Raw genomic sequence first — 72,089 nt, forward strand, 5'->3', positions numbered from 1 at the left:
TCACACACGTAAGTGGTTTAGTGAGGGTACTCTTCCTATCCACGACTCATATGGTGGTTTAGGCACCGACTTACTTGGTACTCTATTGAGAATATGAATGACGGTTTTTAATGCCTCCATCCACAGGCTCAACGGTAAGGTGGAGTAACTTATCATACTACGCACCATATCCATCAGGGTATAATTGCGTCTTTCAGCTACTCCAATCTGCTGAGGTTCGCCCGGTGTAGAATACTGGGCTACTATGCCATTCTCCTGTAAGAACCTTGCAAAAGGTCCTGAAACTTGGCCATATGGGGTATGCCGATCGTAGTACTCCTCCCCCATGGTCGGACCTGACTATCTTAATCTTTAAATTGTGTTGGTTTTCAACTTCTGCCTTAAATATCTTAAATTTATCCAATGCTTCTGTTCTTTCTTTGATTGGATAAATATAGCCATAACAGGAGTAATCATCCGTGAATGTTATGAACGAACCATAACCATCCACACTCTTTACAGGAAATGGACCACAGATGTCTGTATGAATAATCTGTAAAATTTCTGCGCTTCGTTTGACATCTTTCTTAATTTTCTTTACATACTTTCCTTTTATGCATTCTCTGCATTGTTCTAAATCTGAGAACTCTAATGGAGGAAGAATATCATTCTTAACTAGTCTTTCTATTCTCCCCTTGAAATATGGCATAAACGACAGTGCCATAATTTCGACGATGCATCGTGAGCACTCTTTCATTTTCTATTTACATCCACAGACGAGGATACATTCTCATTGTCACATGCAACGTTTCCATCATCGCATACAACATTCACATCATCACGTAGTGATAACTAATAAAGCTCATTTTGTAAGATAGCAAGACCAACATATGTATTATTAAATGTTATCTTACATTTGCCATTTCTAGAGTACCTCTCTGTCATCAGCTGCTTTATCAGCTAGGTAGCATATATCTTTGAAGAGCCAGTGAACTGACTCTTTATACTATCGAGGTACTCGGTGACCGTGTCACACTCTGGGATTGAGCCCATATGTCTTTGAAGAGCCAGTGAACTGACTCTTTATACTATCGAGGTACTCGGTGACCGTGTCACACTCTGAGATGGAGCCCATAATTGCAGGCTCAATCGTTTTCTTTATCACAGCCAAACATTTCTTGTTGGCAGTGACCCACTTCCTATGCTCAAGGTCATAGGACATCTTTATGTGATTCAAAATCCCTCTCTCTAGTTGCCCAAGCGGTATCAGCCTCGTTTGTCTACCTCACTGGTGCCACATGCTCAGTGGGACACGGTGAGGTGACTACCCAGTCCACCTCAGCCAAGATGAAGACCAGGTCAATCTTTTTTTTCCACTCCGTGTAGTTGTCACATTTGGGACTGGGGATCTCTTTGATACAACCCATCAAGTTGTATCCGCCTGGCAACACAATTCATATAGAGTGAGAACATAAATAATAACAACAATTGCATGCCTTGATTCCAACCTTGATCAAAATTAAAACATACAACTGTTTATACATTAAATCTACATCACCGTTGGGCAGAAATAGAAATAATGCAAAAAAAATCATTAAAATTACGATATTGTTATTAACAACGTTGGTCAGAAAATAACAACATATAATCATGTCAAGATCTCTTTTTCTCCAATTAAATATCACGTTGGTTCAAAATAACTAGAGAATAAACTTATTTCTTTAGCAGCGGAAACATGAAAAATTCATTATTTATTTTTTAGAAGCATTAAATTTTTCTCAAATATTCTCTAAAAATTATCCCGTTGGTTCAAATTTAACAGAGATATTAAACTAGACAAAATTCATCGAAATCTGCTTCTGAAAATTAAATAAAACAAAAACAAAAAATGTTACTGTGCAATTTGGACCGAAATTCTTGGCGCACTGTGCACTGTCGTGGCCCAACTGTGAAAATCGGCCCGCTCCTGTTCGGCTCTTGCGCGCGCTGCGCCTTCCTAGGCCGTAACCTGGGCCTGGGCCGGCAAAGCCGCACGCGCCCGCCTTGGCCAAAAGTTGGCCCGTTCGCTGTCAGTCGTTCATCTGCATTGGACGGTCGAGCGCACGCATCGGTCGAACAAAACCCCGGTGCGGCAGCCTCCCCGAAACCCTATCTCATTTTCTTCGTTCCCTTTCTCTTTCCTCCTCAGCGCCGCAGAGAGAAGGAGCAGCGCCGCAGCCATGGCGGCCGGAGGAAGTGCTGGCGCCGCCACGCGCCCCTTCGCCGGTGCGTGCGTCCACCCAAGGGTGAGCGCACCACCGTCGAAGGGCTGCGCTGCGGTACCCTTGACACCCGAGCCCGAGGCGGAGCCACGCGGTGGCGTGACCTGCCCGGTCGGCGCCTCTGGTTCTTCCCACGCACCGGCCATGGAGATGGCCGGCGGCGAAGACCGGACGGCCGGGCCCCAGGTAGGAAGCCCCTTCTCTACTGTCCCCTTTCTCTTTCTAGGGTTAGGGTTTCTTTTCCCGATTCGATTTTTCTTTCGGTTTTGATTCGAGATCAGCGAGATAAGCCCCTTCCCCTTCTTTTCTTTTGGATCTTCTTTCTTTTCTTTTCGGAGTTGAACCAATTTGGGGTTGGGGTTATGGTTAGGGAAAGTTAGGGTTAGGGTTTGACTCACTGGAGACACTATTCTTCTTCCCCAGTGAGTGCTTCGTGGGTTAGGGTTCGGCTTCACGTGCCGAGACCCCTTTCTCTTCTCTTCTCATATCCGAACAGGATCTGTTCTTTTCTTGCCTCGCGCCGGCGAAGATGGCGGTGCGGCACCCTTCCCCGCGCGGTGGCGGTGGTGACCGGCAGTTGAGTGACGCCCGCCACCCTCCCGGTCTCTTTTCTATTTTCTTTTACCCGGTTAGGGTTAGGGTTTCAATCTGAATCGGATCGAACCCTCTGTTACTCTTCAATTTCTTTTCATTTATCTACCACATACTAGATCTACACACTGTTAACCTGCCTCTGGTACCATTGTTAGGAACACAGTACCTCTGAAACGTAGATCAGGGGATAAACATCTTAGATGTAGAAACTGATTCCTCTACTTCGCCCTGGCGTAGTTGCGCCGCAGCCGTGTGGACGCCGGTGTCGTGGGAGCTCAGCGCGATGGAGTCCAATGTAGTGGTGGCGATGCAGAGGCGACGGTGACGCGAGGTGCCGCATTCCGGTGGTGACGGCGAAGTCAGTGGGTCTTTCCGTCGCTGGCAGCACCCTCTTTAGATCGTGTTAGGTTTAGCTATTGGTGGTTCACGGCGGCTCAGGTCAACCTAGTAGTTAGAGCCCTGGTCCCCACCTCTCTTTATAGTGTTGTGCGACGGGGGCCCACCAACCATGGAATAGTTGGACGCCCCCGATCATGGCGTTGATCCAATGGCCCAATTGGTCGGTTGGTGGAGATCAGACTAACCGTATAGATATAGATGTAGGCATAGATATAGGTTTATTTTGTGCATGTACGCAAAAAAGAATTGTCTCGATGATCGTGCAGATTGTTGGCGTATATCAAACCGGACAATGCACCCGGATTAAGGCACGTACAATTGCAAGCAGAGTGCATGCAATGCAGCAAGGCGTGTAAACCTACATGCATGCCCAGATGCCCTTGCTGCTGCACGAGCACGATGCGTACTAGCAGTACTAGCAAGCTGCTAGCTGCACCCTGCATGCATGCGTCTGTCCGATCTACATCGATGGATATCGATATGTGATGCAGCGTGCCAAGCAAGGTCTCGTTCCGTGCGTCGTGACTGCGTGTGCATGGCCCGGCCGGGCTGCGCGTGTTTTTCATGTATCAATATAATCGTCGGAGTACCGCCATAAGTAGACCGGCCGGCCATATGCATATCAGCCAGTGCGTACTTACCGTACGTACGTGCAGCAAGAGCAGGGGCAGGGGCTTACACGACCACACACGCACACACACAAGCCAAGCCAAGAAAGTTGCCGGTTGCCGCTGCAAACTGCAGTTGCAATACACGGGCCGGCGCGCGCATCGATCCGTGTATGTACGCACGCGCAGCGCAAGCAGCTGGGCGCGGCACCAGAGCAGCTAGCAGTGGCAGTGAGTGCACACATGCATGTGAGTGAGCTGAGCGGTGAGGCCTGCTCTGCTAGGCAGTGAGCTGAGCACACGATGATGAGGCCATGATGCGGCGCAGCGCGTGCATGCGTTGGAGCGAGGAGCGCGGCCGGCGTCCTCGGGGGCGCGCACTCGCAACTTGCAAGCCAGCGCAGCGTAGACATGCATTGCATGCGTGTACGTGGGCGCAGCAAACACACGCAACACCAGGCGACACAGGCGCGGGTGGCGGTGGCCTGGTGCCTGGTATGTATCTATCTATCTCCTATGCATATGCCTGCAGCATGCTACAAGCGCACGTACGTACGAGGCCGGCCGGTGCCGCCGTGTACGTGCCTGCCGCTGCGCCCAGCATCCGCACATGGATGGCCTGGGCCCTGGGACGACGGCGACGACGACGACGACACAGGCATCTGGCGCGCGCGCGCGGATCGGACACGGCCGCGCGCGCGCCGGCCGGCCTAACGTTTACGTTACGTGCGCGCGCATATACTTGGCAGTTGGCACGCACACGCGGCGCGACACGGCAGAGACGACACAGAGCGAGAGCGAGAGCCGGGCGGACGGACGGTGGCGTGCGGTGCGAGGAGGCAGAGAGAGAGAGAGAGAGAGAGAGGTCTCTGCCCTCTGATCGATCTGCTCGGCTGCTCCGGGATCCTGCCGCTAGGGCATCGACGGGACCGATAGCTCATTAATATACAGCTTCGTGGCTTGGACGTATGTAGCCATCCACCGTTTGGCCAAATTTGGGGCCATCTACCCATGCATGCATATGACGCATGCATATGCATGCATGCAATGCCAGGGGGCCGGCGGGCCGGGGGTGACGACGATCCATCAGCTGTATCGGTCGACATCGATCGGTGCTTTCTTGGCGCCATGCACATAAAGATTCTGGACCATGGATACATTTCTTCGACTGGGAAATAAAAAAGCCCTGTACCGTCTGCAGCTCTCCTCGCACTGGCAGGACCGATCGACACGATGACGCAGACGCCTCAATGGTCAGGAACTCATCTTCGCTTCTCTCTGCGGTGATTTATTTGGACGTGTCTCACGGAAATAATTTTTTTTCCTTCGCAAACGTATGTATTTTATTAAGAGAAAGAGAAAAACTACAGCTCACAATCTATGTATGGGCAACATGAGTGGCGACCATCGTTGGGCAATTGGCACCCTAGCAGCGCCTCCTCAAGAGAGGGGAACGCCAAAAAAAAAGTGATCATCACGGAGTGCAAGTTCATCATCAGAGAGCAATTTCATCTCACATATGCCATGTTGAGGCCGAAACTCAACTCCAATGCGATTGCCAAACGGACTTCAAGCGTAGGAAGCCCATAAGATAGAGACGACCTGTAGGAGATGGACGGACAAATACTAGAAGTACTGGAACCGGTTCGACCACCTCCCACCGGTATTAACATGCCATGTTGTCATCTACAACGGAGACGATCAGTTTTCAATGCATCTTCGTGATGTCATGGGCAACCATTTCGCCATCCATAGCGGAGGTAGCCCGTGGTGGATTCGAAGAAGATAGAGCGTGAGAAAATCCAACAGATGACTAGCCCGTGAACAAATTAGGGCAAGCCACCGGCCAATAGGGGGGTCCTCGTTGATGATGCGCAACACCAAGGGGGTGTTTAGATCCAGTTACTAAAATTTAGGAGGTGTCACATGAGGGTGTCGTATGGGGTGTTCGCATACTAATAAAAAAATAAATTACAGAATCCATCAGTACTCCATGAGATGAATTTATTAAGCCTAATTAATCTGTTATTAGCACATGTTTACTGTAGCATCGCATTATCAAATCATGGACTAATTTGGCTTAAAAGATTCGTCTCGCAAATTAGTCGCAAATCTGTACAATTAGTTTCGTAATTAGTCTATATTTAATACTCTATGCATGTGTCTAAACATTCGATGGGATAACGACTAAAGTTTAGGAGGAGCCAAACACCCCCAAGTCTGCGAGGTAGTAGTGATTGCATTGACTAGTGTGTGTGGGTGTGGATGTGGGGGGGTGGGGGGTGGGGTGCTCCCTGTGATGTCGAAGCCTTCTACACCATCAACCTTGATGTTGGCTGCCAGCGCGACAATGAAAATTGGTAGGGGAGAGGGAAGCTCTAAAAACAATGAATGAGGAGCTCCCCGAATTACGGTAACCCCTATGCAGATTGGGGCGGTGCCGAGCAACCAATTGAGAGGAGGGAACATACAAGGGACGGGAAATGAGTGAAGAGAGTAAAGAAGGCAATGACAGATAATTAGTGACGACAATATTTGAGGAAACCCTAGCTAGGCAGGTCAACCCAGTGTTGCACATCGCTCTATTTAGTTTATCACTTTGTAGTTTCATAATTACTATCTGTTTTCACCCTGTACAACTATAGATATACGATGAGCGATACCAGGAGGTGCTCTACTACGTATACCACAAGCATAGGTCAAACCTTGAAACATAGGTCAAGCAAAGCTGCAGTGATATACAAACTACCTCAGTTTCATAAAAAGATATACAATCGTAGATTTGCTCCAAATCAAATTATTTTAAATCTAAACTTGTAGAAGAATGAACACACACGCATATGCATAACAAAAATATAATCTATATGTCAAATCTAATGATACTGATTTAGAATAATAAACTTCATTATATCTTTATATAAATTTAATTAGTTAAACTTTAGATATTTGAACTTAGCACTATGGTAGAATTTGAATCAACTAGCAAGGAATATTAGAATATCATATATGAACTCTTCACTGAACCTCTCAGTCTTTTTTGAAAGAGGAAACCTTTCTTTAGTCTCAACTCTCAACGGACAACGGCCCATGCAAAAGGCATTGTTCATGTATTCCAAGAAAGATCGATGTGGACACATGCTCACATTCCGTCTTGAGGTCATCACGCGTCACCGTCCGATCCCATCTGCCGCCTGCGACCTGCACAGGCTGCACTGCGCTCCTACCGTTCACGTGAACAACTCTCTTCTTTTTCTCTGTCTCGTAATTTCTCTGGTGCTATGACCGCTCAGTGATTCGTCCAGTCGTATCTGAGAACGCTGCCCCAGCTCCAACTGTCCCAGGGCCAACTACGAGTAGTATCTGACAAATAAGTTGCCTATCAAAATTAACCTTGGTTAAGTTCATAAAAATATCAGTAGTATTTATATTTTAAAATAAATTTATTAAAAAATATATTCAATGACTAATCTAATAATGATGATTATTATATACCATAAATATAAACAATCTCTTGTATACATTTAACCAAGGTTGAAAAGATTTGATTTCTCGATAAGTAAGAACGACACTATTTGCAGCACGTAGAAAGTATTTGTGGCACATATCAAGGTACAGTACTACAGTAGGGTGGCTGTCCGTCACCAGTTGCTCATCATATACAGTCTTCGTAACAGGTCCACATGAGACTGAGTAGTCTACAGTGTACATATGTATATGACCAGTAGTATATATATAGCATAAATATTAACTTAATAATTATATTTATTACACGCGCTATTCTACACCCTACACCAAACTGTTATACTGAACAGAATTTAGTATCGTTCAGTAGTCGCGTTTCAGTATTTTTCAGTATTTCGTGATGCTGGGTGTAGTACTTGAGCGATACTGAACGTTGTTCAGTAGTACTCAATATTTTTTGCTGCTCAGTTTTTGTCTTGTGGTGTAGAATAATATTCTACACCTAGGGTGTACAATAGCACTGTTGTTTATTAATATATACCATAAATATCAATATTATATATATATATAATCGATTTAAAAAGATTTGACTTATCGAAAAACTAGAACGACACTATTTTTGGCACATAGAAAGTATTTTTCAAGGTTCAAAATCATCATCGTTTTTTTTAGTAAGAATAGAGCCATCTCTAAACTTAATCGACTATCTTAGTATTTGATTGAAGGACCGGAATAGGTGACCAGAGAGAGATGAATGAGAGCTGATATAAAAATTCTTCTTCAAGAAAAAGAACTAGGCGTATATCCCAATTCGACACACCCACTCTTTCTCTTCTAACTTTCGCCAAGATCAAGTAGCAATAACGTGCCTATTGACCTTAGGAATAAGGGCAGAAAGAGGCGCGATGAAAAATGAGCAAGGAACAAAGCAAAACATGAATTCTCAACGCACACCAGAAGACTAGGTATACACAAATTGAATGGTCTAGTTTGCAGATTTCAACACGGCCGACTTTTGCCGAAAAAGGCAAAACCCACTCAAACGGTATCAAAAATTGTGAAATTTTAGCTGTAGCTTAAAAACGACACGAAGAAGCACACCCCAAAAGATCTCCTAAAAATCCATAAGTTATGAATACCTCGAGTGCTGATTGGTTGCACTCCCAGAAAGCAGGTACAACCTCCTGCTTGTGTCGTGGCATCCCGACCGAAGTGGACCTTGCTCGTGCCTGCACGGCTGCACCTCCCCAATGGAAACGACACTGCTCATGCACCTCGATGCCTGTGCAATGGAGGAGCTTGCTCGCACCGATACGACGTTGAAAAGGGACTGCCATGCCTGCTCGATTTTGAGGGACGGGGTCACCCCTCATAATAGAGGAATATTCCTCTCGAAGGATCATCCCATCCCCTCAGACTCCAATCCAAACACCTCTGAATTTGGGATCGACCCGTTCCATCCCCTACGGTCCCTTCAACCAAACGCATGGGTGATTAATATGTGCAAGGCTTGTCTCTTTGTTGGCTTTTTATATTATTGTGTGCCTCACAATTCTCCTTTTCAGCTGCATGAAGCTGTCGTTCTAGTTCAATAAGCTCTTTGAGTAGAGCATAGAATTACTTCCATCATCACGTGGTACTTCAATTTGGATTCTAAGAGTAAAGATGCGCTCTATATTTAGCGACTTTGTAGTGGTTTTTGAACCAGAGGTGGAACTAGCATGAGGGCTAGGTGGGCTCAAGCCCCCTTACCCCGTCATGGAAAGTGGAACCCTTTCTCAACTCCTCCAACAATTTTTTTTTTATGTATGGACGAAGAAGAGGAAAGTGAAGAGAAAGTCGAGAAAAATAAATAAAAGAGAAGTAGCAACCATCACCTAATCAGTCATTCTAGATCCACTGCCGTTTCGAGCTTACGAGTTTTAGGGTCTGCTAAGGACTGGTGCATAAGAAAACCGGAGTTTCTAGAGCATCATTTTTAGGTGCTCTCACAACTCTATTCTTTTTTTCTTTTCTAAAAATAGAGTTTGTGGAAGCTGTACCTGTTTTGCTCGAAAACATGAAGCGGAGAGTCCCAAACAGACCCTTACACACTAGTTGGAAGTAACGCGCCAGCGTAGAAGTTATGAAATGATGCAACCACTGAGGAACACGTACGTACGCACAAGAAAACGATGGGACCTGTAGTCTTTGCAGCTACAGAATGTAGCGCAGGAGAGGGCGGCAGTAGCTGCGAATAGTGACGAGAGATGTTCGTCATGTAGCGTGCAGCGCTTGCTGCTAGAGCTTCACTGTGCCCGGCCAGTGTAGTCGCTCCGCAATCGTTAAACCGACCTCTTTTTGGCTCTGCTACCCTGATACAGTGCAGATATACTGCAGCATGCATGCTCAGCCCAATGTAGGAGTATACTACTCGTATGCAAAAGCACGAGAGTATACGTACGCCGTTCTCACTGGAAAGCGATGATATGATTGGCCATTTCAGTTCCCAGCCCTAGATCTATGGTACTCGATAGTATTCTTTACAGGCAAGCATGCATGCATTGAGCAGGAGCCTGATGTACGTAGCTGAAGCTGGCACATGTTACATGTTACTACGTGTACACATACACATATATCGTAAGTGACGATTGACGACTACTCTCTCTCCTTGGTTCTTGCATATGCATTGGAGACCAGGCAGAGATTCTGGAGTACTCCTACAGAGCACAGATGCTCATAGCAAACGTACCCTGCCATCCCATGTGTGTATAGTACTATACGTACGTACTACGTCGAGCTGTCAGTGTCATCACACAAACGAAACGATCATGCATGCATATTGTAGCCCTAGGGAGTGGTGCACCGTGGACGCGAGTCTAGCTAGCTTTAGGACTTACTGTTACACCGCGTGGCCAACCGTTCATTTCTTTTGACGACTTCGAATTCATACGCTAGTACAGTAAATAAATAGTAACAATATTCGTAGGTAGAGTCTTGTGTTGGATGATCGATCGAGCACAACCTGAGGCTGATGAAATGGAGCGTAGGAGTGCTCCGTGCTCCCTCCGTCCAAAGAAGTGTCGTTTTTTATTTTCAGACAACTTTTTTAACCATCTATCTTATTCAATTTTTTATATATAAATATTATTTATTTGTTACGACTTATTTTATTATTAGAGATACTTTAATAATAATTTATTTATTTTATAATTTATATAAAATTTTTAATAAGACGAACGATCACGATGTTTGAAAGTAAAAAACGTCACTCGTTTTTAGAACGGAGGAGGGAGAACGTGTTTACGTGCTTTCACAGCATCAGGTACGGCGCCTGAACGGTACGGTGGCTGCATACTCGATCGAAGGGGAAATACTAGGAGAGAGACGACAGAGAGACAGAGAGGAAGATCGAAGAGGACAACGGAGATTCGTCAGAATGGCAGCCGAAAATCCTCCGAGGAGAGCAAGGAGACAAGCACCACTCAACGAGGCGGATCTATCGATCCATACGCATAGATTGGAATTGGAGCCTTGTTTGCTAGTGGCTCCTTCTTCAGTTCCTTCTGAGTGTGACCTGTGTGGCCCTGCATGCATGCGACCTGAAAAAAAAAGTGTCATACGTCGACTTCGTAGATGGAACAAAAGTGTGCACAGTCACCTCAGACGACGGTGCAGAGATAGACGACTTCGTAGATGTATCGTATGGATCAATTACACGTCCAATTGAAAATGTCACTCAACTTCCGGGAAGCTAGCTAGCTAGGAGTAGTTTGCATGCAGAAGAGATAAGATCTGAGAAAACTCAGGAGAAATAATGGACTGATCGATCGTCGATCGACGTACATGTTTGACAAGGTGACCCCTATCAAGGTACAGTACTACAGTAGGGGTGGCTGTCCCTTACCAGTTGCTCATCATATGCAGTCTTCGTAACAGGTCCACCTGAGACTGAGTAGTCTACAGTGTACATACTTATATGACCTGTAGTGAATATATATCGCAGTATAGCACCACATGGTCATTGGTCAGATCACAGTGTGAACGTAGTAGTACTACGTAGTACGCCTGGTTCAAAACTCTTGCAACACACATGTGGCGCCAACCAATCCATTGTCTTCAATCCCGCCTCCATTTTGAAACTGTTATTAATAGTCATCAACCCCGTGGGCCAGCAGGGCTAACAATTTTTTTTGACAAAAAAGAAGATAATTGGATACTTTTATGAATGGGTAAAGTACATTGACACGTTTTTCGATATAAAAAGGGAGTGGCTAGCGCCCGGACGGCCACACTGCTGCCCCCCGTCATCCCACGCCCCGGGCCTGCTGCCCGTCCGCCGGCAAGCATGTGGAGCCCGCCCATGCCAGTGGGGACCACCTCCGCCTTCCCATGCCTGACACCGAGGCGAGACAGCACAAAGACGAAGAGGGAGATGCAACACTCGATCTAGTTTTGAAACATCCAGATGCAACAATTGCAACATACGTCTAAAACACTTGCAAAAACACATAAAAACACTTGGAACCATTGTAAGCTAAGCAACATCCAGATAAAACACTTACTTCATATGTGCGAAAACATATGCAACGTCCAGATAAACACACTTCCAACTTGCAACATGAAAACACTTGCTGCAACAGAAGACTGAAACAGATGAAACATTTTAGAACATACTGTTGCAACATAAGTGTGAAAACATATGCAACATCTAGATCAAAAAACTTGCAACATATGTCTAGAAAAAAGATAAAACATTTTGAACAAACGCTTGCAACGTGCCTATGAAACCCTTGCAACATGTGCAACATCCTCCGATCTACTTTTACAACATCCAAACGAAACAATTGCAACATACCTCTGAAATGTCTGAGACAACTAAAACATACATTTGCAGCATAGCGGGAGAAAGGCCTGGGCCGGTCGATTCCAGCCGACGGGGTGGGAGCCGGCGGTGAGCACCACCTAGCACAAGCACCAGCTGCGCGCGCGAGCTCCACCACCACCAGCGCGACCAGCACCGGGCTTGGCTCGGCGGTGACAGTGGGGGATGGGGAGCGCCATGGGCGTTGGGGTGGGGAGGGAGCTCGGTCACCGGTGTGAGAGTGGGCCATCGGGGGTGGGGAGGGCGCCGCGTCGGGGTGGGGGAGAGCGCCCACTCCCCTGCAACACCGCCGTGTCACCATCATGGATCTTGCCGGAGGCGAGTGGATCTTGCTCATGCTCCATGGATCTCACCGGGGTGGGGGAGAGGGCTGCCGGATCTGCAAGCGTTGGGGGCTCCCGGTGGGGGAGGACGCTGGGTGTTGGTGTGCTGCGGTAGGGGATGAGGAGTGCGGAAGGGGTAAGGATGGGGAGGAGGAAGCGAAGGTATATATTTTTAATATACATGCGGACTGGAGCGAGCGGCGGGGGTGAAAAGCCATTCTACGTTTGTGTGATCCATCGGACATCTGACACATAGCATTTCGTTAAAAAAAAGTACATTGACACATTGTCAACCTCTACGATACATCTGCCAGTTCGGTTTTTTAACCCTAGACTATGAAATCGGTAATGGGCGTCATCTATTGTCGAAGTCGGACAAATTTACTCCTATGATTGGTTTTAAAGTTGATTTCGTTTCCCTAAAAATAATAAAAACCTTATTTGATCTCTAAGAAATCACAAATAATTTATTTTAAATCAGAAAAAATATAAAACTAGTACCGGTTTTCTTTAAAGAAACGTTATGTATGTTGTGCCATTGGAATAAAGGGCTAGTGGATAGTTAGACTGTAAGAGATTTTTTTTGCTGGCAGGACTACCGCGAGACAAATATATGTAACTACAACAAAGACCCAAATGAGGAGTTTAGGCTCTAAAAGGAAAAGAGGCAAATGACCCAAGCCAAAGTATAAGTTCTTTAGCTGCTTGGCTCCCGCACTACTCCATAATCTAGCTTCTTCCTTAATCTTTGCAATCAACATCGTTAGAGATCTGTGTTGACTCTCGAAAATCCATGCCTTCCGCTTTCTCTATGATTCCCACAAACGGCAGGAGATTTCACTCAAACAGGATTCCTGGCTTAGGTATTGTCTTGAGGGCCTTTTTGGCATGGCTCCTCCTCAAGTCCTCCTCCAAAGGAGCTAGAGCACTTGTGAGGAGGAGCCACTTTTTGTGGCTTCGTCATCCGGTCTAAAAATGGCTCTACCTCCTCTACTATTCACCATGAAATGGTTCCTTCTTCAAAAGTGTCTGATAGGGCTCCTCCACGTAAGCTGCGGTCGGAGTGAGAGCCAGAGCTGGAGCCATGCCAAAGAAGCTGAGTTGTTTGGGCTTCATTATTGTCTCGAGTCTTCGTGACAATGAACTCCAAAACTCCTCATTGATAGTTCATACACGGTTGATTAAAGAAAATGAGTGATGTAGTTAAGTTATCAGTTATGCACTTAAGCTTCACGCTGCATGGCAATATTATTGCTCAATAGAAAATGTTAGTGTCTTTAGTTTGCCGGCCTATGTCCATATATAGTACGTATTTGTCCAAAAACCCTTTTGTAAAGTGTTTCTGGAAGAAATGACATCACATCATGCTGAGGGCTGCACTGCATGCGAAGGAAAAAGAGCCAGAGAGACAGAGAGTGGGGCCAAACCAAGCAAAGGGTATTGGAATCGGAGACGTAATGCGGACGACATCACCGCCTGCATGCTGCAACCTTGGACAAAAAAAGACGCCTGCGCTATTTCATAGCTATGTGCATGCAACCGGTACATGAGACAAACGACGCCCTATGCAAAATTTTGTCACAACAGCCTCCTGCACATACGCACACACGACCACAGAGCGACCGGCAGCCTCTTCCTCCTCACCACCGCTATGCACACACCCACACACGTCGTCAGTGATCTGTGCAGCACCAGGACTGGATCGATCGGAGAGCTGTGAGAGCGCAGGTGTAGCTGCTGCTGCTGCTTCAGCACGCACATGCACGGCAGCGCACAGCGCCGGCCATGCATCAGGTAGGGGCACCTGCTGCTAGCTGAGCTGCTGCGTGCTGCTCCTCGCTTGCTCAGGCCCAGTCGTCGTCACCAGCAGTCTCCGACCGATCCCTCACTCTTAGCTTGCTACATACTACAGAGTACTACATAGCAGCCGGCCGCTAGCTAGGTCATGATCGTCGTCGTCACAGGACCAGCGCGCAGCGAGGAGGGCAGGCGCAGCAACACCACCATGCATGCACGCCCTGTGGACGACGACTACACCGAGGAGGAGGAGATCTTGGCTCCACCCGCTGCCGCTGCCGCCACCTCCGCCTGCCACCTCCCGGCGATGTCGGCGGCGGCCCTCAGCGCGTCCGCGCCAGCGCCGAGCAGGCCCCGGCCGGAGAATCCCACGCGGTACAGACCGTTGGGACCCCTCCACCAGTCGTCGCTCGCCTGCTCAGCCTTTGCCTTGCCGTCCTCCGTGAACAGCTCGCCGTCGTCCTGCATGTGCCCACCACGTACCGATCAGATAGAGGAGTTGATGGCCGGGTGTCGTGCGCGTTTGCGTTCATTAAGTTGCATCGGTTAGCTAGCTAGGTGCGGCGGAAGCGGCGGCCGGCGACGACGTACGTACCTTGAGCCAGAAAGGGACGTTGCTTCTGTAGCCGGTGGCGAAGATGACGGTGTCGAAGGCCATCTCGTTGCCGTCGACGAACCTCACCCCGTTTCCTGTGAATGACTCCACTTCTGGCACGATCTGCATCATCACAAGGGCACAGTATGTTATGCATGGACAAATATATATAAATGCTCTGTTCGCTTGAACTACTTCAGCGGTATTTTTCAGCGAACGAACAGTATTTTTTCTTATAATAAATCAGTATAAGTCAAATAGTTTGAACCAAGGTCAAATGGAATGTACACACACCACTAGACGACACAGCAAATCGTAAGGTTACTATAGCTACTTGCTCATAAGTGATGGATCGACGGATGGACGGGACCATTACATGCATAATGCACAAAATCTCTAGCTAGCTAGCCAACGTGTGTGTAGAGATGAGTACGCAAAATAAAGGCATCGGAGAATGGTCCATGGAGATGCTATTTTTGTCCAGTTCAGCTAGCGGTTATTTTGTTGTCATGCATGCATGATGCTATACGCCTCAGGATTTGTGAACAAGATGACAGCTACCCCGCCCGAAGTACAGACGCCTGCATGCACCAGGCAGCCGGCAGGCCAGCTGGAGCCTGGAGCAAGAGGCCGGGGACGGGGAGGGTAAAAAATAAAGCCATGGAGCCCGGCAAAGAGGCATGCATGCATGCAGTTAGATGAAACTGTAAAAAAGTAGAGAAAAAAAGTATTCACACTCATCAGCTCACGCACGCACCAACAGCAAGGGATAGGGATAGGGGAAAGAATGTTGTGGAAACCTCAAAAGTGAAAGCTAGCGTTGGCACCGCATGACATGCGAAAGGAAGTGAAAGCTAGAGACAGACGACACTCGTTGCTCCATGCACGAACGAACGACACTCTTTACTCTTTCAGTGCCGACTTTTGAGTTTTGACAGCTGCCCTCACCTTGATGTTTCCAGATTTGATGAACGACCATGCTCCCACGTCCAGAACAGGGCTCTTGCCAGTGATGTTCTTGATCTCCAGCGGGCCCAGCTTGGGCCTCCTCAGCCCGTGCTTCTCGGTGTCTCCCAGGACCATCCTGGCGACGAGCAGCAGCAGCCTGTCCACCAGCTTGATCGGCAGCCATCGAAGCAGTTTCATGGCGATGCCGAACGTCGACGCCCCAAACATCTCTCTCGGTAGAAGGTGCACCTGTTTGTTCATAAGCACAATACATTACTATAGTCCGACATGTATAGATTATATATATGTTGTTAGCATGACGAATAATGATAACCTCTTATATGGATAAAAGGATCCATGCATCTAACCAGTACTAATAAAAGCCATACATATATAGAAACTTCTGTTCTTCATGGAATTAAAGACTAGCAATGCAACATAGTAGTATGCTACCGAAGTTCCAGTTCCTACAGCTAGAGAACTTAACATTTGCTACATTTGTTTTTTTTAAAGAGAGAAAGATATCATCATGTGATCAAGTAAGCTAAGCGGCAACTATATATGTAGTAGATAAAACTTAAGTGTGTCCAATAGGAGTCTGTAGCAAGCTGATAAGCAGCTAGTAGTAGTAGCTAGAGGATTGCTTATATTGTAGGAGTATGTAGGTAGGAAGAAGATGGACGAAGGGCTAGCTGGTAGCTTACCCCGCTCCTGACGGACATGAAGGGCATGGCACCGTGCTCACACAAGTCCAAGCACATCTCCATGCCGGAGTTGCCGCAGCCCACGACCAGCACCCTCATGCCCTTGAACCTCTCCCCTCTCCTGTACTCGCTGGAGTGCAGCACCTCCCCGGCGAACCTCTCCCTCCCCTTCACCGTCGGCACCACCACCTCCGCGTTCTCCCCGCTGGCCACCACCAGCCACGGCGACACGTACTCGGTCTCCATCGTCGCCACGCCGCCGTCCGCGGCCGACACCGCGGTGACCCGCCAGAGCGAGGCGTCCGCGTCGTACCGCGCGCGGGTCACCGTGCGCCCGAACAGCGGGGACACGTCGAAGCGCGCGGCGTAGGAGCGGAGGTAGCGGAGGAAGTCGTGCTTCGTCGGGTACGTGGGGAAGTCGGCCGGGAAGCGGGCGTGCGGGAGCTCGCAGAACACCTTGGGGAGGTGCAGCCGGAGCCGGTCGTACGTGCGGTTCGTCCACAGGTCGGCGATGCCGTCGGAGCGCTCCAGCACCGTGAAGGGCACCGCGTGCTGGCTCAGCGTTGCCGCCACGGCCAACCCTGACGGTCCCGCGCCCACGATGATGGGGCCACGCACCAAGCACGCGGCGGCGGCCGAGCCCTCCCGCCGCCTAGAGCTGCCGCCACCAGCGTCCTCACCAGCAACTTGCCCCTGCATGGCGGCCGGCCGGTGCAAGTTTGCAACACAAGCCAATGCAAGAACCCACCAATGAGCTAGAGCTAGCTTTAGCTACAGTTTATATGTAGCTAGCTAGGCAAGCAACAATGCAAGTCGTCTCTCAGCTGAGCTCAGCTCTTGCAAGACGTATGTAGTGCTGAGCACTGCAACGGAAGCTGATGTCTGATGCGATGGACGACGCAACACTAGCTAGCAGCTGACTCCTCCTAGTCACAGGAATGGATGCTGGACACCATGCATCCGTAGCATCACACAGACAAACACTCCCTGTCTCGCTCGCTCTGATGTCTGATGGATGGGAGGAGAGGATAGCTAGCTAGGAGGTAGCTGAAGGTGTAGGCAACGTCTTTTTACCACTCCTCTTGCACGCACTACAGTGACAGTGTAAGCACGGAGGGGAGTTGAAAAAAATGAAAAGGTCTAGTGAGCTCCTCAGGCTACTACCTGACGAGGGTCCCTCTCCCCTATATATAAGGGGAGGTGAAATGTAAAAGGACGGCTTACATTGTACATGGCCCATTTTTATCACCACTGTTGGAATGATTGCCACCGATCTTTTCAGGACGAAAAAAAAGCAATAGTTTTTCTCCTCTTATTTTAGTACATCATTGGATATTCTAACTAGAAGATGTGTGCTCCTCTGCAGGAACCCCTAGAACTCAGAGATCATCGTCAAATCTGATATGAGATCCTGTCATGCAATGCATTGCATTTCGACAGGCTAATCGTGTACGCGCCATTGCCAGCATATGCATGAACATTGTTTCCCGTGTTGCTTCCGCGGATCTTAAGATGAATCCTTCAAAGTGGTCCTTGGTCTCTGTTCATCCAACTAATCACTAATCTCCTTTGTTCTCTGAATGATAAACATGGGTATTGCTGCCATATATATATGGCCATATATGGCGCAGAAAATATACAAATGCGCTTTCTTCTGAATAGCATTAGCATGGTGGAGCACAACTCCAGGAAATTGCTGGCAAGTAGAAAGTCCTGAACTGGGACATTCTGGTGTGCTTTGACAGACAGCCTAGGTGGCTAGGTCAACCCTTTTACTTAAAAATAAGATCCAGAAGGATCTTCAGAGCTTACTTTATTAGCAGCCTATCACCTTGCTACTTGGGACCTACTAATTGCTAACTAATTGCCGCGGACCCATACTAGGGTAACCGAAGAGGATGAGCTAAATAACCATCAACGTTGATTCATCCGAGCGGTCAAGAGCGCGACTACACCTCTTGCTGGGCTCCGCCTCGTCTGACCACCGAGGCCATGGGCTCCGCCTCGTCCGACTCTCGAGGGTTGGCTCCGCATCGGTGGACACTGAGGCCGCGGGCTCTGCCTTGCTCGACCCCCGAGGGTTGGCTCCGCCTCGGCTGACTCCCGAGGGTTGGCTCCGCCTCGTCCGACCCCCGAGGGTTGGCTCCGCCTCTTGCCGACCACCGAGGCCGCGGGGTCTGCCTCACCCGACGTCTGAGGGCGGGCTCCGCCTTATCCGACGTCTGAGGGCAGGCCTCGCCTCGCCCGACGACTGAGGACAAGCCCCGCCTTGTCCGACGTCTGAGGGCTGGCTCCGCCTCGCCCGATCCCTCGGGCACGGGTCCTAATATAAGCTGACGCCGCCGCCAACCACTACGGGCCAGAAAGTACAACCCAGGGTCAAACTACTGGCATCGTGCAGGGAGCGGTCACGTCTCAACACGACCCGTCCCCACACAATGTCATTCCAGGGGACTCACATCGCCCACAGTGACGGACGCGTGGCCCCTATGCTGCCTACTCCCTGTATGGCCGCTGATCAGCACGCTGGTCCACCGCTCCGTCCGCCGGGGCGGAGTGGGACGTGACAGCCCGCTGACAATGCCAGGGCATGGCATTATCAGCGGACAGACGCCCATCGTGGAGCTGTCCCTGTCACCACCTGCCGTGTTAGCGGGGCCCGCACAGAGGAAAAGAAAGGCCCGATGACCCTAAAGGACTTCCTCTGCCTCTCGTTCTCATTTTTCTTCCATTGTAACCCGTGCTTTCCCTTGGCCTATAAAAGGAAAAGCAGGACGTCCCATTAAGTGGTGCGAACACAAGGTTGACAAGTACCCTTGTGTGTTCGTTTTGTGATGAGTGATTGTCAATGTGATCCACGAAGTAGGTTGAGTGGTGACTAACCCTACCATGGCGAAAGCTATGTGTGCGACATGTCTTTTGGCTTGTGTTGTGCAGGTGTGGAGCTCGGATGCGGTGGTCGACGGCGAGGTGAAGGTCAAGGAGGACGTGCCGTGCCGACAGACCGGGAGCGGTGAAGGACGGACGTGAGGCTTGGACCGAGGGACCCAGAGGCCGGGTGACTAGCCGCGGTGGCTGACACTTGGGACACCGACAAGTGCAAGAAGACATGGAGTGACGGTGTTGACCGGGTCAAGACGGCGGACGCGTGAGTCGAGCGAGGCTCAGGAGGACTTGGCGGGCCGGCCGGTCGAGGACGGCGGTGACACGCGTCGGATGGTGGGGGACGCGTATGGAGTACGCTACTCGCGGACGGTTTGATGGTTTGGACCTCAAAACCATCGGATGGACGGTTTACGGGTTTGGGCCTCAAAACCCGGGCGGAGGTTCCGAGGAGGGACGGACGGCACGTGGCGGCATCGGGGAGTTCGCGTCGAGGCGAAGCTACCGGTGAGAAGGCGCGGTGGCCGTCGGATCAAGATTACACCGGGTTGGACAACAACGCCCTTGGGCTTAGCGGTTCAACTCATTTGTATCCAGGGGCAAAACTGGGAATGTGTAATAGCCCTGTTAAATAGGATGAGGGAGCCCCCATCTCCCTCACCTCCTCCAGTTTTCATTTTCTCCTTTAGGGTTTCTTCCTCTAGTTTGCTTCCATGTATGAGAGAGGTCCACAACTCAAATTGTGACTTGGTTTTGAAGGAATCGGTGGCCGTAACCACCGTATGTCCTCCGGGATTCATGATTTAGTTGTGTTCTTGATGTGATTTTGGTGTTCTTCACGAGCTCCTTTTGTCCCTTCTTGTTTCCCCTCTCGTTTCTTCGATTTGGGATGGTTTCGGTTCGTTCTTGTTGCCTTGGATCGATCAGTGACATGAGTAGAAGCTTTCCACCGAAGGAAATCCACTAATTCCTCACGAGATCGCAGATCCGGGCAATTTTAGTTCTTGACCTATTTTTTGGGGTTTTCTTTAATTCCTTCGATTCACGGAGTTAGAGTTTGTCTCGGGCTATGATCTTTTAGAGGTTGCCTTTCTACCCGCTTGTGAACTCTTGTGCAAAGTTTCAAGTCATTTGGAGTTGATTTGATCAAGTTATGGCTTGATTTAATTTTTCCCGAGAAACTGCTCGTTCATACCGGACGTGTCCGATATCATACCGGACGTGTCCGATATTTCTCACTTTGGAGTTTTGAGCTGAAATTTTGTGAAGATCTTCCCTTGGTGTCTAAAGAGCTATGGTTAAAATTTCATGATTTTTGGACACCGTTTGATGGGGTTTCGGATTTTTCTCTTTTGGTCAGCTTGCTGCTGAAAATACCGGACGTGTCCGATATCATACCGGACGTGTCCGATATTTCCCACTTTGGAGTTTTGAGCTGAAATTTTGTGGAGATCTTCCCTTGGTGTCTAAAGAGCTATGGTTAAAATTTCATGATTTTTGGACACCGTTTGATGGGGTTTCGGATTTTTCTCTTTTGGTCAGCTTGCTGCTGAAAATCCCGGACGTGTCCGAGATCATACCGGACGTGTCCGAAAATACCGGACGTGTCCGATATAATACCGGACGTGTCCGATATTTGCAGGAGCAGTGCTGTTTCATTTTGGGAGTTTGCTCGTTTGGGCTTCGATCCTTGTTCCGTTTGCTCTGTGGTGACCCGTTGTGTTCTGAGGGAGTATCCACCCTTCTCTAGGGTCGTGGTCATCAAGTCTTTCGTGAATGCTTTTTGGGGATTGATGTTGGGACAGTGGTTGAAGATTTCGGAAGAAATTTGAGGCTCCCATTCACCCCCCCCCTCTGGTCGCCGTTTCCGGTCCTTCAATTGGTATCAGAGCCGGTTAAGGATCATTCCACCTTAATCGGTCAGTGATCCACGAAGGCGACATGGAGCGTGGTTCAGGCAAACCACCGCACTTTGATGGGTCCAACTATCCTTATTGGAAGATCCGCATGTCTGCGCATCTCCAGGGGATTGATTGGCTCGTCTGGGAAATTTGCGAGGATGCTACTTACGTTGTGCTCCCTGTCGCGGCTCGTACCACCCAGGATCACAAGGATCGGCACAACGCAAATAGCAAAGCTCGCAGTGTGCTTTTCTCGAGTCTTTCGCTCTCTGAGTTCGAGCGTATCTCCGATTGTACTACAGCTCGAGAGATCTGGGTGAGGCTTCAGAGCTATCACGAGGGGACCGCACAGGTCAAGACCAGACTCTACGAGACGTACAAGCGCGAGTACGAGAACTTCTCTCAGTTTGATGGCGAGTCCATCGATGCCATGTTCTCCCGCTTTCAGACTATCGTCAACAAAATGAAAGCGAACAAGGCCAACCTACCTTATAGTGATCATGAGAGGGCGCTCAAGCTTCTCTATGCCCTTGATCGAAAGGTATGGGATGTGAAGGTATCGGCGATCATCGAGTCCGCCAACTACGACACCCTCACCGTCGACGAGCTTTTCAGCAAGCTCAAGTCCACAGAGATCGACTACCAAACCCAAGCCAAGCTCAAGAATCCTTCCGCACCAACCATGGCTTTGGTCTCAGGTAGTGGTTCAAGTTCTTTGACTAACCCTTCACAAGCTTCTTTCTATTTGTCGTGCTTGATGTCAGTCACAGAGGAGCAGCTGGAGTCTCTTGGGGATGATGAGTTGGCACTCGTCATCAGTCGGTTCTCTCGGTTTCACAACAACCGTTTGAACCGCCGACGCAGTGGTGGCCCGAAGGAGGGATGCTATGGATGTGGAGATCCGGACCACTTCGTCGCGCACTGCCCCAAGAAGAAGCCCTTCACCAACAAGTACGACTCCAGCAAGCGCAAGGATAAGCGCGACTACACCTCTGGCAAGCACAAGGCCAAGGGCGGTTTCGACAAGGAGGCGATCAAGAAGGCGTACCGCAGGAAGGCCAAAGCTCAAGAACGCGCCTTCCTTGCCTCCCTCAGCGACCTCGACGACGACTCCGACGATGATCACTCTTCTTGTTCCTCGACCGACGATGAGTCCGAGAAGAAGCGCGAGGACAAGCTCAACGGTCTCTGCTTTGTCACCGGTGCAAACCGTGGTGGGTTTTGCACTATGGCGGTTGACGGTGGAGCAAAGCTCAAAAAGGACGTCGACGTCGACGACGACGAAAACGAGGTACCGCCCACACTTGACTCACTTATGCTTGAGCTTGATACTATGAATGATACATTGATGAGTCAAGATAAGTTGCTTAAGCGTGCTGCCCGTGAGAGAAAAGAGTTTAAGGACCAGCTAGAGGTTGCTTTGAAGGAGTTGGAGCTTGCCAAGAGTGGTGTAGTGGTGTCAGAGGAGGAGGAGTGCGATGAGTGTGCTATACACATGTCTAACCTCTCTGACTTGCAATCCAAGTATGCTGTTTTGCTTGATGAATGTGATGAGCTGAAGTCTCGTTCTGGGTTGCTCGGTGCATGCAAGTCCTGCTCAGGCTTGCAATCTGAGTTGGCAGAGAAGGTTGCCAAACTTGCTGAGTTTGAGAAGGCCAACTCAGATAGCACCACCACTACATGTGTTCGATGTGAAGCTTTGGTGTTGGAGCTTGAGTCCTGTAGGCACGACAAGATGGGAACCGAGGAAGAAAACACACAACTTCGGTCCATCTTGAGCTGGGTGTCGTGCAGTGAGCCTCAGTTGGGCATGATGGTGAGCCAGTTCAGGCGGGGAACTGACTCATCGGGAGTAGGCTTTGCTATAGGTGGGAAGGGTGAGCATGTCTATGGCAAGGTTGGTGAACATAGTGGTTTGAACCCAAGTGAGAAACCCACCAACACTCCCAAATTGATCAAGATCCCTCCACCAGAATCTACCAAGCCTATGATCAAAGATGGTGTGTTTGAAGAACCACCAAAAGCTCCACCATCCAAGCAAGTTTGGGTTCCCAAACCGAATCACTTTCGGAACTCACTCGATACTCTACCCAACATCTCTAGTGCACCCCTTCCTAAAACCAAAAAGCCTCAGAGAGTGAACCACATCCACAAGAGAGTGAGTCAACCACCATCCAAGAGAGAGGTGAGGTACCACTGTGACTATTGCCATAGAGATGGTCATTTGGCTGAGTTTTGCTTTAGGAGGAAGAGAGATGAGCGGCGCGAGTACGAGTTGAACAACCGGAATATGTACCGTCCTCCCCATGGCGTACATGTACCGCCTGTTCAGAGGCACAATGTTAGGCCTAGAGGTGCAATGCCTCAAGGTGCTAGGCCTCAGGTGGCGAGACCACGTGGTGGTCGTGCCCGGCGTGGCCCAAGTCATGACCTATATGACTCTGGACCTCGCGACGGTGGCTTTCAGTCCCACACTCCTAGCGGACCACGTTTTCCCCCACGTGGTGATCGCTTCTCTCCAATGGGACATGGCATGTATGGTGTTTTTCCTAACACTTTTCCAGGGCAAATGACTCAACACTGGTATTCTCCTCATTTCACTAACCCCAGTGTTGTGCCATTTGCTCACCCCCTGTCTTTCTATTGATGCAGAGCGGAGGCCTGGAGAACACGTGGCTTGTTGATTCCGGCTGTTCGCGCCACATGACCGGAAGTTCCAAATGGTTCTCCAGCCTCGACCCCATGCAATACAAGGAGTACATCACATTTGGGGACAATAGCAAAGGTAAGGTGCTGTCTCGTGGGACCATTCGGGTCAATGAGTCTTTTATCTTGAAGGACGTTGCTTTGGTTTCAAGCCTGCATTTCAATTTGCTCTCTGTTTCGCAACTCCTTCAAGATGGGTTTGAGGTGCGCTTTAAGACTGGACTTTCTCGTGTGCTCGATTCTCAGGGACATCTAGTTTGTCAGATCGTTCCTTTCGGTCGAGTTTTCAGAGCTGATTTCTCTCAGTCTTTCGGTTCTTCTCGCTGTTTGGTTGCCGGATCTTCTTCTGATTTGTGGAAGTGGCATAGGAGACTTGGTCACTTGAGCTTCGATCTCCTAGTGAGGTTGAGTTCTCTTGACATGATCCGAGGATTGCCCAAACTTAAGTTTGAGAAGGATCTGGTATGCCATCCCTGTCGCCATGGAAAGATGGTGGCTGCTTCCCATCCTCCAGTGACTCAGGTCATGACCACGAGACCCGGTGAGCTACTCCATATGGACACTGTTGGTCCGGCTCGGGTTCGGTCAGAGGGAGGGAAGTGGTACGTTCTTGTGATCGTGGATGATTTTTCTCGTTATTCTTGGGTGTTTTTCATGGAGGGCAAGGACGAAGCGTTTTCTCATGCTCGTGACTTGATCTTGAGGTTGCAAACTGAGTTACCAAAGAATGCCATACGAGCTATCCGCAGTGACAATGGCACTGAGTTCAAAAACTCTCAGTTTGACACCTTTTGTGCTTCCTTGGGTCTTGAACATCAGTTTTCTTCGCCCTATGTCCCTCAGCAGAATGGTGTTGTTGAGCGCAAAAATCGGACTTTGGTTGAAATGGCCAGGACGATGCTCGATGAGCATAGGACTCCTAGGCGTTACTGGGCCGAAGCCATCAACACCGCCTGCCATGTTTCAAACCGCATTTTTCTTCGTGCTTTCTTAAAGAAGACATCCTACGAGTTGCGGTTTGGGCGTCCACCCAAGGTGAGTCATTTTCGAGTCTTCGGTTGCAGGTGCTTCATTCTTAAGCAAGGTAATCTTGACAAGTTTGAATCTAGATCTTCGGACGGTATATTTCTCGGTTACGCTTCTCATTCACATGCGTACCGTGTGCTTAATCTTGAGACTAACCGTGTCGTGGAGACTTGTGAAGTCACCTTCGACGAAACCATGCCCTCTTCTGTTTCTGTCTTTGAACATGCAGGTGATGAAGAGATGGGTGACAGCATTTTCGTTGAGGATGACGATGACATCGATTGGGATGATCCCAAGCCATCTCAACCAGCTGCCCCGATCGAGCCAGCTTCGACCACTTCGGCTCACGGCCCCGAGCCCTCCACCTCTACTTCATGGGGTCCTTGCGAGCCGCTTCCTCAATTGACTGAGGAGGCCCCAGCTGTGGATGAGGGGGAGGCGACTTCGTCTTTGGGTGCACCTCGACATATCCAGCGACGCCATCCTCCTCAGACCATGATCGGCGACATCGACGAAAGGGTAACGCGTTCCAAGTCTTATCATATTTCCCATTTTGCTCATTCTGCTTTCGTAGCTTCTTTTGAGCCTCGAGATATTGGACACGCACTATCTAATGCCGATTGGGTTAATGCTATGCACGAAGGAGTTAGAGAACTTTGAGCGGAACCAAGTGTGGGTTTTAGTTCCACCTCCACCAGAGTGCCACCCCATAGGTACAAAGTGGGTTTACAAGAACAAGCAGAGTGAGGATGGGGTGGTGGTGAGAAACAAGGCGAGATTAGTGGCTCAGGGTTTTTGCCAAAAAGAGGGAATAGACTATGAAGAAACCTTTGCTCCTGTTGCCCGTCTAGAAGCCATTAGGATTCTTTTAGCATTTGCAGCTTCGAAAGGGTTCAAGCTGTATCAGATGGATGTGAAGAGCGCCTTCTTGAATGGGTACATAGAGGAAGAGGTTTATGTGAGGCAACCCCCTGGCTTTGAAAATCCAAAGTACCCCAACCATGTTTTTAAACTCCACAAAGCCTTGTATGGTTTGAAACAAGCCCCGAGAGCCTGGTATGAGCGTTTGAAAGCTTTCTTGCTTGATAAGGGTTTTAGGATGGGTTCCGTAGACTAAGACTTTGTTCCTCCTCAAGCAAGGCACAGACATCCTTTTGGTTCAGATATACATGGATGATATAATCTTTGGTGGCTCTTCTCATGCTCTTGTTGCCAAGTTTTCAGATACTATGAGCAGGGAATTTGAGATGAGCATGATGGGCGAATTAACTTTCTTCCTCGGGCTGCAAATCAAGCAAACTCGTGAGGGGACGTTCGTGCACCAAGGCAAGTACACCAAGGACGTGCTCAAGAAATTTGATATGGGTGAGGCCAAGCCTCTTTCGACGCCTATGTCAACCACGACGGCCCTGGATGAGGACAAGGAGGGAGAAGGCGTGGACCAGAAGGAATACCGAAGCATGATCGGGTCCCTGCTGTACCTAACGGCGACGAGACCGGACATCCAGTTCGCAGTCTGCTTGTGCGCGCGCTTTCAGTCTTCTCCGCGCACGTCTCATCGTCAAGCCATCAAGCGGATCCTCAGGTACCTTCGTTTCACACCTGAGTTTGGTCTTTGGTTTTCAGCCTCCTCCTCTCTTTCTCTTTGTGGGTATTCTGATGCGGATTATGCTGGTTGTCGTGTTGAGAGGAAGTCCACTTCGGGGACTTGTCAGTTTCTTGGATCTTCTCTTGTGTCTTGGTCTTCTCGCAAGCAGTCTAGCGTCGCCCAATCCACCACAGAAGCTGAATATGTTGCTGCTGCTGCTTGTTGTTCCCAGTTGCTTTGGATGATAGCTACTCTGAGAGACTTTGGGTTAGAGTTTAGGCGAGTGCCTTTAGTTTTGTGACAGCACCAGTGCCATAAGTGTAGCCAAAAACCCAGTCCTTCACTCAAAGACAAAGCACATAGAAGTTCGCTTTCACTTCTTGCGTGACCACTATGAGAAAGGTGATATCGATCTGCACCACATTGATACCCAAAACCAGCTCGCAGATATCTTCACCAAACCACTTGACCAAGCCCAGTTTGCTCGCTTGCGAGGGGAGCTTGGAGTTTGTTTCCCTTTTTAGAGGAGGGAAACTTTGGTTGTTGTATTCTAGTTTTGCTTTTCTTTGTAGTTTAGCCTTTGTTTTTGTTTTTATATCATACTTGCATATCATATCATCATGTATCATATTGCATTCTGAGCTTCATCCTTATAGTAGCTAGATTGACACTATGCTCTTGTTGGGGATGTTATGGATATACATGATGTGCTTTTGGCTTAGGCTCCTCTTGATCATTTGATGCATGTTATGAGCTAAGCTTGTTTTCCAAACTGTGAACTTGATTAAAACTTGTTGAAACATGAAATGTGTTCACCACTACTTGTGTCACTAGCATGTGTAGAATGTGTTGAGATCTTTTTCTTGCTTCATGTATATGCTTAGTTGCTACGGCTCATACCTTGAGTTACACACTTGCTTGAGAAACTTGAATATGTGCTAAAACTTGAAAATCAAACTAAGTGATTTGAAAAGATCGGGATGGGTCTGTACTATCCTATGTCAGAGTATCGAGACAGCTCCAAATTGCACTTATTGGTGAACTTGAGCTCTGTAATGGATACCGAGATCATTGTCTTAAGCTTCTGATTGCCTTTGGCATAGGCTTGATATGGTCGCTAAGTCAGGTTTTGATGGCACAGATAACCTCCCGCACACACTTGTCTGACAAACTTTGGTAATAAGCTGCATAACTCTGATAAATTTCAATTGGTGTCTAAAATTTGATCAAATCACAAGTTTGTCTCATGACATGATGTGTGAACTTTGTTTGGGGTAGTTCACTTTGCATACATGTGTAGCACAAGGTCGATCTCCTGTCTATTTTTGCTATGTGCTCCTTTGGTGGTGAACCCTCTTTTAAAATTGCTCAAACTTGATCAAAATTGCTTAAATGCCATATTTCGTCTCATTTGGTCACTTTGAGCATTTGCTAGCACTTGTATGTGTTGCTATATATACATGACAGCATCAACTAGAGCCTCTTTTCAATCTACTTACTATAATCTTGAAGCTTCTGCATTCGTGCATTTCTGCATTCATAGCATGATTTGAGGGGGAGATGCAATCTTTGGGCTCTAGCTTGATAAGTGCATGTGTCAACAAGGGGGAGAAGTTTTCCACACTCACAAGGGGAAGAAACTTCCAATTTCAAACTTCCAATTTCACCTAAAGTTGAGAGATATGCATTCATTTGAGAGAGATTGCACTTGTTCAGGGGGGGTTGCATTTGAGGTGTTTTGCTAGATGTGTTGAGCCTTTGCCTCTTCTGGAGGGTCTAGCAGTTTTTTTCGGTTTTTCGAGCTTTGCTAGTGGTGTTGAGCCCGTTGCCTCTTCTTGAGGGCTAGCTTTGTTTTACTTGGTTGCGTCGAGCCGTTGCCCATGTCTTTGGGGACCAAGTTTTGCTCATTTTCAAATGACCCGGTTCTTGGCTTTTCTTTGGCTTTTGGTCTTTTGGGTGAGTTCTTTCTTTTCTCTTCTTCTTCTTTTTCTTTTGCTCAAGCTGTTCGTGTATTGGTGTTGACAATGCACTCATCAAGGGGGAGATTGCGAACACAAGGTTGACAAGTACCCTTGTGTGTTCGTTTTGTGATGAGTGATTGTCAATGTGATCCACGAAGTAGGTTGAGTGGTGACTAACCCTACCATGGCGAAAGCTATGTGTGCGACATGTCTTTTGGCTTGTGTTGTGCAGGTGTGGAGCTCGGATGCGGTGGTCGACGGCGAGGTGAAGGTCAAGGAGGACGTGCCGTGCCGACAGACCGGGAGCGGTGAAGGACGGACGTGAGGCTTGGACCGAGGGACCCAGAGGCCGGGTGACTAGCCGCGGTGGCTGACACTTGGGACACCGACAAGTGCAAGAAGACATGGAGTGACGGTGTTGACCGGGTCAAGACGGCGGACGCGTGAGTCGAGCGAGGCTCAGGAGGACTTGGCGGGCCGGCCGGTCGAGGACGGCGGTGACACGCGTCGGATGGTGGGGGACGCGTATGGAGTACGCTACTCGCGGACGGTTTGATGGTTTGGACCTCAAAACCATCGGATGGACGGTTTACGGGTTTGGGCCTCAAAACCCGGGCGGAGGTTCCGAGGAGGGACGGACGGCACGTGGCGGCATCGGGGAGTTCGCGTCGAGGCGAAGCTACCGGTGAGAAGGCGCGGTGGCCGTCGGATCAAGATTACACCGGGTTGGACAACAACGCCCTTGGGCTTAGCGGTTCAACTCATTTGTATCCAGGGGCAAAACTGGGAATGTGTAATAGCCCTGTTAAATAGGATGAGGGAGCCCCCATCTCCCTCACCTCCTCCAGTTTTCATTTTCTCCTTTAGGGTTTCTTCCTCTAGTTTGCTTCCATGTATGAGAGAGGTCCACAACTCAAATTGTGACTTGGTTTTGAAGGAATCGGTGGCCGTAACCACCGTATGTCCTCCGGGATTCATGATTTAGTTGTGTTCTTGATGTGATTTTGGTGTTCTTCACGAGCTCCTTTTGTCCCTTCTTGTTTCCCCTCTCGTTTCTTCGATTTGGGATGGTTTCGGTTCGTTCTTGTTGCCTTGGATCGATCAGTGACATGAGTAGAAGCTTTCCACCGAAGGAAATCCACTAATTCCTCACGAGATCGCAGATCCGGGCAATTTTAGTTCTTGACCTATTTTTTGGGGTTTTCTTTAATTCCTTCGATTCACGGAGTTAGAGTTTGTCTCGGGCTATGATCTTTTAGAGGTTGCCTTTCTACCCGCTTGTGAACTCTTGTGCAAAGTTTCAAGTCATTTGGAGTTGATTTGATCAAGTTATGGCTTGATTTAATTTTTCCCGAGAAACTGCTCGTTCATACCGGACGTGTCCGATATCATACCGGACGTGTCCGATATTTCTCACTTTGGAGTTTTGAGCTGAAATTTTGTGAAGATCTTCCCTTGGTGTCTAAAGAGCTATGGTTAAAATTTCATGATTTTTGGACACCGTTTGATGGGGTTTCGGATTTTTCTCTTTTGGTCAGCTTGCTGCTGAAAATACCGGACGTGTCCGATATCATACCGGACGTGTCCGATATTTCCCACTTTGGAGTTTTGAGCTGAAATTTTGTGGAGATCTTCCCTTGGTGTCTAAAGAGCTATGGTTAAAATTTCATGATTTTTGGACACCGTTTGATGGGGTTTCGGATTTTTCTCTTTTGGTCAGCTTGCTGCTGAAAATCCCGGACGTGTCCGAGATCATACCGGACGTGTCCGAAAATACCGGACGTGTCCGATATAATACCGGACGTGTCCGATATTTGCAGGAGCAGTGCTGTTTCATTTTGGGAGTTTGCTCGTTTGGGCTTCGATCCTTGTTCCGTTTGCTCTGTGGTGACCCGTTGTGTTCTGAGGGAGTATCCACCCTTCTCTAGGGTCGTGGTCATCAAGTCTTTCGTGAATGCTTTTTGGGGATTGATGTTGGGACAGTGGTTGAAGATTTCGGAAGAAATTTGAGGCTCCCATTCACCCCCCCCTCTGGTCGCCGTTTCCGGTCCTTCAAGTGGCATCACATATCGCACCGCATCAGATCAAGGCCACTAGCATATCGCACCGCATGGCATTGTCAGCGGACAGGCGCCCGTTGTAGTGTTTGCTTGATGGTTAATCGTCAATTAATTCACCAACTTAGCTAATCTAACTGTTTGGCCTAACCCTAACTGAATGTTCTGAATTCAGTTTCTATCTACCTCTGTTCTTCTCTCTTGATCTCTCTAACCGTTTTGAATTTGAGGTTGATGCTTAAAGAAAAGTTGTAGATCTCATAAAGGTGAACATTTGATAGTAAGTAAGTTTTTCGAGTTTCTACATGGAATCGGGAGAAAAGGAAGAAGAAGAGGGGCTGTCAGGCTGCTACAGTGACGCCGATGAGCTGCCTGCCTGCTTCACCATTGGTGGCCACCCGCCGACTATTTTCCGCAACCCTCGTGCGTGTTGACGTGGAGCTGCTTCCCTGGCCACGACACAAGCAGGAACTGGACGCCCAGAAGCCGCGCCCTCGCCATTATCTCGACGAGCCGTTCACCACGTCTTCCCTCTCTTCTTTCCACCGTCACCGTCGTGCACTCCAGTCCATCGGCGATTTCACCATCACCGCTTGCCCGCTGCCCAATTCACCTCGACCACAACTTCACCATTCTCTTACGCGCCTGCTCGACTCGCTTGCGCTGTTCCTCTCCGTTGGAGCTGGCCGTGCGCCACCGTCTTCCTCGGTGACGTCCGCAGCGCCGCCGTGAGCCCCCTCGCCGTGGGCATCCCTCTGTGGTGCCTCTCATCTTCAACCATCCAGCACTTTGGCTTCGCCTTGATGTCGCGATCGTGGCCGGCTCACTCGTTTCACCTCTACCGTCTAGGTCACGCCAAAACGCGCCTTCGCCACGAGTTCACGCCGCCGCCATCGTCGCCGCCGCCGGTCATCTAGCTCTTGCTCGACCCCGACTCAACCAGTGCGCCCATAAGAGTAACGGGGAGCACCTGAAGCTAACCACTCCCTCCAATTTGACTCTACCGTGCCCTAGTGGCTGGAGCATCGCCGCACCGGCGTGCTCTGCTTCGCCGAGCCACCGTGGCCGCTGGCGACTGCGCTGCTAACCCCAATCCGTCCAACAGACCCCTTGTACGGGTTCACATGAGTGAGGCGAGTGTGATGGTGACCTTTTCGTCGCCGATGATCCCGTCGTTGGTCTTGTCCGCCGCACCGGAGCGCTGCCGAGCCGCCATGGCCGCCGGTGTGCTTGCTGTCGTGCCCTAACCGTTCAGCTAGTACCGCAAGCGGGTGCGCGTGCACGCGCGCGCGAGAGAGAGAGGAGTCCACCTGAGATGATTTCGTCGTCGGTGAGGTCACCGCCGGTGAGTTACCTACCGGTTAACGGCGTGTGCGCCACGGTCAGCGCGGTCACACTGTGCACTAACCCGGGGTCCCGACTGTCAGTGGCTAGGGTGCGAGAGATACGGGTGAGAAAAGGGTTTTATCCTTTTTCGTTTTTTGGAAATTATTAAAATGTGCTAATTCTTGATTAATTCATAACCAAATAATTAGAGATGATAAAAATGTGAAATTTTTTGTGTAGCTTTGCTATGATGTGCTCTATCAGGAAAAGATATAAGTTAGGCAAAATTAGTAGCGTTGCTATGCTTAAAAATTACCTCTTTTAATTATAAAATAAACCTTGCATGATTTTTATAGTCTAAAATCAGTGGAGGTTGGATTTGTTATCTGTGGTATTTCGGAGGAGACTGACAACCCCACCACCGCAGGAAAGCCCCGGAGCATAAAACCCTTCCCTTGTGTTTACAAATATTATTCACTTAAGTCTTATGCTTTGTGCATTAAGTAAAATAGGAATTGGTTGAATACCAATGCTGCATGCCTGCTTGATATTTCAATACTCATCCTTGTCACCCTTTAGTCATAGTAGGTCAACAATGCTTAGCCTTACTTAGTTAATAAGAGTTGAATAGTGAATTGTTTTCCGACGGTTCTATACCTAGGAAAGGTCCTGAAGTTTAAATGATGTTTATGAGTTCAATTTGAGACTAGGCGGGCTCTTTGCTTACGTCAAGAATAGAGTCTTGATGTAGTGCCCCGCCTGTGTCGATTAAGGACCGATCGTTGTTGGGCTGCTTGTGATCGTGACTTGTAGTGCTGGCCACATATTTCGGTAAGCCTGATACCTCGGCTATTCCACTATATGAAAGGACAACCGTGCACTGGGAGTGGAGAGATAGCGAGAGTAGCGTGTACCCACCCTACGGAAGCATGCGGGATGACGTAGGGAGGTGGAGTACTGTGCTCTCGGCCTCTCGGGTGGCGCGAACCCATTCATGTTTTGGAGGATACGAGTGAGGGTTGATATATGTAGGTCCGGGACCTGCATATGTCGTGTGGTTGGGAATCCCCAGCTGTGTTTAAACGATTCGAATCGTTGTTGCTTCTCGGAGAAGAAGACTCGATCAACTAAACTGCATCGTAGTTAATCAATGAAATAATGACACTTATAATCATAAGATGAGATGATTAAAGAAGTGATTGATGTAGATCATGTGTAAATTGGAGACTGATAATGATTTAACTTGAGCTAAAACATTGAAAATAAGGATCAATCTTTAGTAAGGTTTTATACAAAAGTTAACCTTGATTCTTGCTACAGACTTACCTTGATTCCTTGTAAACCTGCATATCCTTGGAGTCTTTCCTTTTCGTCAGTTAATAAGTCTTGTTGAGTACCTTTGTACTCAGGGTTGTTAACCCTTGTTGCAGGTGAGCCTCATAAGCAGCTAGGCTTTTGCCCCTGCTGTATGACGGTTGTGGAAGAAGAGAGCCAACCGTAGAGAAGTTTGTTGTGCACCCTTGGGCAGGGTGAACCCCTTTTGTGTGTTGTATAAGTAGTACCTGTCATGCTACCATACAATATAGATGGCTAAAACTTATGGTTTGTAAGACTTCTGCTGTTTATTTCGATATAATATATATGTATCTGTACAAATTGTTGTAATACTGCAATACCTCCTATGATGAATCCTATTCGGAAAGGTAAAGTAGATGATTTGGGTTTCCCGAGGACACCCGACAGACCACTGGAGTTGTCTGGCTCCCGTGTGCAGCAGTCAGAAGTCTGTAAGACAATGGCAGGCTCACTGGGCCATATAATTCGGGCGGTTCTGCTGCTGTTGGGGACAAGGCGGTGGTCACCTGAGTCTGCAACTGTGGGCAGCGGACGTTGTCCCAGCTTGCCGACACGGAGTTGCGGACGCCACCTCCACGCCCTTCTTAGTGGGCTGTGGAACTGCCACCAGCCTTGTCTCAGCAAGGGCAGGATAGGTCTCGTGAGGCCGTGTCACCCCGTCACAGTGCCAGTCTCACGACCAAACCCCTTCAAGCGTTCATTGACCTAGGTGAGCCTTGCTCTAGGCAAGGAGTCCTGGATGTTCAGCAGGATTCAGCTGCTGACATTACGCGCATGATCCAGGACAGAGTTTGCTTGCCTCTCAAACTCCTGTGCTTTAGGGAAGGCCTATCCTCAGGGTTGCTCGGGTCCAACCCAGTGTCGGTTCGCCAAGGAGAAGTGTTCCCTTAGCTGCTAAGCCTTGTGTGCCCAACCCGACTCTCCAGGCGCAGAAGGTTCTTATGGTCAAGTTGGGGCTCACGAATGCTTCCGAACCCGTCGGCACTGCAGAGACACAGAAGTTGGAGTCCATCTTTGTTGAGCCACTTTCGGAGTCCAAGCCTTAGGCTTTCAAGGTCCTTTTCCCGGACGACGCATTCCTGGATAACTTCATCCCAGAGGTTGATGGGCTCCTGCCGTAGACGCGCTAAGGAGTTAACGCAACCATCAGTTGTCGCAAATTTGCCTCTCCCTATCGTCACAGAACCTGTTCTCGTGCTTGATGCGCGGCTAAGCGGCCTTCCGCATTGTTATTCACCCTCAGTTCTTGTTTCAACTATTCTTCTTTCTATCATGTGTTTTTGGTTCTCCTTCTCTCTGGTATGCTTGGCGTTTACCAATGAGTGGGTAACTTATAACGTATTTCTAATTCCTCTTAATGAAATATGTGCCTATAAGTGGCACAGTCGTGAAAAAAAAAACGTACCCACAGCTTCAGTTTATCGCCCGCGTCCGCAGACGAAATCATCTCTAAGGCAAGGTTCCTTGTCAAGCAGTTCCTCTATTACCTTTTTTTTAATGAAAAGTCCCTCTATTACTAGATATATCAGATGAATCGGAGCTAAAAGATTAGAGAGAATTTATTACCCACGTTCCTTTAAAAAGGAATTTATTACCCAAAAAAATGCAGAGAGAAACTGTCTTTACAGGAGGAAGTAGGAACACACCTAAGCTTACAAACTTTTGCAAATAGAAACCTCCGGATGTCTGAGGCATTTCATCGAACAAATTTCGGGTGTGACAAGAGTGCCATTCCAATCTTAGGTCTTCAGCCGCATCTGCAAAACAGAAAAAGCCTAAGCAATGGAGGAAAGATTTGATGAACCAACTGATCATACGCTGCTGAAGTTTACCCCCCGTGCAACAGAGTCTCTATCCCGTTTCTCGATATCATTCCGCGCCGCAAGCAGTGCTTCGCCGCGCAACAGAAAGAATCGGGATGCCAGGCCAGGGGATCCAAAGGAATACGCTTTCCAGCCAGGAAGGCGATTCCACGGGAGTATGTTTTCGTATTCTGAAAACATATAACGGAAATACGCTACCGATGTGAAGGTTGGTAGAATGGTAGTGTATTAAATATTTAGACGAGGACGACACACAAATGATTGCTTACGCTACATGAGTAAAAGTTTGATATGCCCTTTTATGTGAGAGATGAAGGAATCAAAACACAATAATGCAGACATTATGCTCGGCGAGTGAGGATGTTATCCAGTGCTACGGGCACTCTGTAGAAAATGTTATCACCTTGTGATTTGTGAACACAATTCGGAGATGAATATGCCTTGCTTCGCTGCTCGATCGAGTAGTCCTAACCATATTCCTAGTAGGATCATGGAAAGATATACATTCCCCTTTTAAATCTAGCACTTAATTCTCTTGCAATTCCAATGCTGCAACTGCAATTATCGGGTGCAACTGTTCGTCATGCATAAATATTTATCTATTAATCTCCCATAGTCATATTTACATACTCTCCATGCATATTTTTTTATTAATAAGAAAGCATTTTATTAAACTCAAGATAATTACATCAAGTTGATACAATCATCTTGAGTATACAAGCACACAGTATATATAAATATTGTGTGTGTTTCAGTCTGCCCACCAGAGGAGCATTGCGCAAGAAAGTTCAGACCATCTATCTGTTTTTCACGCTGCTGTGTGAATAGAACAACACCTTTTACCATTCTGAGCTTTTGCATTGCGTGTCTTTTATTTGCTACTGTTTAAATAGACAGGCAATTTGTTGGCGGCCGCAGGAAGTAGTTCATCTATTCCATGGTCAGCCGTTCCATGCATATTATTGCAAGTCCACTTCGTCGCGTTTATGCTTGCTTGCGAGAGAGATCTTTTGTCGTTGTGGGCTTGTTGCGACGCAATGCAAAGCACCAAGAGGCTGATTCAGTGGAATTGAAACAGAAGTGCTGCAGGTAGCAGCGACGTCTCGCCTCGATGAGGTCAACTCTGTTGGTCCTGATATCTTCGGCACGTGGGAGCTGACCGTTCACACTACGGCTGGAGTAGAACATTGGAGATAGAACAGCACGCACACACAGCATAAACATTAGCGTTGATCGAAGCTCTGCAGACGAGATGACAAAACTAAACTCGCTCAACTTTACTGAGTTACAGTGGAAAGTTATATATGCAACTCTACCCATCTAATCCTAGTACACAGACATGGCAGGCTGCCATGCTACTACAGTGACTAGATGTGACAGCAAGACTGACTTTGACGTCTGCCCTTGCTGTGGTTACAGTACGGCAGAGGATCCTTTCGGCACCTGCCGCAGCCGTAGCTACACTACAGCAGCAGGGGAGCCCTTTCGGCGTCTGCTCCTGCCGCGCGTACAGGCGAGGGAGCGGCAGATTACTTTACAATTGTTCTCTTAATCCTGCTGCTAACCCTAAAACCTCCACCAAGACGATCATCTTCTTCAGCTCCGTAAACCGAAGACAGCCGAGCGGCTTGCGTGAGTTGCCGATTAGTTTCGACGAACTCGATTACGATATGTCCTCCATCAACACAGTCCTTAAAGAAGTGGAACTTGACGCCGATGTGCTTGCTCCGGTCGTGGAGAACTGGATTCTTCGCGGGGGCGATGGCGGGCTGGTTGTGCACCATCAGTGCTGGTGGGTGAGCTTCTACACCGGTCAGCTCGCCCAGCAGCTGACGTAGCCACACAGCTTAGCACGCTGCTGTGGCCGCCGCCACGTACTTTGCCTCGCACATGGACAGCGCCATCACCTTCTGTTTCAGCGACAACCATGAGATTAGAGCCGACCCGAGGAAGACGAGCACGCCAGAGATGCTCCGTCGTCCGTCGATATCCCCCGCCATATCTGCATCGCTGAACATAGTGGCCTACAGCCCACTTTCGATGGTCTTGGGGAAGACGATCACCTGATCCACTGCCTCCTTGATGTAGCGCAACAGCTGCTTCACCGTGGCCCAGTGATCCTCTCGGAGCGGAGCGGAGCGTGAGCGCCTCCTTCCCCTATCTCACCTCGATGGCGAGGTAGTAGGAGAGCGCGCCGAGATCGCTCATTCAAAAATAAGCCACCATCTTGCACTTGAAGCTGTCGATGTCCTCCTCACGCGTGCCGGTGATGATCAAGTCATCCACATACATGCCGATGACGAGCTCCTCCTTCCCCCGTCGCCGCGTGTAGAGCGCGTGCTTGGTTGTGCACCGCGTGAACCCAAGCTCGCCCACCGTGGCGTCAAGCTTGGCGTTCCACACTCGTGAGGCCTGCCGCAGCCCGTAGAGCGCCTTGCACAGTCGGAGCACCCTGTGCTCACCCCCTTGATGGTGAAACCCGGAGGTTGTCTGACGAAGACCGTCTCCGCCAGCTCGCCGTTGAGGAAGGCCGATTTTACGTCTAGGTGGTGGACATGCCAGTTCTTCGCTGTTGCCAAAGCTAGCAGCAGTCGGATACACTCCATGCGCGCTACCAGCACAAAGACTTCCTCAAAGTCGATGCCCTCGCGCTGGACAATGCCTCGGGCGACGAGGCGCGCCTTGTGCTTGATAATGGCGCCGCGCTCGTCCCGCTTGACCTTGTACACCCACTTCAGGCCGATCGGAGGTATCCTAGAGGTGGATCGACGTGCTCCCAAGTCTTGTTTTCCTCGATCGCCTTCATCTCCTCCACAATCGCCCATCGCCAATTTGCATCGTGCTCGGCCAGCGCGAACGTGGGTGGTTCCTCTGCACTGATGAAAAGAAGCTCTGGGTCATTGAGCAGCTGACCCGTCAGGCCTGAGGACCCTATGCCACCAACGGTGTCATCCGGCCTGCGGAACCGCACCTCCTCACCATCGTGGAAGGCATCCTCGAAATCAGTGATGTCGCTTGGAGGTGAGGTGAACTCGATCGACGTCGATGGAGTCCCCTGTTCCGCCGGAGTGGTCGGCATAGAGCCTGGAGTGCTCGGCACCCCAGTTGCAGTGCTTGGCACTACTCCTGGACCACTCGTCACCACTCCTAGAGTGGTTGGCACCACTGCAGGAGTGCTCGGCACCAGTCTTAGAGTGGTCGGCACCACTACAAGACCTCTCAGCTCTACTACGGGAGTGTTCGGCACCCGTTCTAGAGTGGTCGACACCACTACAGGACCGCTCGACACCACTCCTAGAGTTCTCAGCACCCCTTTCGGAGTGCTTGGCGCCGCCCCAGGAGTGCTCGACTCTGTTGCTGGAGTGGTCGGCACCTCCTCTCCAGCGTCTCCACCACCGTAGATGATCAAGTGCTCGACGACGAATGTGCTAGTGAAGTCGCCAGCTTCCCCCGTGCCCGGACTGTCCTAGTCCCAGGCCACCATCTCGTCGAACACGACGTCACACGAGACAACCACCTTGCCTCTGCGTGGGTCATAGAGTCGGTACACCTTGGTACCTTCCTCATAGCCTAGGAGCACCATCGGTGTGCTCCTGTCCGCCATCTTGGTGAGGACCGGCTTCGTCTTCCTGACGTGGCCGATGCAGCCGAATGTCCGAAGGAAGGACACGCTTGGCTTGTGCCCATACCAAGCTTCGAATGACGTCTTGCCCCTTCAGGTCCTTGGTGGGCGCGCGGTTGAAGATGAACACTGTCGTGGTCACCGCCTCACCCCAGAACCTTGCCGGCATGCTCTTGGCTTTCATCATGGATCGAGCCATGCCGACCACCGTCTGGTTACACCGCTCCACCACGCCATTCTGCTGTGGCGAGTACGGCGTGGTGTGGTGTCGCACCAGACCCTGATCCACGCAGTACACAGCGAACTCCACCGAAGTGAATTCGCCACCGCGATCAGTCCATAGCATGCGTAGCTTCTTGCCGCTCTCCGCCTCCGCGCGTGCCTTGAACTTCTTGATCGCCTCTGCCGCCTCATCCCCGGAGCGATCTACAGGCGGAGAGAGAAGTCCTCCACCGACTCACCATCCTTGAACTTGAGGGTGGCGTACTCCTGCTTCAACAGTTGGGTCGTCGCCTTCTTTGCGCGGTCAGAGCCGACGTACATCTCTGCACTGGCCTCCCACGCCTCCTTAGCAGAGTTCTTCGCTCCCAACGGCTCCCTGTACTCCGCTGGCACAACAGCGAGGATAGCCTCTAACGCTGACATGTCGTCTTCTTCGTTGTCGGTGCCCTTGTTAATGGCATTCCAGAGCCGTCGGGCTCTGAGCTTGATCTTCATGGTCACCGTCCACTCGTCATAGTTGGTGCGAGTCAGCGTCGGCCAACTGGTGTCGCTGACCTCCCGCACCATGCGCACGACCACCTCCTGTCGTGACTGGGCAGCCACAGCAGCGCCGCTGCTGTCGTCCATCTCCAAACCGTCCGTCATCGCCAGCGGTTAGTCCGGCGACGGCGCTTGTACGACTCTGATACCACTTGTTGGTCCCGAGATCTCCGGTACGGGTGAGCCGATCGCTCACCGTCGTTGCCGACCACACACTACGGCTAGAGGTAGAAGAAGGGAGGGAGAACAGAGCGCACACACACAGCACAAGCACCAGCGTTGGCCGAAGATCTGCAGAGGAGATGGCAAAACTGAACTCGCTCAACTTTACTGAGTTGCAGTGGGAAGCTATATATACAACTTTACCCATGTAATTCATAGGACACAGACATGCCAGGCTGCTACAGTGACTAGATGTGACAGTAGGGCTGACTTTGACGTCTATCCCTGCTGTGGCTACAGTGCGGTATGGGAGCCTTTCGGCGTCTGCCCGTGCCGCAGCTACAGTGCAGCAACAGGGGAGCCCTTTCGACGTCTGCCCCTGCCGCGTGTATAAGTGAGGGAGCTGCATATTACTTTACAAACTCATCAGTTGCGCCAGCACTCTTTCTGTATTTTGAGAGTTTGATTAATCAGTCATTCCTGAATTAGCTTGAGTAAGTACCTAGGAACATTCATATATTCAGTTATAGCCAGAACAAGCATGTAGTGTCTGACTCCATTTGTGAATTTCAGACCCCATTTTTGTACGCAGTCCGATCGATATGCAGAAAAGAAGATTCAGTCACAACGGAATGTGCGTCATAAGTTGATTTACAAACAACAAACCGGCTACTATATTCATGATGAAAACAACACTTGTTTAGTCGTCATAGGTTGAACAAGGGGTATACATGGTCATAAAATGTTAAGTAGAAGATAAACCTGTAAAAACGAGTAAAAACACTTAGGTGAGTAGTTTGGTTGGTGCAGCTCCTGGAGCCACAACTCGTAAAAGTAGCGGTAGCAAGAGACGGAGAAGCCCCACAAAACCAACTCCGCTGACTCCTCTCCATAGTTCATTTCAGGCTCGCAGGAGCCAGAGCCGGTTTAACCTGAGCTACAGTACTAAACAGTGTTCAACAGTTCCGGAGTCCATGGAAGCCGGACCAAACGGAGCCTTCGCTCATTAGCTGTACTCCTCGTTGTGTACACAAAATCAATGTCTTCAAATCTTTTTTTAGGACAGTAATATCCCCAAGATGTTATGTCGATTCATACTTCTGGTAAATCGATGTGTCATTTTCAGATGGAACATCAAGTCCAGCCAGGTCCAGGCTCAACCTACGGTTTTTACTGAGCAGTGACTTTTGTAGCATAATATGCACTCGCTATGTAACTGTGCAGCATGCAGATGATTACCCTAAAAGGGGTCATTTATCATGTGAATATTTTACTTGTTTGGTCCTTTTAGTTCAAGGTGGGCAATAATAGTAGTAATACTATGCATGCACTACTCACGGGGAGATCAGAACTTCAGAAGCTTCTAGGCAAATTTGAACTAGATCAGGATTCAACTCAAATGCTATTGTTTCAGCCTTGTCAGGATCGGAAGTCTAATTTTGTTAATCACAGTTCCTTTGCAGAGTAGCGTTATATATTTTCTACTTTGGAATTAATAGATCCACACATCTAAATGCTGCAGTACATTTATATATGGAGGCATGCAATTAGGTTATTGAATTATGTTTTGGCATGTGAAAATATAATGACTTCCTCCGTACTTCCTAATAATCTTCCGATGTATGTTACTTCTTATTCTAAGTATCGAAACATGAAAGATGCCATAGATCCAGAACAGTAGTGCATGTTATTTGCTAAAGGATTACAAAAGGTGTAGACTCTATCATAGACATAATTCGATCTGCAGAACGAAATTAACAAAGAATGATATTGCCGTAAGCTATTAGCATGCATCAGATTTGATGATCATCTGAGGATTTAAATTAAGGCTTCTTCCTGAAAACCCTACCTGCAGTTTCCATTAACAAAGAGCGAAAGTTGTGTGTCAAGTGTTACGGACCTTATTCAAACGTAGATCTTGCATGACCTTGTATTTTTCCTGGGACGCCGTCGGAAGAAGAAAATTGGCTGCTTGCCTGACTCTAGGGTTTCCAACAAGCATGCTTGGTGATGGTGTGCTGCCACGAGAAAATGAAACTGCCAGATGATCTGATCGTCTGTTTTCCATGAAGTCAATTCTTTCTTCAGATGGTAATCAAGAACACATATGGTTTCAGATCATGCTGGCAGCTTCATCTTCTTGTGCTGCACAAACGAAACTGACTGAAGAACTCACACACACCTCGACCAGAGAGAGAGAGAGAGAGAGAGAGAGAGAGAGAGAGAAGCGGAGGTGTGCGCTTGAGATGGTGAGGGGCTGCAGGTGATTAGCTCTAGTGCTTTTTATGGAGTCCTTTTCGTGCTAATCTTTTCTGTTTCTTTGTACTATCTCCAAAAGCTGAAGCGCAGGGAAGAAGAATAATGCAAAGGCGAGGAGAGAGAGAGAGATTAGTGCAGTGGTCCCGATCGAGAAGGAATATGTCATGCGCTCTCACCCAGTATACACTACCGGAAACGCCTAAGTTGCCGAGTGTCAGGTGCTTTGCCAAGTGTTCTTTTTTGGACACTCGGCAAAGATGTCTTTGTCGAGTGTTTTTTTTGACACTCGGCAAAGAGGCTATTTGCCGAGTGTTTTTTTTAACACTCGGTAAAGAGTCTCTTTGCTGAGTGTTTTTTTTTTGACACTCGGCAAAGAGCTTTTTTGCCGAGTGTTTTTTTTTGACACTCGGCAAACAGCTTCTTTGTCGAGTGTTATTTTTTTTTACACTCGGCAAAGAAAATTTCAAAGCACATTTTGAAGCAGTAAATTAATTCAAATCAAAAAGGTTTTAACTACAAAGTTGTATAACTCATCAAGATGTACAATGTTTGTTTTGGTCTTTTCTTAATACGACAAAGTGAAAATAAATTTGTTCACAAATCTAACATATCTCTCTGGTAGTTTATGAAACTACAAGATAGATATATAAGATTTGTGAACAATGTTAGAACGACCATGTCGGATGAATAGATGACCAAACAACCAAAATAAACTTTGTAGATCTCGAAAAGTTATGAAACATTGTAGTTGACAACTTTTTTATTTGAAAACATTTTGTCATGCAAAACTGTGTTTGAATTTCAAAATTTTAAAATTCAAATTTTGTAAACGACCTCGGATGGAAAAACTTCCTAAACTAAAAGTGTAGATCTCGAAAAGTTATGAAATATTGTAGTTGACAACTTTTTGATTTGAAAACATTTTGTCATGCAAAACTGTGTTTGAATTTCAAATTTTTAAAATTCAAATTTTGTAAACTACCTCGGATGGAAAAACTTCCTAAACTAAAAGTGTAGATCTCGAAAAGTTATGAAACATTGTAGTTGACAACTTTTTAATTTGAAAACATCTTGTCGTGCAAAACTGTGTTTGAATTTCAAAATTTTAAAATTCAAATTTTGTAAACGACCTCGGATGGAAAAACTTCCTAAACTAAAAGTGTAGATCTCGAAAAGTTATGAAACTTTGTAGTTTACAACTTTTTGATGTGAAAACATCTTGTCATGCAAAACTGTGTTTGAATTTCAAAATTTTAAAATTCAAATTTTGTAAACGACCTCGGATGGAAAAACTTTCTAAACTAAAAGTGTAGATCTCGAAAAGTTATGAAACTTTATAGTTTATAACGTTTTTATTTGAATTCGTTTAGGGCCTCAAACATGCAATTTACACTCGGTTTAATATAATATATTGGGAACTAAAACGGAATCTAGACACAAGTGAGAGTGTGGTGTAGTGGTAGAGGAGGTACGTGCACAGCGGGAGGTATCGGGTTCGAATCGCGTCGGCCGCGTAGCCATGAAATTCACGCGAAAAATGTCGGAGATGGGTGGGCGCTGGCCGGTGGGGGCCTCCATCGATAAAAAAAATTCCATTTTTTTGGGTAAAAATCCCATTTTTTTGGGTTTTTTCGGTTTCAACTTTGCCGAGTGTCGGGCACTCGGCAAAGCCTTTGCCGAGTGCCCGATAAAAGACACTCGGCAAAGTTGGCTTTGCCGTCACTGTTTTTGGCGAGTGCTGTTCGCCGAGTGTTACACTCGGCGAACCATTTACCGAGTGTTTTATGTATTTTGCCGAGTGTTTCGGACACTCGGCAAACTACAGGAGTCCGGTAGTGATATATATTACGATATCGTATTTTTCTCAAAAGACAATACTGACATAAAGGCTAATACATACTGTTTTATCGGATATAACTTAGACGCACACAACAATAATACATACACTAGTAGAGAAACGACTTTTGATCTACTTTGAAATTTGGCTTTAGTCTCGTTATTTTTCGCGCCTGGGACTAGAGAAAACTTTATTACCGGTTGGTAGCTCCAACCGGGACTAAAAGCCCCTGTCCAACGGCTATTGCGGCAGGATTTTGCTGCAGGGACCTTTAGTCTCGGTTGGAGCTACCAACCGGGCCTAAATGTTAACTTTTACTCCCGCTTGGTCCCTCCAACCAGGAGTAAAAATCTACTTCTGGCTGGAGGCTCCGTCCGGGACTAGAAAGGGACCTTTAGTCCTGGTTGCTGTCTCCAACCAGGACTAAAGGTCCCCTCCTATATACCCCTTCTTCCTCCCCGAGCCCGAGCCACTTCGAGCTCAGTGTTCTTGCTTCATCGCCGGCCTCTCTTCTTCCTCATCGCCGGTAATCACAAGATTTCTTCGATTCCTCCATCGATTCTTCGGTTCTAAAGGTTATCAAGTTTATACTCTCATGTTTCATCAGCAGCATATCTCATTTTATGGACTAGATATATGTGGTTTTTTATGGTGGATTTTTTTATTTTTAAGCCATTTAAGCTCAAAATCACTTTAAAGTTTGTATATTTGGATGAAGGAAGGTTAAAGTAGTTATTCAAAACTAGTATTCAGCTTTCATTTCTAACATGCATAGCACACTTCATGGTTTAGAGATATAGAAAATTTTAGAGTTTTTTTTAATTTTATTTTTTATAAAATGAGAAATTTATATTATATTAAAAATGAGTATAGAGAGTAGATGGCAACTGCTTTCGGGTCCTCGGCCTCTCATCGGGTTCCAAAGCGACTGAGGCCGGACCTCCCTCTCATTGCATGCGGCAAGTGTGAGGAGAATATTATGATGGAGTATCGGGTGAGGAAGGAGTGTCCCAACAAAGGCCGTATCTTCTACAAGTGTCCGGATCGCAATGTGAGTTATTTTGTCGCATTTGGTGATTATGGTTAATTTATACTTATTTTCATGATGATTGTGATTAAAGTTCTAATTTTTTGTTTTAATTTCAGTGGGATGGCACTGGATGTTCAGGCTGGTACTGGGAGGAAGAGTATGTTGAACACGTGCAAAACTCTCTTGCACAGGCGGCTACGGCGGCTGATGAGGCAGTGATCATGCAGAAGAAGCCCATATATGTTGAACAAACACATGATCTGTCTATTTTAGTTGGGATTGATCGTGAAATCCTTATGCTGCTGTATTGCATTTTAGCTTTAGTTTTTTTAGTGGTAGTTGGGATTGTCTACATTGTAGCGAGACTTTCATAAATTAATACATTGTGTGGTGGCATGCATGTCGTATAATTAACTAATTATGTTCTAGGTTTTAATATGGTACATATGTCATGTAATGCAGATGAGCCGGCATTGGATGTACAATGCTGAACGCCGCTCCCAAGAGTTCATTGAGGTCGTGCATTCTTTCTTACGTGTGGCCGAGGCAAACAAACGCGATGGTTTCATGTGCTGCCCATGTGCCATATGTAAGAATTTGAAGGAATATGCTAGCTCAAGGAGTCTTCATTCACACTTGTTGAAGTCGGGTTTCATGTCAAACTATATTTGTTAGACGAAGCACGGAGAAACCGGGGTTGTAATAGAAGAAGGTGAAGAAGAACAATGGGACGATGATGACATTATTGCTGAATATGGTGCCTTCAATGATACTCCAATAGAGGAAGCCGAAAAAGAGGTAGGGGCAGAAGATGAGCCCGCTGATGATCTTGGTCAGGCCATTTGTGACGCATAAAGAGAATGCGAAAGTGAAAAGGAGAAGATCAAGTTTAAGCGCATGCTAGAGGATCACAAGAAATTGCTATACCCAACTTGTGATGCGGGGCAGAAAAAGTTGGGTACCACACTAGAATTGCTGCAATGGAAGGCAAATAATGGTGTATCTGACATGGGATTTGGGGAGTTACTGAAAATCCAAAAGAAGACGCTTCCGAAGGATAATGAATTGTCTGCCACTATGTACGAAGCAAAATAGGTAGTCTGCCCTTTGGGATTAGAAATCCAGAAGATACATGCATGTCATAATGACTGCATCCTCTACCATGGCGAGGAGTACGAGAAGTTAGATGCATGCCCGGTATGTTATGCATCGTGGTATAAGATCAGGCAAGATGACCCTGGTGATGTTGAGGGCAAACGTCCCACGAAGAAAATCCCTGCCAAGATTATGTGGTATGCTCCTATAATACCACGCTTGAAACATCTGTTCAGAAACAAAGACCATGTAAAGTTGTTGCGATGTCACAAAGAAGACCGTAAGGTAGACAATATGTTGAGACACCCTGCTGATGGGTCCCAGTGGAGAGCAATCGATAGAGAATTCTCGGAGTTTGCAAATGACGCAAAAAACTTAAGGTTTGCTTTAAGTACGGATGATATGAATCCTTTCGGGGAGCAGAGCAGTTGTCATAACACTTGGCCTGTTACTATATGTATCTACAACCTTCCTCCCTGGTTATGCATGAAGCGTAAGTTTATTATGATGCCAGTGCTCATCCAAGGTCCAAGGCAACCTGTCAACGACATCGATGTGTACCTGAGGCCACTAGTTGAAGAACTTCTACTTTTGTGGAATAGACCATGTGTACGTGTGTGGGATGAGCACAAATAGGAGCACTTTGACCTACGAGCATTGTTATTCATAACAATCAATGATTGGCCTGCTCTAAGTAATCTTTCAGGACAATCAAACAAGGGATATAATGCATGGATGCATTGTTTTGATGACATTAAAGGTATATTCTTGAAAAATATCGAAAGGTCGTGTACCTTGGCCATCGTTGATTTCTTCCTGCGAATCACCCCCTAAGAAAGAAAGGCAAGCATTTTAAAGGTAAGGCAGACCACCAGACCAAGCCGGGCAACCGAACTAGTGAGGATGTACTCAATATGGTCAAGAATGTGAAAGTAGTATTTGGAAAGGCAGATGGCAGCAAACCTGTTCCGAACGATGCCAACGGTCACACACCCATGTGGAAGAAGAAGTCTATATTTTGGGAGCTACCCTATTGGCAAGTCCTAGAGGTCCGTAGCGCGATCGACGTGATGCACCTGATGAATAATCCTTGTGTGAACCTGCTAGGCTTCATGGGTGTGTATGGGAAGCCTAAGGACACACTTGAAGTACGACAGGACCTGCGATGTTTGAAAGAACAAGACAACCTGCATCTAGAGAAGTCAGATGATGGACGCCATTACTTAGGTCCTGCCAGCTACACTCTTAGCAAAGAAGAGAAGGAAAGCATGTTTGAATGCCTAACAAGCATCAAGGTACCATCTGGATTCTCCTCAAATATAAAGGGTATAATAAATGTGCCAGAGAAGAAATTCCTAAACTTAAAGTCCCATGACTGCCACGTACTCATGACGCAATTGCTTCTAGTTGCATTAAGAGGAATTCTACCTCCAAATGTACGTCTAGCCACCGTGAAGCTATGTGCATTCCTCAATGTAATTTCTCAGAAGGCAATTGATCCAATGGATCTAGCTAAACTACAAAATGATGTAGTTCAATGTCTTGTCAGCTTTGAGTTGGTGTTCCCTCCTTCCTTGTTTAATATCATGACACACCTCCTAGTTCACCTGGTCAAGGAGATTAGCTTTCTCGGTCCTGTGTTCCTACACAACATGTTTCCCTTTGAGAGGTTCATAGGAGTCCTAAAGAAATATGTTCACAACCATGCTCGGCCAGGAGGAAGTATCGCCAAGGGCTACGGAATAGAAGAGGTCATTGAGTTTTGTGTTGAATTTATTCTCGGCCTTGACCCGATTGGTGTTCCTGAATCACGACACGAGGGGAGACTAAGTGGAAAGGGGACACTAGGGAAGAAACCATATATTGGTACGCAGGACAATTATTTTAATAAAGCACACTACACAGTTCTGCAAAACTCCTCCTTGGTGGATCCGTATATCGAGACACATAAAGAGTTGCTCCGATCCGAGTTTCCAGGGAAGTCTAAAGCTTGGATTACGCGTCAGCACATGGAAACTTTCAGTGACTGGTTGCGAAAAGAATGTTAGGGTGATGAGAGTATTGATGAGCAACTGTATTTGTTGGCTAGGCAGCCATCGTGGCATATCCTCACATACAAAGGGTACGAGATAAATAGGAATACATTTTACACAGTAGCCCAAGATAAAAGGAGCACCAACCAAAACAGTGGTGTTCGCATAGATGCCACCGACCCTAATGGAAATAAGCAAACATATTATGGCCGCATAGAGGAGATATGGGAACTAAACTATGCACTTACTTTTAAGGTACCTTTGTTCAAGTGCCAATGGGTAAAGGCGACTGGAGGCGAGGTAGCAGTCGACAACCAGTATGGAATGACAATCGTGGAGCTCAACAATATTGGGTACAAAGATGAACCGTTCGTCCTTGCCAAGGATGTGAATCAGGTGTTCTATGTCAAGGACATGTCTACAAAACCGAAGAGAGGGAAAAACAACAATGACCCAATCAATGAGCCAAAGCATCACATAGTTCTTTCAGAAAAAAGAAACATCATCGAAATTGAAGACAAGTCAGACATATCAGAAGATTATAAAAAGGATGACCGAATTCCACCCTTCATAGTGAACAAAGACCTAAGCATCCAGCTAAATGATGAGGACACTCCATGGTTACGGCGTGATCATAACCAAGGGATATACGTTAAGAAGAAGTTCACTACTGTGCCCGCTTGATATATATAGTGATGTTTAATAGTGTGTATTAGAGGTATTATGTAATAATTATGAATTTAGATATGTTTATTAGGTGTTTCCTTTTTTTCTATGTTCAGATTAAATTTGTGTTTGATGGTGGGATTTCCATGTCGCTTTTGGACAATGAGTGATGAAAAATGAAAAGATTTACATTAAAATGATGTGAAAACAAATTTCCAATCGAAAACAAAAGTTTTAATGATTTAAATTAAACACTACATTTTTGCATTAATGAAATAGTAATTATTAATGACATTATGTTTCAATATTTATAAGAAAAAATAAAAAACTTTAGGTCACACAATTTTCCTGTGTGCAATAAAGCAAAAGTAAATCCATATTCTTTTAAAATAATTTTATGCCTTGTATTTAATTTACTGTGCAATTAACAAGACTTTAATATTTTATAGAAAGAAATATATAAAAAAAATAAATGGAGCTTGAAACGGGTGGGAAGTGAAACTGCAGCCCAACTTTAGTCCCGGGTAGATCTACCACCCGGGACTAAAGGTGGGCTGCATTTTTTGCGGCCCGCCTAAAATACACCTTTAGTCCCGGCTGGTATTATGAGCCGGGACTAAAGGTTCCGGCTGGTATTATGAGCCGAGACTAAAGGTCTTTTAGTCCCGGGCGTTTACAGGAGCCGGGACTAAAGGTCCCCCCCCTATATAAGGCAGTCGTTTCTTCTTCCTCCTCACTCTTCGTCTTCGTCGCCCATCGCCACTGCCGCCACCGCCGCCCTCGCCACCGCCGCCCTCGTCACCCTCGACATCTCTCCGCCTCCTCACGACGGGTGATAGCGCTAGTGGAAGCGCTGCAGCACCTTCCCCACGCCCGAGCCTGACGCCACAGCGGAGGAGCCGCCCTAGCCGATGCACCGTCGAGGATGAGGAGCCCCGGAGCTGGTGATGAGACCCCCACGTTGTCCCCATCGCCGTGCGCTCATCCTCGTCATCGAGAGATCACCTCCGGCCAGCACCGCGCCTCGAGCTCGACCTTCACCCCCGGTGGCTGGCTCTACGCGCACGCGCGCCTTGTCCTGGCCAGCTCCACGCGCTCGTTGTCCTCGATCTCCTCACCGTGTGCTTGTGCTCATGCTCGTCCTCGCCATCGTGCTTGTGCTCGTCGTGCTATATGTGAGCAACAGTGTGTGTATGAGTGTGTGCACATAGAAAAAATATAGAAAAAATAGATAGATTTTATTTATAGATAAAATAGAAAAATGTAGTAGTTTACTTAAATATAATATATATATATAGAAAAAATGTTGAGTGGATGACTTGTAGAAAAAAATGTAGTAGTGTACTATAATATATAGTTGTAGAAATATATTAGAATTTTTGGTATATATATTTGAATTTTGATATATTGACATTAATGTTGATATATATCCTAATATCCTAAGCTCCGCTCCAAACCCTAACCCATCCGAGCTCCGCTCTAAACCCTAACAAAGGCGTAAATAATAACCTTGAATTCTATAGTTATATATATTTGATTCTTCATAATTAGGGTGACATGAATTTTGATATATTTATATACACCAATGTAGATCAGGATATATATAACCTAATATCCTGAACTCGCTCCTAATCCTAACCCGGCCAAGCTCCACTCCAAACTCTTATATATATCCTAATCAAGTTCCGCGCATGCAAACCCTAACCAGAGCTCGGCATAAATAATAACCCTAAATTCTATAATTATTTAAGTTTAATCCCCTAGCTCTATCCATTAAATAGCATATGCATGACTAGTGTATGGTTTTCATTGTTATATATATAAATTTGTTATACATACATATTAGAGAGTTATAAATTTATATTGTTATATATATATATATTTGTTATACATATTAGAGAGTTTTAAATTTATATTGTTATATATATAACAAATTATATATATATCACTTGCCAATAAATATTTCTAGAAAATAAGAAATCAAAGTTATGCTTTGGAGACTTGAATTTCGAGTGTAGTTATTTAATTAATTTTAAGCACATGACTCGATCCATTTTATAGAGATATGGTTTTTATTTTTTATAGATATATCTAGTGGTGTAAAAGCTAGATGGCTACCCCGAGAGACAACATGGATGAAGAAATGATGGATATTATCAACACCGGCACTCAATTTGCCGATGGTGACCAGCAGGATGTAGATGACATAAGTCAATACGTGGCTCTTGAAAATAATCAAGAAAATATTATGCATGAAAATACTGGCGAGGTATATATATTTATTTATATATTTGAATATTATATATATATATATATATATTTGAATATCTATCATCTATTATGTGTACACATGATATTTATTTATTCTTTTTTTATACGTAGCCCTCTGGATCTATGACCACAACGGCGAAAAGCAAAAATATTCGAGGCCCGAAAAAGCCATTGGAGGGGCGCTACATAATATCGGAATTCAATATCGAGACAGGCGAACCACTTGGTCCACATGCAAGGAAATTCATGCAACACTGTGGGTACCTTGTAAGGGATAGACTTCCGATCAGTGCTCGTGAATGGAAGCAAAACATCAACGAGCCTCATGTTAGTTTTGTCTCTGATCTTGATAAGAATTTAATTTGGGATGATATCCTTCAACATTTCACGTTGCAAGCGGGTGATTATGATGATATCAACGATGATGAATTGAAGGAGCTAGTTCGAAAGTGGGCTATGAAGAAGATGGCCACACAATTCTAGACTTGGAAGAAATCCCTATACATGAAATATGTCAAGAAGAACCTAACGTCCAATTTCAATACTAGGGGCCCACTCACGAAGTTGAGGCCCTACTAGAATGATTTTGTACAGTACAAGACATCAGAAGAGGGTAAGGAACGGGTGAGAAGGAACCAAGAGAATGTCCGATAGAAGGTATACCACCATGGCATGGGATCAGGTGGCTACGCGACTGCCATTCCCAAGTTGGAAAAAATGCAAGCGGACATTCTTTCTAAGGGTATCACACCAGAATCACTCAATTGGCCCAAACACGTGAAGAATTGGTTTTTCGCTCATGGGGGAAGACTGGACCTAGAGACCGGGAAGCTGGTTCATGGCCCAAAACTTGAAAGAGCAATACAAAGATTTTCTTATGCTCTATAAGCTAAAGCTATTGGTGCGTTTAGGCCCAATAGAGAGAAGGATGAACTGACGTATGCCATCAGGACTGCTGAACACAGTGGCCGAACGATATGTTTAGGACAGAACATTTCTTGGGAGCATGGTTTCCCTAATGACAGAGATACCTACACAAGCTGGCAGAGAAGGAAGGATGAGGAAACAGCGCGGATCAGCAGGTTGGAGGAATATGTTCGTGAGTCACGGGAGGCGTTGCTTCAAGCACAGGAGCGCAAAAAAGACATGCAAGTTAGAATGCAGGATGAAATCATAAAGCAAGTGCAAATAGCAATGAGTGCCCACAAGCAGGCATCAGATCCAGGAATCAACATTAATATTAGCCCCCCTGATCAGTTGAAAAGTAGCTACGCTTCCACGGAGTTGCCAAATCAAGATGATGTAATGCTACGTTTCCCCGTGGATGATATCACTACACCGTTTACATCATGTGAGCTACATATTCCAAAAGGGAATGCCACAACCATGGTGGCTCTCGGTGTTTTTTCTCCTCCAGATCCTACCAAGACACCAAGAATCCATGGGGCAATAATACCACCTGAATATGTTAGCGTCTCAGTGGATAGAGTTAACAAAGATTTTAGTGATCTGGCTCTTGACATTCCAGGAGGTGATGGGGAGAAGACTCTAGGAGAAGCAGAGAAGACATTCATACTATGGCGCAAGCGCTACATCATTATTCCTGGGGTCTCTAGTCCACCACCGCTTCCTCAACTGCCAGACAATAGGTGCGAACAAAAGTGAACGAAACAATTTTTTCACTAATTTTCTATTGATATGCATGATTAATAATAACAATTTCTTATACCTAATTATTCTTTTTTGTACTCACACAGCAGGGCCTCCGCCAACCTAAGTCCAATATTCAATCTCCAGATCATCATAGTGCTCCGGGCAATAATTATGCAACGCCGCCACCGCCGCCACCTCCAAGGAGGTCTCCAACGCCTCCAAGGAGGTCTCCAATGGCTGCCCCGTCTCCCTTGACACTACTAGAGAACAGACTTTAGAACGATATCCCAATTTGGCATTAGCCTCGGCATTTTTTGCCCCTGGGACTAAAGGTTCCTGCCCAACGGTCGTCCGTGGGGCAGGGATCTTTAGTCCCGGCTGGTATTACCAACCGGGACTAAAGGTAAACCTTTAGTCCCAGTTGGTAATACCAGCCGGGACTAAATCTTTTAGTCCCGGTTTGGGTGATGCCCCGGAAATAAAGATTAATCTTTAGTCCTGGTTTGGCCCCCTAACCGGGACTAATTATCCCAGCCTATAGACCAGCTCATTTCTTCCTCCCCGAGCCCGAGCCATTCTATTCAAACTCACTGCCTCTGTTCTTCAGCTTGCTATTGTTCTTGCTCTCTCCCCCTCTATTGGTGTTGCTCTTCGATTTTGGAGGTAACAAACTTAATCCTCTTATGTTTTATCAGTAGCTTATCTCATTTGGCGATGTAGATGCATGTGTAACTTTATATGTTGGACTTTATTACGATTTTATGTCATTTTTAGATCAAAATCACATGATGATTTGCATATATGTTTGGACAAAACAAAAGTTAAATTAGTTCATCAAAATCACTTGATAGTTTAGTATTGCTAGTATATGTAGTACATTTCATGGTTTAGTTAGATAAATAAATATTTTTATTTTTTTAATATATTACTTTAGAAATGAGAAATTTACAATAGTTTGCAAAAATAAGTATAGAAAGTAACTTGATATGGTGGATTTGATTATGATTTCTATGTCATTTTTAGCTCAAAATCATATGATGATTTACAATAGTAAAATCACTTGATAGTTTGGTATTTTACTATTATACATAGTACATATTTCATGGTTTAGTTAGATAAATAAATAATTTTAGTTTTGTTTAAATATATTATTTTAGAAAATGTGAAATTTACACTAGTTTGCAAAAATAAGTATAGAAAGTAGATGACAACTGGTACCGGATCCTCGGCCTCTCGTTCGGTTGCGAAACGACTGAGGCCAGAACTCCCTCTCATTATCTGCGGCAAGTGTAAGCAGAAGATTGTGATGGAGTATCGAGTCAAGAGACAGGGACCCAACAAGGGTCATGTTTTCTACAAGTGCCCGGATCGCGATGTGAGTTTCTTACGCATTTGATTATTATGGCTAATTGACCTGCTTTTCTTGAATATTTTTGACTAAATATTTTTTGGCTTTAATTTCAGTGGGAGGGCAATGGATGCAATGGTTGGTACTAGGAGGAAGATTATGCTACATACGTGCAGAATTCAGGTGCGCTTGAGGTAGCGGTTGTTGATGATGAGGCAGTGAGCCAGCAGGAGAAGCTTATTGATATTCAACAGACGAATGATTTGTCTGTTTTAGTTGCGTACTGTCGACGAAATATGGTCGGCAGTCTACCTAGGGGTATGCCCAAGGTAGTAGATTATCGGCAGACAGATACGCAAGCCCCAAACAAGATGGTGACGCAAGACAGACACGAGGTTTTATCCAGGTTCGGCCGCCAAGAAGGCGTAATACCTACATCATGCGTCTGATTTGTATTGCTGTATGTCAATGAGAGATATTTTTTAGAGGGGTCCCCTGCCCGCCTTATATAGTCCGGGGGGCAGGGTTACAGATCTGGAAACTAATCCTAGTCAGTTACAATTGCCATATCTAGCCGGATAAGGATTCCTATTCTAACCGACCAGGATCCTGCTTGGTCGCCAAATCCGTCTTGATTCCTTGTGCGGGACTCCGATCAGGTTAACTGGGCCGCACGTCATCTTTCGGGTGGACTGCACCCATCGATCCGGGCCAGCCCAAGCTTAGCCGTAAGGGTATAGGGGTTAATACCCCCACAGCTAGTCCCCGAGCATCATGCATTATGCTGCAACACACCATTTGAACCTTCTCCGACAAACGAGGCTTGAATTCTTGACGCCTCCGACCACCGTCATCACCGGAGAAGTAGGTTGTCCGAAGAATGTATGGTGCTCTTAAGAAAAAAGAAAAAGATTTCTGTCCTAAGAAGTGTGCCCACTTGTATTTCTGAAAAGAAATGTAAGTGGTCTTGAAATATAGCATCCTGAAACATCAGAAGCGTAGGGGTCGAAAAACAAACACGTTCACCGCAAGGTGAAGTGTGCCCACTTAGTCCCCGAGCTTGCTGGAAGGCAAAGTATGAGCCTTGTAGCAAGGTCTAAAAGAAAAGTCTCTTAACTGTATGTGAGTACAAATCACATGTAGCCAAGGAGAACCTTTATTCAAGTAGTGGTCGAGGCAGTCCCCGAGCATACTAATAATCCTCGTAATCATTCAAAACACAGGGGTCGATTTAAACAAACACATTCACCGCAAGGTGAAGTGTGCCCACTTAGTCCCCGAGCCTGGTGGTAGGTGACGCAGGTACGTGGTGCCAGGGTCTATCAAAGAAATTCCGCTGAGATTAAGAATCCAATTACCGTACAGGCAAAACAAGATACACCGGCAGGTGCATCGTATCGACGTAGTCCCCGAGCTTGCTGGAAGGCGAAGTATGAACCTTGTAGCGAGGTCTAAAGAAAAGTCTCTTAACTGTATGTGAGTACAGATCACATGTAGCCAAGGAGAACCATTATGCAAGCAGTGGTCGGGACAGTCCCCGAGCACGGCCGTGGTCGGAGCGATTCCCGAGCACAAAAGTGGCCTGGGTAGTATCCAATCACAGTAGTGGTCTGTGCAGCCCCCGAGCACATTAGTGGTCTGGGCAGTCCCCGAGCACATTAGTGGTCTGGGCAGTCCCCGAGCACGTTAGTGGTCTGGGCAGTCCCCGAGCACGTTAGTGGTCTGGGCAGTCCCCGAGCACATTAGTGGTCTGGGCAAATCCACGATCACTTGCGCTGCTTATACTATTATTTTGTGTACTTTTCTCTATTCTCTGCCAAGGCCAGTCTGACACGTCTGGTCAAAAAAGTAAAGAGGTGTAGGACATCATTCCGTCTTCTTCTTCTTCTTCTTTTTTTTTGCTAACAGTCGATTGACACCTGTATTGTGGTGTGTCAGTGTGGGCCCCCTTACACCATCAACGAAGAGGCGCGTACACTGTTAACGAAGGAGCGCGTTTATTGGCACAGATTTCGAGGTTGTGTGAACGACCGTCTGCGGCGCGTGTGCACGACTCCCAATATTCTCAGGCGGACGAAGCGACGGTGCTCTTTGTTTTATATAATGCAGATCTGGTAAGTTACTCATACCATTCCCCATTGTCATCCGCCGCTGCAACCGTCTTCTTCTTCCTGCCAAACCCTAATCCCCAAAAATCATCACCAATCCCCTCGGTCTCCCGCATCCACCCACTTAGCAAGGACGAGCTAATGGCGAAGAGAGACGCCCAGAAGAAAGGCGGGGTCATGGCGAAAGAATGGTGGAAGTCGCGGAGCAACGAGCAGACCATCGAGGACCTCGTCGCCATGGGAGTGCTCCACAACAAGGCACTTGCGGGATGGCGTGCACCGGAAGGAGAAAGCTTCCCCGATCCACAACCAGGTGAGATTGTGGTCTTTGAAGATTTCTTCAAACGGGGTTTTGGGATTCCAGTGCACCCTTTCCTTCAGGGTCTCTGCTTGTACTACGAGATTGGGATTTGCAATCTGCATCCCAACTCGATTCTTCTTGTCTCCACCTTCATCCATCTCTGCGAGGCTTATGGCGGCTTCCAGCCCCATTTCGACCTCTTTCGCCACCTATTCTGTCTTCGGAAGAAAGGGAGCGATGGCTCGAAGATCGCCGGAGGCGTTTACCTGAACCTGCGTGACGGCATGAAGGCTCAATACCTGCACTGCCCCTAGAACACCTCATTGGACGAGTGGTACAAGAAGTGGTTCTACATCCGTGAAGAGCCGAACACCATCACTCTGTGCGATGTGGGACTGATTCCAGAGAAGAAAAGTAGCTGGTCGGAGAGGCCCGAGAACTTGGAGCAGATCGCCGAACTGCTCGGGATGATCCCATGGGGAAGGCTTGATGGCCCGAGCGTTGTCGGCAACTTCATCTACCGAAGAATTCAGCCCTGCCAGAAAAGGATTCACCCCGGCTTCGAGTACCAAGGAGGCGCTGATCCAACGAGGACCAGGAAGGAGCCGCTCGACAAGATGGAAATCAAGGCCAGGATTGGAGAGCTGTTCAACCTGGCCGATCCCAATTATGTTGCACTGAACGCCATCGAACACGCCTTCAAGCTGGCTCGCCCTCCCCCAAAGGTAAATGACGCCTCCTTTTAACTGTAGAGTCATGTTGCATCAAGAAAATAACTGTCTTTTCCTTCATTTTGTGTCTCAGTGTAATGGCCGTGATCGGGCAGGAGTGTTTGTGTCGCCTCCCCCCGGTGTAGAATGGCCACAAGCTACTGGGCCAACCGCCCAGACCAGCGCCAGGACCGACGACGTTCACTGGGCGGTACTCGAGACCGTAGAGGACACCTCGACCAGAGCCGCTGGCAAGCGTCCGGCTGCCAGCAAACGACGTCAAGCCATCTTCCCCCCGTCGGACGACGAAGCAGAGGATGCAGACATCTTCCGGCTCGTCCCCCGAAAGAGGAGAAGGCAGGTGGGACCGTCGGAGCAGGGTGGCTCCTCTGTGCCAGCAGTGGTCACAGCACCGACCACTGCGACACAGAGCACGAACGAAGAGAACGTGCCGCATCAAGCTCCGACGCCCGTACCGGAGGTTGAACAAGTCCCGGTGGAAACTGTCGAGCAAGCGGAGCAGGGGCGGTCGAGGAGACGTTCCTTCCTCACATCCTTCCACAAATCAAAACTGTAAGTATCTACACTTTTGATGTAAGCTTTGCATTTTGCATTGGATGCTATTATCTTCTGAATTTGTCTCTGAATGTATTAGATCGGCGTCCACCGAAAACCCCGACCAGCTAGCTGGGTGCGGAACGTCCTTACCAACAACGGCTGGACAAACTGCTCAGCAACCAACCGTGGAGGAGCCCATGGCAGGGACTCCACCTGGGCCTCAGCAGGCGGACGACCAGATGCCAGTCCCCGAGCAGAATACAAGTGCTCCAAGCACGAAACCTGATGAGGCGGATACCACAGCGCCAAGGGAGCTGGATCTAGCCGAGGGGCAGCAGCCCGAAGTTGCCCGGAACATGGTTGCCGACGCGACGGCTCGTGGGAAAGCCCTGGTGGTCGTGGAGTCTGCGAACTCCGGACCAGTGCCACTTTCCGAACAGGAAGCTGAAGAGGATGAAGTAGAAGAAATCCTGGGCCGTCCCCAAGATAGGCGACAACATGTATATGTGTCGCGCTATCGGAACGACGAATGGGTCATGCACGAGGAAATCCCAGAGGTCGAAGAGACCTTAAGAGTCGAACGGGCGGCCAAGCGTCTGGTGACTGAAGTCCAGGTATATTTGGCGTTAGTCCTTGACCCTGTTGTGTAATCGAGCTGTCTGACGTAGCTTGTCTGTGTGCAGGACTTGATGAAAACTGCAAGATACCGAAAAAGGTGCTTCGACCAGATAGAAGGAACCATGACGACCAATAAGGAGCTGACGGCTGAAGTGGAACGCCTACGGCGCCACCTTGAAGCCGCCGACCAGGAGAGGACAAACCAAGAAACACAGTACCAAAACCTAGTTGGCCAGCTCGAAAACAAAGAGCAGGAGAAAATAAGTAAGTGTTCACCGTATCATAGCAAGCGCAGGACTTGCGTTGTTTTGTTCTTGACAGCAATAGCTATAATGTAGGTTTAGAAGCTGAAGTGACCCGCCTCCAAGGGGAGAACAACCGCGCGCTTGCAGAATGTGATCGCCTGAAGGAGGATAACGAGAAACTGGCACGCCGCCAGTCGGAACTCCAAGACCACACTAACAAAATGAAGGACGACCTGAAAAGTAAGCACTCCAGACCACCTTTCTCGTTCAATTGCCCGCATCGCCTTGTCGTGTCATCACGTTTGATGTCTTGTACTGTTTTCAGTTTTGAAAGTCAATGCCAAGAGGCACCTTGAGGCCGTGATCAAGGAGCGCGACGACTGGAAAGCACAATGCCTTAAGGCCTCCGAGGAGCGGGACACATGGAGCAAGCGATGCCAAGAAATGGCAACGGGCATTGTGCCCGTCCTCGACCTTATCGACCCGGCGCTCACAGAGGAAGAGCTAAGGACACCTCAGCTCGGACTGGTCGAGAGATGCAAGCAAGCATGGGGATGGTTCCAAGACTTCATGAAGGAGGCGGGTGAGTACACGGGTGCCCATGTGCTAAGCATGGTGCGTGCTCACTACCCCCTGATCGATCTTAAACGCTTGGAGGCTGGGTACCCGAAGGAGATAGACCCAGACCAGGCCAAAGAGCTTCGGACGGCCCAGCTGGACTTGTCGTCAAAGATAATTGGCGATATTAACCTGTGCGGAGGTGGGACAGCACCTATGGAGGGTATGCCATCGACAAGCCAGCTGGAAATGCCATCAGCTACAAGCCAACCAATGAAGCCTGCGGTCTCGACTAGCCAGGCACCGGTGGGGCCATCCCCTACAGCTTGACTAGCTCTAGAGTCCCCAAGACTCGAGTAGGGTATCAGAGGCAGCGAGCAGTAAATGCCATGCGCCCCGACCAGCCAATGTAATAGGCTTAAAGCTGTAGAAGGAGGACATAGTTGTGTTATTGTAAACTTGAGCCTTTTCAGGCAAGCTTGTAATAACGTAACTGTATATCATTATAAGCTTGTTTGTTTTGTACAAAACATACTTTAAGCTTGAAATTTTGTGTTGGTGTAACTAAGTGGGAACGTGTTAACGTTCTGTTTAGTTGTACCGTTTTGCTCGACACGTCATCCTGAAAAATTTGTGCGGCCCTAGTCTGGCATGTGGTCGGAGTATGAGGTACTATGACCTGTGCATACGTGAACACAGACAAGCCAAACCAGGGGGGACCTGCCGATCACCCGCAACGTAGGGAGCGGATCCCGTGCACGTGTTGGGAGGAACCGTAGACAGGGCCTGCTCCGAAAACCGTAGGAGGAGTGGTGGTCGGCTTGTACTGGCTTAAGTTAGAATAACCATAAAATTTGGAGTGACACATTAGAGTGGTCGGAGAAATCATAGTTGCTTTAGTAAAGTAAATCGAAAATACAAGTAGAGTACATATCTCAGTAGTTAAGCATAGAAACGTCTAAGCTTGTCGATGTGCCATGAGTTCGGTACGTCCGTGCCGTCTAGATGAGCTAACCTGTAAGACGTTGGACATGTGACTTCCTTGATCATGAAGGGTCCCTCCCATGGGGTTGCGAGTTTGTGGACACCAGCCTGGTTCGTCTTCCACTTCAAGACTAAGTCCCCGACCACGAAGAAACACTCTTTAACGTTCTTGTTGTAATACCTGCGCAAAACAGCAAGGTATTTGGCCGTGCGTACGCAAGAATCAAGCCTTTTCTCTTCTGCGCTGTTGACTTCTAGCTCCCGTACTTCGTCGACCTTGCCTTCGTCGAAGTTCTCTACCCGTGCTGATCGGAAAGCTATATCTGGTGGGAGGACTGCTTCAGCGCCGTAAATCATAAAGTATGGTGAGACGCCAGTGTTACGACTGGGCTGAGTTCGGAGGCCCCAGACAACGGCTGGTAACTCCTTGAGCCATCTTCCAGGAGCTTTATCGTTTTCTCTATACATCCTCTTTTTCAATGCGTCCAAGATCATGCCATTTGCCCGCTCGACTTGTCCATTAGCTCTAGGATGCGCCACCGAGACGTATTTTACAACTATGCTCCTTTCATCGCAGAAGTCCCAAAAAGCATTCCCGGTGAACTGAGTACCCAGATCAGTAATGATGCTGTTGGGCACGCCGAAACGGTGGATGACCTGGTCGAGGAATGTGACGGCTTTCTCTGAGGATGCCTGTACCAGAGGCATGTATTCTATCCACTTAGAAAACTTATCAATTAGCACGAAGACGCATGTAAATTTCCCAGGAGCTGGTTTGAAAGGCCCGATCATGTCCAGTCCCCAGCATGCGAAGGGCCAAGAGGCTAGAATCGTCTGGATCTCATGTGCCGGTACATGGATTCTCTTGGAGAAGAACTGACAACCTTCACAGCGGCGGACTAGCTTTTCTGCGTCGGCCACTGCTGACGGCCAATAGAACCCTGCTCGGAAAGCCTTACCGACCAGTGTTCTTGAGGCCGCGTGGTTGCCGCAGGAGCTAGAGTGGATTTGGTCTAGGAGATGCTTACCTTCCTCCTGGGTTATACACTTCATCAAGATTTCCTCCTTAGCGTTTTTGCGCCATAACTTGCCATCGACGAGCAGATACTGCTTACTACGACGCATCAGGCGTTCATTTTCTGTTCGATCGTTATAACCGCTACCGTCTGTTAAGTACTTGATGAAAGGTGTTCTCCAGTCTGGCTCATGAGTGGTCGGAAGCGGCTCGGTTGCGCTCGGCGCCGGAACCGTAGCCACTAATTGCTGGTCTGAGACTTTGTCGGTCGTTGAATCTTCGTCTTCAATGGAGGGCGTGAGTAGGTCTTGGACGAATACGCCATGTGGGATTTTGGCTCGGGATGATCCTAACTTTGACAACGCATCCGCTGCCTGGTTCTTGTCCCGGACCACGTGTATGTACTCGATGCCATAGAACCTGCCTTCCAGCTTTCTTATCGATTTGCAATAAGCGTCCATCTTTTCACTCGTCGTGTCCCAGTCCTTGTTGAGTTGGTTGATGACCAAAGCCGAATCTCCGTAAACATAGAGACGTTTAACTCCAAGCTCAACCGCAATGCGTAGACCATGCAAGCATGCTTCATACTCGGCGGCATTATTAGATGCTGGGAAGTAAATCCTGAGGACATACCGGAGCTGCTCCTTGGATGGTGATATGAAAAGAATTCCTGCTCCCGCACCGTCAATATTGAGAGAACCGTCGAAGTACATCGTTCAATATTCGTCGGATCCCGGAGAAGCGGGCGTGCTTAAGTCTGTCCACTCGACGATGAAATCGACGAGTGCCTGAGACTTGATTGTAGTACGGCTTGCAAATTCCAAGGAAAAGGGGCATAGCTCCATTGCCCATTTGACGATGCGCCCGTTTGCATCCTTATTGCGAATGATGTCCCCCAAAGGGTACTCGGTCATGACTACCACACGATATCCGTCGAAATAATGTCTCAACTTTCGGGATGTTATCAGTATGGCATAGAGCAGTTTCTGAATCTGTGGGTACCTGGTCTTGGATTCGTTGAGTACCTCACTAATGAAATAGATTGGCCGCTGTACCTTGTAGGCGTGGCCCGGCTCGTCGCGCTCGACCACCATTGTAGTGGAAACCACCCGATCGGTTGCCGCAATGTAAAGCAGGAGAGTTTCGTCTTCTCTGGGAGCAGTAAGTACCAGAGGTGACATGAGGTATTGTTTCAGCTGCGTGAAGGCAGCGTCTACTTCCTCCGACCACTCGAACTTCTCAGACGATTTGAGCAGTTTGAAGAATGGTAGTCCTTTTTCTCCTAATCTTGATATGAAACGGCTTAGAGCAGCCATGTAGCCGGTGAGCTTCTGGACATCCTTCACCTTTTTTGGGGGCTTCATTGCTAAGACAGCTTTGACTTTCTCTGGGTTAGGGCGTATGCCGTCGTAACTGACGACGTTGCCGAGCAGTATGCCAGAAGGGACACCAAAGATGCACTTCTTTGGGTTTAATTTCCATTGGAACGTATTAAGGGCTACGAAGGTGCATTCCAGATTGTCAACAAGGGTATGTGCTTCCTTGGTTTTGACAACTACATCGTCGACGTAAGCCTCGACGAGGCCGTCTTTTATCTCGTCGTTGAGGCAGGCCTGTATAGCGCGTTGGTAAGTAGCACCGGCGTTTTTGAGCCCGAACGACATAGTCATGTAGCAGTAGGCGCCGAAGGGCGTGATGAAAGATGTCTTGATCTGGTCATCCTTTTTGAGAGTGATCTGGTGATAACCAGAGTAGCAATCGAGAAAGGAAAGCAGCTCGCAACCGGCGGTTGAATCTACGACCTCGTCTATGCGAGGCAAGCCAAAGGGGTCCTTAGGGCAGTGTTTGTTGAGATCAGTGTAATCAACGCACATTCTCCATTCATTATTCTTTTTGCGTACAAGAACCGGGTTGGCTAACCATTCCGGATGATACACTTCTTTGATAAATCCGGCTGCCAAAAGCCGTGTAACTTCTACCCTAATCGCCTCCTTTTTGTCGTGAGCGAACCGTCGTAGCTTCTGCTTGATTGGTTTGGCTTTGCTGTTGACATTCAAGGAGTGCTCAATCAAGTCCCGAGGTACACCGGGCATGTCGGAAGGTTTCCATGCAAACACATCCACGTTGCCCCTCAAGAACCTGACGAGCGCGTCTTCCTATTTGGGATCCAGGTCGGCCCCGATGAGGGCCGTTTTGCTGGGATCGCCCTCGACCAGCTGGATCGTCTTGTGCTCCTTGCACCTGATGTTCTTGCGTGGAGCCTCGAGCTCTGGGAACTCCAAGTGGTCGGCCGTGGTCTTCTTAGCGTTGAGCATGGTCTCGGCCATGCGAATAGAGAGGTCGTGGGCCTCTGCTATTTTGAAGCTGTCATCCTCGCAGGTATAAGCTGCGTATACGTTGCCCCTGAGGGTTAAAACTCCTTTCTCAGTAGGCATCTTGAGCACCAGATACCTGTAATGAGGTATGGCCATGAACTTGGTGAGCGACGGTCGACCAAGAATAGCATGGTAGGTGCCGTCGAAATCAGCGACCACGAAGTTGACGTAGTCAGTGCGGAAGTGGTCCGGAGTCCCAAACTGCACAGGTAGCGTGATCTGCCCGAGAGGTGTGGAGCTCTGTCCGGGGAGAACGCCCCAGAACTGTGCCTCGTATGGCTTCAGGTCCGCCTAGGCTATTTTCAGAGCGGGCAGGCTGTTCTTGAACAGTATATCAATGGAGCTACCGCCGTCGATCAGTACCCTATCGAACTAAATCTTGTTGATACAAGGATCTAGGACCAGGGGAAAACACCCTAGCTCGGGTATGGTGGCCCATTGGTCCTTCCTGCTGAAGTAGATTTCGCGGTGAGACCACGGAGGAAGCCGCGGATCGGTAAGAAGGTTGTCGTTCTTTGCCACGTTCAAGCAGGCGCGGGCGAGCAGCTTGCGTTCTCGTTTGGTCTCAATGGACACCTTGCCGCCGATGATGGTGTGCACGTGATCCGTCGGCTTGACGTATTTATGACGAGGATCTGCATCATCGTCGTCGTCGTTGTCCTCGTTGCGCTGTTCCCTCACGTCAGTAGGCTTGTCGGACATATCCGGAGCCTGTTGGCGCGTGTAGATAGTCTTGAGGACGCGACAATTCTCCATGGTATGGTTCGACTTGGGATGGAGCTGGCAGGGGCCCTTCAATGCCTTGGCGTAATCGTCCTCGTAGTTACGACGTCCTCCGCCTTTTTTCACAGTATTGACCTCGCCATCGTCTTCACGAGCACGCTTGCTTCTGTAATCGTCATGGCGGTTGCGCCGCTGATTACGTTGATCACGGTGGTCGCGGGAGTCGTTGCGCTGGTTGCGGCGGTCAAAATTGTCATTCCGACCACGGTTGCTGCGGTAATCATCGCGGTGTGGGGGGTGGTCGGAGCGTGGGACCCTCGCTTCTTCTTCGACGATTATCTTTTTAGCGTCGTCAGCGTCCGCGTATTTCTTAGCGGTGGCCAAGAGCGCTGTGACTGACTCAGGTCTTTTCCGGAGGAGCTTGTCTCTTAGGGCGTCGTGGAAGCGGAGGCCGGTGACGAAAGCCTCGATTGCTTCATTGTCAGATATTGATGGGACCTTGATGCGCATCTCCGAAAAACGCCGAACGTACTCGCGCAGTGGTTCTTCTTTCCGATCTCGGATCCGTTGCAGATCGTACTTGTTGCCGGGTTGTTCACAAGTAGCGATGAAATTGTCGATGAAGGCCTGCTTGAGTTCCTGCCAAGAGTCAAAAGAGTTTGCCGGCAAGCTAACTAGCCATTGGTGACCTGCATGACCAACGGCGACTGGGAAGTAGTTAGACATAACGTGCTCGTCAGCCATGGCTGATCGGCACGCGGTTTCATAGAGCATGACCCATAATTCGGGGTTTTCTTTGCCGTCGTACTTCTAAAGCTTCTCGAGCTTGAAATTCTTGGGCCATATGACTTGGCGCAGGTGTGGAGTGAACTGCTTCAGACCCGGCGGACCATGGACGATGTCGTACTCCATACGGCGATAGCTTTCATGGGATGCACGATCGTCAGCTCTCTGGTTGATGCGAGCACGCAAATCACGTCCACCGAGGTAATGGCGGAGATCGTTATTGCCATCGCGGCGATCTCGATTGCCACCTGGATTAGCGCCGTGACCGTGGTTATCACGGCGATTGTCGCGGTTATCTCGGCGGTTGTCGCCTCGAATGTCGTAGCGGTTATCCTCCCGGCAGCGGTTGTCGTCCCGACCACCATCACGACCACCGTTCCCGCCTTGACGGTTGTCCGATGGGTCGTTATTGCGCGAGCCACGTAGGTTGAGTGGCTGTGAGCGACTTGAGTATTGGCGGCTGTGGCTTGATTCGACAGAAACGGATGGAGCCCGGGCTTGGTTCATCTCTGCGGTCTGAGCCATAGCAGCCGTCAGATAAGCTTGTATGTCATCACGGATTACTCGAGTCTCAGGAGTGTTGGGCAGCCGCTGCATCGTCGCCATGGCGACTGCTATGTTGGCGCTTGGGGTCTTGAAGACTTGTTTATCCCCCACCCTGTCGAAAGCATTGTTGAGGTCACGCGATTGGACCCTTATGCATCGTGCCTCCTGGTCTGCTTCAGCTTCGATTTGCCGGCGATTAAACCGGTCAATATTGCATGCTTCGCGTGCAGTTTTTTCTTGTTCTGTTTCGCCAACTGCTGGCGGCTCATCGTTGCTGACAACATGGATCAAATCCCCTCGTCTTGGCGGGAAAGACGGAAATTGGGGAAAACCCGGGGCGTGGTCTGGTAGATCCAGATCGTATTGGGCGCCGTCATCTTCGTGACGCTGAAGCTCGGTGTGGACAGATGCGTTAGACGCGATGCCGGATGAGGAGCTGGAGTCACCTTCCCGGACTGTGTGGACGGATCCTTCCTGATAATCTTCGATCCGGACCATGTTGACGATGTTGCATGGCTTCGGCCGAGATCGGTGTACAGGACACAGATCCGAGCGGTGTCGCAGGTCGTACGCGTAGCTGGAGGCAGCGTTTTGCAGGCCGTAGGGCTGGACCTGGTGGTTCTCCGTCAGGGCTTCGTACTCGCAGAGTCGGAGACCCGTCGCGATGTTTGGCCGGCGATGAGCGAAATGCCCTTCAGGAGTTGATACGACCACAAGATCTGTTCCAAATCGCACAGGGCGACTGGTCTGAGCTGGCCGGATAGATCTGTCATGGAGAGATGTTACCTGCTCGTTAGGTTGGGTTTGAATCGTACTCACCAGAGCCAGGGTTTCAGCGAGTTGGATGCCGACCCGATCAACGGAATCGAGCAGGTCGGTGTTGTCGATCTGCTTCCCTCTGTAGCGGGGAAGCGGATGACGGGTTATTGGCGTGGCTGTAGGCATGGTCGGAGCCAGATGTCCCGTGGTCGGAGCCAGGTCCATCGTGGTCGGAACCGTGTTCACCATGGTCGGAGCCGTGTTCACCGTGGTCGGAGCCGTGTTCACCGTGGTTGGAACACTGTATCACTGGCCCTCAAGCATCGAGTGCATCCACCGCTCATCCTCCTCAACAAACAGAGTGGCATAGAACTGAGCTACAACCTCTGTGTTCCAGTCATGCTGGAACTCCATGATCTCATAAACCCCAGTGCGCTGGCAAATAGCAATGGCATGATCAACTGAGGCCTTCTGCAACTCTCTAACATACTGCCAGTCAATCCACTGAGACCTGGCAATCATAGGGTTCCTGGTGAGAATCACACTAGAGTAGAAGTCCAGGTGAAAAGCTGTCTGGAAGCGGTGATCATACTAAACCTTAGGTAAGCCTCTCGGATCAACCCTTCGCTCATCTCTAGCTCTCCTGGTCATACCCTTTCCTCTGTAGTCAACTCTGTGAACATAGGAGGGCACATTAGGCAGACGTGTCTCAAGAAGACCATAATGCATCCCCTGACCAGGTTGGTGCTGAACTGGAGGAACTGACTCCTCCTCCTCAATCTCCTGCTCTTCATCTGAGCTGTCACCATCTGATCCTCTGTCAGTGTTTTTCCTCTTTCTTTCATCTCTAGACTCCACTCTGAACTCATCAGTGTCTGTGTCAGAGGAAGAACTCCCGGACCCCTCTGCATACTGAGCTGCTGCACTAGAGGCAGCCCTGGTGGACCTCCTGCTGGTTGGCTGAAATCTAGGATGCATATCCTGTCTCGCCTTCTTGTACTTCTCAAGTGCTGGATCATGCCTGTGCTTGGACCTCGGCTCCTGTCGTCCACTCATGGCTGCTGTCCTGTATCTAAAGATTTCTAAAGAATTTTAGATACATGCCCATAGCTTATTCTTGAATTGTAATTAGACATAGATTCTTTTATCCAAGGTTTTACAATCACCTCGACACACTATTGTCACAAGGTTTGCAAAACATAGATACAGAAGAAACTGTGCCTAATAAACAATTCTAGGATAGCATTGAATCAAAGGAAGCAGAGAGCCTGCTCTGTTGGGTCATACCGGACACGTCCGGTAGCATACCGGACACGTTCGGTATGGGTGACCAGCAACCCTAACTAGGGTTCCTTGATTCAAACCAACACGGATTAATACCAAACTTTGGGCATTGCTTCTCCATCACCAATACAGCATATTGACCGAAGGAATTTTCTAATCATGTATTGACCAAGTAGATCGGACAAGGTCTGTGATTAGGGTACCTTGAGAGGAGAGAAGAGAGAGCGATGTGAAATCCAAATCCACGGGCCTTCAATCCTTGATCCAAGCCTTCTCCAATGCAATCTCCCTCTCTCTCTTTTCCTTGGTAAAATCCTTGGTCGCCCTAGGTGGGAAGAAGGGCGTCGGCTGGTTGATTTGGAGGAGGCAAGTCTGTTTGGGCCGAAGGGGTATGCTCTGTTTTATAGCCCCGCTCATACCGGACACGTCCGGTAGCATACCGGACATGTCCGGTATACGCAAGCTGGCCCAAATAATTCCAAAATGTGTTTTGTCGATTCCAATCCCCTTTTCTGTTAGATCTTAGTCCAAAAAGGCATATAAACTTGATCCAAACCGAGTATCATCACTTTTCTTATCCAATGCCATCAATTGATTTTCTCTTTTCCAAATATATGGCATAATCAATAATTTGCTTGCTTGAGAGAGATAAAGTGAGACAAAGTAGATTGTGGACTTAAGAAAACCATGTCATGTGTGATTAGCCGATCAAACAATCAAGGAGAGCTATAACCTCCACATGATAGGGCTAGGTCGCAAAGACCAAGATTCAAATAGTTTTTCAAATTCACACCACCTACACATGCTAGTTATGGGTTTTGAAAAACATCTCTCCTATGTCACACAAATGCACATTCTAACATGTAAAGGACCTTAGATGCACTTACAATACATGTATGTAAAAACATACCTTTGCCTTGAGCCCACAAGAATACCACTAAGAAGATACATGGCATGATAATCTTTATGTTGACCTTGATTGCCAAGTAATCATGCTTGATACAAATTCAATTTTTCATCCAAAGGACTACAAAGAGTGCTAGATAAATTTATTAGTCCACAATGGTGCAAAATAGAAATTTAGCTCCCCCTAAATAAGTGCTTCAAGTATTTTGAATGACTTTCAATAAGCACTTTTATTCTGATAAGAAATTGAGAGCCAATTTTCATTTTGACCATAAACCAAATAAGATTGCCATATTTAAAAGTGAGTTTAAGAGATGCTCACAATCCACTTAGATTTGATAAAACACAAGCTTCTGAGTATTTTAGGGATATATGAAAAATGTATGGATCGAATACTCAGTTGCAACACAATTAGTGTTCTGGTCCATGCAATACCGGACATGTCCGGTAGTATACCGGACACGTCCGGAATACATAGGACGGAAACACTGACTTTCTGTCCCTGGCCATACCGGACACGTCCGATAGTAATACCGGACATGTCCGATAGGTGCAAGACAGAACCAATTAATTTGCTGCTTATGATTCTTTATTTTAACTGTAATATTTATTTATTGTATACTTGCATCTCAACAAATAAATTACTCTACTAGAGAGCTAATAAAAGCATCATATGGCAAAGTAGAATTCCTTTTAATTTAATCTTATTAGCCACTTTCATTATTTCACAAATGTACCTATTTGTGAACTATAGAACATGAAACGAACAAAGTGGCTATCCTATAAGGTTTAGGTACTTGTTACCAATGGTGAGGATGAAATATATGATATGTTCATTGAATTATCTTCGGGTCAACCATATAAGAGATTATGATGAGAATTGGTTGATAGATTGAGTGAATATTGTCAATTTGCTTGCTCAACCACCCCGAAGTTTTCATCTCACCACCAAGTACCTACATCATTAACCTAAGCACACTTTGGTACCCAACTTTTGTTGGGTCCTTTTGAGTTAGTCAACAAGTGCTTAGGCACCCAAATGGCTTTAGCATTAGTTTGTGGTGAACACATCACCTTACTAGTGCTAACTCCATTTGTGGTCTTCCTAAGCATATTATCATAAACAAATGTGTTCGGCTTAGGAATGTTACCATTTGGGCATTCATAGCTTAGATGCCCCTTTCTTCTACAAGCATAGCATATGCGGCCTTTGTGTGCTCTATGCTTGCTTTGCTTGTATGGACATCTATCAACCTTGTGGCCCATCTCATTGCACCCATAGCATCTTCTAGTTGCAACTTGGGCTTCTTTTCTTGCTTCTTTGTACATTGGGCATTTCTTGGTAAGATGCCCCAATTTCTTGCTCATGAGACAAGCACTTTGTCCATGACTCTTCACTTGCTTGGCCTCCTTGGTAGAAGCCTTTTGATTGGCGGCTTCAACCTTGTCGGCCCAACTCTTGTGTGGACACATAGCCCACTCATGTCCATACAATCCACAACCATAGCACATCCTTTTTCCATGTTTCTTGCTCTTGGTTGTGTTGGCCTTGCTTGAGATGTGATTCTTTTGTTGGGCTTTGGAGGAAGCAAGGTTTGAACCCTTCTCAAGCTTCTTCACCATGTTATCACGGTTATCTTGAGAAGGTTGTGCTTTCTCCTTACCCTTCAACCAAATCACATCTTTCTTTAATCTTTGCACTTCTTCTTTGAGCTCTATGTTTTCTATAAGATTTAGCTCAATCGAAGATTGGCTTACTTGAGGAGCACATTCATTAGTACAAGAATTATTTAATTGAGATGGTGTACTAGTGAGCGGATGTGTGAGAGGTTGAGATGATTTTACCATTGTAATCACAACCTCATGAGCCACCTCAAGCATGATGCTTGATTCTACTAATTCTTCATGAGAGCACTTTAGATGAACATAATTAGCTTGTAGCACATTGTACTTGCTTGATAGTTCATCTAGCCTTGCCTTGAGCTCAAAGTTTTCCTTCTCTAGTTGTGAAATACTAGAAGAGGAGTTAGTAACTAAAGCATGCTCGATCGACAATTTATCATACCACTCATTTATTGCCTTTAGCTCTTGCAATTTGGAGATAAGAAACTTTTCTTGATTTTGAAGCGATTGCTCTTGCTTCTCAATCTCTTCTTCAAGCTCATCATTCTTTTCGACTATCTTCATGATGATGAACTTGTCTTTGTGGTTGAGATGATCAAGGTTGTAGTTGTCTTCAACTTCAACATCACTCTCCACTTGATCATCTACTCGTGCTATCTCCTTGGCTTGATCTTTCTTGCTAGCCTTCTTCTTGCTTTTCTTGGCCATGAGACACAAGTGATGAGTGTCATGAGATACTGAGGTTGACTCATGACTTGGTCGCCATTAGGCTTGAGCATTGCTGCAAACAGCTGCTTGCTGGTCTGCTGCCTCGGCCATATCGGACACGTTCGGTAGGCATACCAGACACGTCCGGTATGTGCAGGCAGACAGCTCATCATGTGCTGCTTGCACTTCTTGCTCCGGCTCGGTGCTCTTGAGGTCTTGTGAGGCTTCTTTGCTGCATGAAGACACAATGGACATACTTTCCATTGACTCGACCTCAAGTGCATCATCACATTTGGATTATCCATATAACTCAACGAGTTTGGTCCAAATGAGATGAGCACTCTCCGGAGGTGGTTGTCCATTGAATATTGCCTCATCTTGAACCTCTACACTCAATGTACTCAAAATGATATTAATAGCTTGAGCATTGAGTTGCACGCATATCTCTTCCTCTTTTGATAAATTCTTATAGTTGCTCCAATCAACTATAGGAAGAGGTATGCTTGCAAACACAATATGCTCAACAATAGGACTAATATGTCTAAAAGCATTGAGTACATGAATTGACCAAGGTAGAAAGTTTGAACCATCATTTTGGAGAAGCACCGGCTCCAACTCGATAGGCGTCGACATCCTTTTCTCACGGTGGTGAAGCTTTAGGTGAGAACCTCGCTCTGATACCAATTGAAAGGACCTAGGATGCCGCCTAGAGGGGGGTGAATAGGCGTTTCTAAAAATTAACACCTTTAAATGCGGAAACAATTAGAAATGGGAGTTTCCAAAATGGAAACTCCAAATTAAGAGTACTACCACCCCTCACAAGTTAGCCACAAAGTAAACAAGGTATAAAGAATATATCTAGAAGCTACAACCCTGCAACACCAAGTTAGAACAGAGAATAAATATTTTCAGTGCAGGCAGGAAATACCGGACGTGTCCGGTATGGATACCGGACGTGTCTGGTATACACGATTTCAGCAGATCGGCCCCGAACTTGCTCCTTTCGATTTCTATCTTCAAACCAAACTGTAGGCACCTAATGGAGATGACAATATACACAGAGAACCTGCAGAACAGCTAGAGCAACACAAATATCAAATGAAATGCGAATTTAGACACGATATTTGTTTTACCGAAGTTCGGACTCGTTCGAGTCCTACTCTCCATTGAGGGGGCTGCGGGCGACCCAGCGAAGGTCAGCCCTAGAGGGTACCACGAAGGTCACTCTAGCCGGAGTCTTTTCCAACTCCTTTTCCTCCTTCCACTAATTTAATTCCGAGGCGGCGGAATCGACCGTTACAAACTTTCTGAAGCAACCACAATCTCTCAGTTGCTCTCCGGCGACACCTAGCCGTCTAGGACCGAAGAGTCCAAGAGTAACAA

General features: G+C 47.6%; 2 protein-coding genes across 2 annotated transcripts; one reads left to right on the forward strand and one right to left on the reverse strand.

Moving 5' to 3' along the window:
• Window positions 1–14,521: 14,521 nt before the first annotated feature.
• On the reverse strand, window positions 14,522–17,233 carry LOC136469120 (indole-3-pyruvate monooxygenase YUCCA8-like). Its single transcript, XM_066467440.1, has 4 exons — window positions 16,535–17,233; window positions 15,831–16,079; window positions 14,883–15,005; window positions 14,522–14,749 (listed from the first exon to the last, which is right to left on the reverse strand). The coding sequence occupies exons 1-4, from the start codon at window positions 17,231–17,233 to the stop codon at window positions 14,522–14,524; spliced, it is 1,299 nt and encodes a 432-aa protein (XP_066323537.1).
• Window positions 17,234–56,879: 39,646 nt separating this feature from the next.
• Window positions 56,880–58,545, forward strand: LOC136469130 (uncharacterized). The gene is made up of 5 exons (XM_066467449.1): window positions 56,880–57,033; window positions 57,113–57,591; window positions 57,674–58,190; window positions 58,260–58,408; window positions 58,533–58,545. Exons 1-5 carry the CDS (start codon window positions 56,926–56,928, stop codon window positions 58,543–58,545), a joined length of 1,266 nt encoding a protein of 421 aa, XP_066323546.1. The 5' UTR covers window positions 56,880–56,925.
• The last annotated feature ends 13,544 nt before the right edge of the window (window positions 58,546–72,089 follow it).

The sequence above is a fragment of the Miscanthus floridulus genome, chromosome 1 (assembly GCF_019320115.1).
Source record: "Miscanthus floridulus cultivar M001 chromosome 1, ASM1932011v1, whole genome shotgun sequence".
NCBI lineage: Eukaryota > Viridiplantae > Streptophyta > Magnoliopsida > Poales > Poaceae > Miscanthus > Miscanthus floridulus.

What these genes read in the sequence shown, in the direction of transcription:
- LOC136469120 (XM_066467440.1), bottom strand. Translation starts at nt 17,233, where the DNA reads ATGCAGGGGCAAGTTGCTGGTGAGGACGCTGGTGGCGGCAGCTCTAGG. An exon ending in TCATGTCCGTCAGGAGCGGG is followed by an intron (nt 16,080 to 16,534) that starts GTAAGCTACCAG and finishes ATGAACAAACAG; the next exon opens with GTGCACCTTCTACCGAGAGA. An exon ending in TCAAATCTGGAAACATCAAG is followed by an intron (nt 15,006 to 15,830) that starts GTGAGGGCAGCT and finishes GTGATGATGCAG; the next exon opens with ATCGTGCCAGAAGTGGAGTC.
- LOC136469130 (XM_066467449.1), top strand. Translation starts at nt 56,926, where the DNA reads ATGGAAATCAAGGCCAGGATTGGAGAGCTGTTCAACCTGGCCGATCCC. An exon ending in TGGCTCGCCCTCCCCCAAAG is followed by an intron (nt 57,034 to 57,112) that starts GTAAATGACGCC and finishes TTTGTGTCTCAG; the next exon opens with TGTAATGGCCGTGATCGGGC. An exon ending in GTCTGGTGACTGAAGTCCAG is followed by an intron (nt 58,191 to 58,259) that starts GTATATTTGGCG and finishes GTCTGTGTGCAG; the next exon opens with GACTTGATGAAAACTGCAAG.